The sequence below is a fragment of the Podarcis tiliguerta genome (assembly GCF_965153285.1).
Source record: "Podarcis tiliguerta genome assembly, chromosome: 17".
NCBI classification, from domain to species: domain Eukaryota; kingdom Metazoa; phylum Chordata; class Lepidosauria; order Squamata; family Lacertidae; genus Podarcis; species Podarcis tiliguerta.
This window is the reverse complement of record NC_139550.1, coordinates 2,694,476-2,765,965: the sequence shown is the minus strand read 5'-3', so window position 1 is coordinate 2,765,965 and position 71,490 is coordinate 2,694,476. Positions and strand designations below refer to the sequence as shown.

The 71,490-nt window shown below is 43.2% G+C and overlaps 4 protein-coding genes across 7 annotated transcripts in view; 2 read left to right on the top strand and 2 right to left on the bottom strand.

The window, feature by feature from the left end:
- The window catches only part of CASR (calcium sensing receptor), a 53,196-nt gene extending 47,655 nt beyond the window's left edge, over positions 1-5,541 (bottom strand). Inside the window, exon 1 of one of the 2 annotated variants that reach the window (XM_083419580.1) lies at positions 4,989-5,541. The gene's annotated coding sequence lies outside the window, so the exon portion shown is untranslated. Of the gene's footprint in view, positions 1-3,370; positions 3,452-4,988 lie in introns of those variants that run through there. The other variant, XM_083419581.1, reaches the window with a different exon arrangement.
- Positions 5,542-20,196: 14,655 nt separating this feature from the next.
- MAN1A2 (mannosidase alpha class 1A member 2) lies at positions 20,197-60,207 on the top strand. The gene is made up of 13 exons (XM_083419974.1): positions 20,197-21,035; positions 28,989-29,244; positions 31,120-31,216; positions 41,493-41,611; positions 45,371-45,451; positions 46,450-46,544; positions 46,931-47,054; positions 47,807-47,900; positions 50,734-50,849; positions 52,895-53,114; positions 55,006-55,178; positions 56,696-56,811; positions 59,439-60,207. Exons 1-13 carry the CDS (start codon positions 20,716-20,718, stop codon positions 59,569-59,571), a joined length of 1,944 nt encoding a protein of 647 aa, XP_083276100.1. The 5' UTR covers positions 20,197-20,715; the 3' UTR covers positions 59,572-60,207.
- LOC310667517 (signal peptide peptidase-like 2B) lies at positions 31,404-35,853 on the bottom strand. Of its 3 annotated transcripts, XR_014506303.1 has the most exons (3): positions 33,964-34,764; positions 32,521-33,375; positions 31,404-31,879 (listed from the first exon to the last, which is right to left on the bottom strand). XR_014506303.1 is itself a non-coding variant. In XM_083420106.1 (2 exons), exons 1-2 carry the CDS (start codon positions 35,718-35,720, stop codon positions 32,858-32,860), a joined length of 1,626 nt encoding a protein of 541 aa, XP_083276232.1. In that variant the 5' UTR covers positions 35,721-35,853; the 3' UTR covers positions 32,706-32,857. The 3 variants fall into 3 exon arrangements, 2 of the variants coding, with proteins under 2 accessions (XP_083276232.1, XP_083276233.1); XM_083420106.1 differs by lacking the exon at positions 31,404-31,879 and adding an exon at positions 35,706-35,853 and having other exon boundaries at positions 32,706-34,468; XM_083420107.1 differs by lacking the exon at positions 31,404-31,879 and having other exon boundaries at positions 32,706-33,375; positions 33,964-34,761.
- Positions 60,208-69,282: 9,075 nt separating the features above from the next.
- The window catches only part of ZNF697 (zinc finger protein 697), a 13,633-nt gene continuing 11,425 nt past the window's right edge, over positions 69,283-71,490 (top strand). The window contains exon 1 of the mRNA XM_083420597.1: positions 69,283-69,394. The gene's annotated coding sequence lies outside the window, so the exon portion shown is untranslated. The remainder of the gene's footprint in view (positions 69,395-71,490) is intronic.

The window sequence follows — 71,490 nt, the reverse complement described above, 5'->3', positions numbered from 1 at the left end:
TTAGAGGAAATGAAGCATTATTTGGATCTGGAAAGTACCAAAACCAGATTGCTCTAAACCAGATTGCCTTTAATACAGATTAATTTAATACAGCAGTGCACACAGTATTCTGGAATCTCTTCCCACATCAAGCACACTGTGTTATCACAGTCCAAAATGGCTTTTGTCAGGATGTAGCAGGTGGTAATCTCTTGTACGTATAAGCTTTTGGCCATCCTCATGTGATGCTTAAACTATTGTAAGGGCTGCTGAAGATCTCTTGTCCATATGGCAGAAATCCTTTGAATGATTAGTAGTCACACTTGCCTAGCCCATTTGGAGAAAAACATATATTGACACAAATAGTTGGCTTATTTCTACTTATCTACTTATCCATTCATTCTTCCCATGAAATTATTTCTTTAACTGCTTTAGCAGACCTACACATATTCATCCATCAACTAAACTGGAATAAGTACCTCTGGGCTTTTGACAAAGCAGGGCACCAGGCAGCATACAGATTCTGTCTATGAATTGCAGTTCATAGCCCAGATCCCAGTTCACTAAGGATTACTCATCAGCTCCACTTAAAGGAATGTCATGTTCTTAAACAGATCCCCTTTATTCAATGCAGCTCATGCACAATAATTTCCAGGTGGATTGTGCTCACTAAATCCTCTCATTGTTTTTAAAATGGCCAAAATCATATTTTGCATATGTGAAGTTAAAATTTCAGTGCTAGAACGCCTGATTTCACCAATTGTGCCATTATAACCTTTGTTCCAAATTTAATTTCCCTGTTAAATACAATGTTTAAATCATTCTGATCTCAACACTAATAATAATAATAATAATAATATACCACCCTTCAAAGATCGCAAGGCGGTTTACAGTATAAAAACACAACACTTCACATGACAACAACAAGTAATAACCCCAAATGATCTGCAATATAGATAAAGAAGAACAAGTCTTGTTGAAGAACCAGCAGCATGGCTTCCTCAACAGTAAGTCTTGTCTAGCAAATATTTTAGAGGTGGGTGGGGCTTTTTTAGAGTGTCAGTGAACATATGAACGGGATGATCCAGAAGACACTTTATCCTTTGGCTTTCATAAAGCTTTTGACCAAGTCCCTCCCCAAAGGCTCCTGTGTAAGCTTAGTTATCATGAGAAGAGACCCCCTTATGGATTAGTAACTGGTAAAAGAACAGGAAGCAACAAATAGGAATAGATGGTAAGTTCTCTCAGTGGATGAATGTAAGAAGTGGGTTCACCCAAGGATGGGTTTTGGGACCTGTGCTTTTTAATTTCTTTGTAACTGATCTAGAATTAACGATGAGCCGCAAGGTGGCCGGGTATGCTGGTGACTTCTCTTGCCCTCTTCCTGGCTCTGACTCTGCACCGGATTCTGACCCCTCTGACGCTTATTTGATGTTCTGGATGGAATGTGACCTCTACGTATCTTGGATTACATATTCATTTCTGACCTGCTTGAATGGACAGCCCACTTCCTAACACGTAGAACCTGACATCACAGAGTCTATCCCTACTGTGGCCCAACAATGACTTCCGCTGGCCATGGGCCAAGCTAGTCAGGGGTGAGATCTCAAAGGAAGAATCCTTTTTAAATAAAAAATCCTGCAGACGGTGAAACCACTTGTTCCCCAAAACTGCTTTGCAAAGCAGGTGTGGATGGTGAAGAGGGGCACATATGTTTGTGTGTACTTGAGAAAAAACCAATAATGTGGATGCCTCTATGCAGGGCAGGAAGGGGAGAGAAGGACACGTGGACAGTAAGAGCACCTTCCATAAAATGAGAGGGGGAAAGAATCTGATTTGCGAGGAAATATTTTGTTTAAGGAGAGATTTATGCCTCTGTTGGGTGCACTTCTTGAGGCAATTTAGAAGGAACATTGTCTCACTACATACTTTGGGGGGCTGGATACCTATGATATTATCTCCCATTTAGTTATTTAAACATATTTATAAGCTAGCTAAGGGACGTGGGTTAAACCACAGAGCCTAGGACTTGCCGATCAGAAGGTCGGCGGTTCGAATCCCCACGACAGGGTGAGCTCCCGTTGCTCGGTCCCTGCTCCTGCCAACCTAGCAGTTCGAAAGCACGTCAAAGTGCAAGTAGATAAATAGGTCCCGCCCCGGCGGGAAGGTAAACGGCGTTTCCGTGCGCTGCTCTGGTTCGCCAGAAGTCATGCTGGCCACATGACCCGGAAGCTGTACGCTGGCTCCCTCGGCCTATAGAGTGAGATGAGCGCGCAACCCCAGAGTCATCCACAACTGGACCTAATGGTCAGGGGTTCCCTTTACCTTTACCTTACAAGCTAGCTAAATCAACAACCCTATAAAAATCACTAGCCCCAAATAATATTTACTGGCTTACCTCAGCCACACAGGCTTAATTGTGACTTAAGAGCAACTGTTGAAAAATTGACACACGTCATTTGCTCAGCCAAGGGGAGTTGTGGTGGGTAGTTTAGATTGCTACACTATGTAGCATCACTTCATAGTCCTGCTTTTCCTTTATGTAGGGCCGGTGTTTCTCAAACTTGGGTTCCCAGCTGTTGTTGGACTACATCTCCCATCATCCTTGACCACTGGTCCTGCTAGCTAAGGATGATGGGAGCTGTAGTTCAACAGCAGCTGGGGGCCCAAGTTTCTTCAATTGTGTGTGTGGGGGGGGGTGTCTCTAAATTATTGACAATCTTGGCCGTCAGACTGAAAAAGGTAACTGCCCATCTGGGCTCGGTAGGCATGAATTATGTAGAAGTGAAGCTGGGCAAATATCAATGCAAAAGTTAAGACTGTTGCTAGGCATTACTATGTAAGCCTCTGCTTAGTGACTTAGAATCATAGAATCCTAGAGTTGGAAGAGACCACCAGGGCCATCGAGTCCAACCCCCTGCCAAGCAGGAAACACCATCAGAGCACTCCTGACATATGGTTGTCAAGCCTCTGCTTAAAGACCTCCAAAGAAGGAGACTCCACCACACTCCTTGGCAGCAAATTCCACTGTCGAACAGCTCTTACTGTCAGGAAGTTCTTCCTAATGTTTAGGTGGAATCTTCTTTCTTGTAGTTTGGATCCATTGCTCTGTGTCCGCTTCTCTGGAGCAGCAGAAAACAACCTTTCTCCCTCCTCTATGTGACATCCTTTTATATATTCGAACATGGCTATCATATCACCCCTTAACCTCCTCTTCTCCAGGCTAAACATGCCCAGCTCCCTTAGCCGTTCCTCATAAGGCATCGTTTCCAGGCCTTTGACCACTTGCACCTCTCGGTTTTCCTTTTTTAATGTTATGTTCATTATACAACAAAAAACCCCAAAGAACCCACTTCGCTGCCTGAGTGTCTGAAAAACAATTCTTGCTCACTACAGGAAACCAAGTTCAATGGTACTTTCCCCCACATGTGTACGTGATTGTAGCTGCGGAGCCCAATTCACAAAGAATTGCTCCCAAGCATGCTCCCTTGAAACGAACTCTGTCCTAAGCAAAACCTTTTTATTTCAATGCAACTCCTGCAAGAGACCTTCCCACTGCATTGTGCCCACCAAACCCTCTAATTTGGTTTAAAATCAAAAAACGGCAGCAACCCGAAGCCTGAGATGTATTTCACATGCTCTCATTTACAGGTCCCTTGCCAGAACACTTGATTTCACAAGTTGTGCCAATCTCATCCTTGCTGCAACCTGGCTGGAAACTGGCCCTGAGTTAATCATTCTAATCCACAGTTACCTTTTCTCACTTTGATCCACACGTGATTTACAGGACACAAAACGCAACCAGGGAGGACTGCAAGGACCCACGTCACAGCTGTTAGGTCGGCAGCCCAATCCGCAACACGCTTGCAGTAAGAGCTGCTCAACAGTGGAACGGACTTCCTAGGAAGGTGATGGGCTCTCCTTCCCTGCAGGTTTTGTAAGCAGAGGCTGAATCATAGAATTGGAAGGGACCACGAGGGTCATCTAGTCCAACCCCCTGCAATGCAGGAATCGTTTGCCCAACATGGGACTCGAACCCGAGTCTCATGCTTTACCAACTGAGTTGGGTGGCCATTTGTCATGTACAGTGATACCTCGGGTTACATCCGCTTCAGGTTACAGACTCAGCTAACCCAGAAATAGTACCCCGGGTTAAGAACTTTGCTTCAGGATGAGAACAGAAATCATGCTCCAGCGACACGGCAGCAGGAGGAGGCCTCATTAGCTAAAGTGGTGCTTCAGGTTAAGAACAGTTTCAGGTTAAGAACAGACCTCCAGAACGAATTAAGTTCTTAACCCGAGGTACCACTGTATTACCGAGATTCCCGCATTGCAGCGGGTTGGACTAGATGACCCTCGCAGGTCCCTTTCCAACCCTACGATTCTATGATTCCATGACCCATCGATTTTTAGGGACCTGAGGTTGCCACTGCTGGACCCAGAGGGCCTTGCTTCCCAGGGTGGGGCTGTCCTATGAATATAAAGGGGCCATAGGAGCCAACTCCTAGACTCCCCCCAATAAAATATTTGAGGGGGGGCTGGGCCCATCTATTGCCACTCAAACAGTGTCATGTGATCAATTATGCGGGGCGGGGCTTACTTGCCCCCCCAATATTTTATTCAATTTGGCACCCCTGGAAGGGGCCGCGCAACGAAATCCTAAGCTTGTTAACTCGGCAGCGAGACCCGCTTCGCTTCGACGGGGTTTGCTCTGAAGGAAACGCGCTACAGGCTCGCAACCCAAGTTCACACTCTGGACCTTCACTTCTAAACTGAGACGTGTTCAGACAACGAGGTTTTCTGTTAAATAAATAATAAAAAAGCACACAAACCCGAAAGGCTCATGAGCCCAGCGCAAAGCTGCTTCAAAACCGGGCGCAAACTTGCCCGTCGGTCGGTGTGTGTGTGTGGTAAGAAGAAGCCCCCCAGATGCCCCCCTCCCAAGACATCCCCCAGGTAAAAGCAGAGACCCCCCCCCCAAAAAAAAAAAGAAAGCGACACACTCTCACCCTTGCTCCGTCCCTCGCGCGCCTGCCAGGACCAGAATTTCTCACGGAGAAGCAGAAGACGCAGCAGCCGCGCGCTCCGGAGTGCGCACCAGCGCCCGCAGGGGAACTTTTCCGCCGCTTCCCGAGCAGCAGCAGCAGCGACGACGCGCAACTCGGCGCAACTCGTCCGTCCGTCCGTCTACTCGCCCCGCGAAGACGCGCAGGTCCAGCCCACCGGCAGCGCCGCGCGCCGCGCGCCCAGGGCGAGCCCACCTGCCGGCCAGCCGCTTCCCCGCAGCCAAAGGCGCCCGGCCTCCTCCATGGCGAGCCCGCTATGACCTTGCCAGGTAGACGGGGCAGCCGCCGGGCTTCCCACAGCTGCCGTCCGTCCGTCCCGTCCGTCCGCCTCCGGAGAGAGAGAGAGAGGGCGTGAGGGGGAGACGGAGGGCTGCGCTGGAGAAACCCCGTCGGGGAAGCGCCAAGTCGGAGGAGTAAGGCGCGGAGGCGGCGGCGGCGGCGGTGCAGTGGCGTCCAGGGCGCGCCGAGGGCTCTGGCGCTCCACCCTCGAGGGGGCGGAAGGCGGCCCGGGGTCGGCGAGGGAAGAGCGGGCGGAGCGGGGTTGGTTGGCGGGGCCTCGTCTTGGTAGCAGAAGTCCTGCTCTCAATACCCCCAGGTATGCCTTGCCGTATAGTAGTGATGTACGGCAGGTATGCCTTGCCGTATAGTAGTGATGTACGGAAGTGAGAGCTGGACCATAAAGAAGGCTGATCGCCGAAGAATGGATGCTTGTGAATTATGGTGCTGGAGGAGACTCTTGAGAGTCCCATGGACTGCAAGAAGATCAAACGCATCCATTCTGAAGGAAATCAGCCCTGAGTGCTCACTGGAAGGACAGATCCTGAAGCTGAGGCTCCAATACTTTGGCCACCTCATGAGAAGAGAAGACTCCCTGGAAAAGACCCTGATGTTGGGAAAGATGGAGGGCACAAGGAGAAGGGGACGACAGAGGACGAGATGGTGGGACAGTGTTCTCAAAGCTACCAGCATGAGTTTGACCAAACTGCGGGAGGCAGTGGAAGACAGGAGGGCCTGGCCTGCTCTGGTCCAGGGGGTCACAAAGAGTCGGACACGACTAAACAACTAAACAACAACAACAAGAATGCCTTGCACGCGCCAGGTCATTCATGGATCTATTCGCAAGTGGTGAGCGCCATTTCTGAAACCAGAAAAAAAATAAGCCATGCTGCAAGGTAGCCAACGGGCTGGCCCAGGGGTCAGCAACCTTTTTCAGCCCTGGGCCAGTCCACTGTCCCTCAGACCATGTGGGGGCCCTGGACTATATTTTGAAAAATAATAATGAACGAATTCCTATGCCCCACAAATAACCCAGAGATGCATTTTAAGTAAAAGCACACATTCTACTCATGTAAAAAGACGCTGATTTCCGGACCGTCAGTGGGCCAGAATGAGAAGGCAATTGGGCCGCATCTGGCCCACGGGCCTTGGGTTGCCTACCCCTGGGCTGGCCTCTCCGTATTATTCCAAATTTGAGGAGCTTCTCTATGTTGAGAACTTTCCGAAATGTATCCCCTACTTTCATATGTCCTAGGTAATGGGAAGTAGGAGAGCCATTTCCTTAAAAGTAACTGGAGGCCCCTGTCAGCCTTTCTGGACCTTGGGTCTCAGGATAATTCGTAGGGTTGGGAGGGACCCCGAGGATCATCTAGTCCAACCCCCTGCAATGCAGGAATCTCAGGTAGATCATCTCAGACAAGTAGAATCATAGAATCATAACATCTTGGAGTTAGAAGGCACCACTAGGGTCATCTAGCCTAACCCAAGTCAGGAATCTTTTGCCCAATGTAGGGCTCGAACCGTTGGCGGACCTTGGGGTCTTAAATGCAGCACCTTTCGCCTTCCATTCAAAATCTACTTAAGGATTCAGGGCACAGGTCCACAGAACAAAAACTGCATATAAATTGCACATGCTAGTTTCTGTCTACAGATGCCTCTGGGGAAATAAGGTGGTGGCTGGTGCTCTCCCCTAAATCCACCTCTGCTCAAACCCATGACCCTGCGATTAAGAGCCTTGTGTTCTACCAACTGAGCTGTGGTCCCCCCCCATTTTTTTTATTGGTTTTCCCAATATTATAAACAAACAAACAAACAAACAAACACATAAGACAAACAAACATAAATCATAACCTTATTGAAAATTACACCTATTAACTTTGTTAAGTGACTTCCCCGCTTCCCCTTAGCTGAATTTCATTGTATGTCCTTTTAACGGTTTCCCAAGTCACAATTCTTATAAAATTTAACTTAAACATTAACATCCTTAAATCTTCACTTTATGAAATTAAACATATTAATTCATCACTTAACATAAATAAAATCCTAAGCCAATTAAGTATCTGCAAGCTGTTTTCAGTTAATTTAACTTAACATATTTAACTAAGTAATCATTAAATTTAATCCACTCTTCCTGATATTCCTCCTCCTTCTGGTTGCAGACTCTTCCGGTCAGGTCGGTTAGCTCAAAAAAATCCATCATCTTCATGAGGCCTGTGGCACTTTAAATGCTAACAGATTTATCATGGTATACAGTTCCGTGGGTGGCGCTGTGGGTAAAAGCCTCAGCGCCTAGGGCTTGCTGATTGAAAGGTCGGCGGTTCGAATCCCCGCGGCGGGGTGTGCTCCCGTTGCTCGGTCCCAGCGCCTGCCAACCTAGCAGTTCGAAAGCACTCTCGGGTGCAAGTAGATAAATAGGGACCGCTTACTAGCGGGAAGGTAAACGGCGTTTCCGTGTGCGGCTCTGGCTTGCCAGAGCAGCGATGTCACGCTGGCCACGTGACCCAGAAGTGTCTTCAGACGGCGCTGGCCCCCGGCCTCTTAAGTGAGATGGGCGCACAACCCTAGAGCCTGTCAAGACTGGCCCGTACGGGCAGGGGTACCTTTACCTTTACCTTACAGTTCCGCAGCATATTGGGGAGAGCCAACGTGGTGCCCTCCAGCTGCTGCTGGACTCGTTCAAGAGCCCCAGCCAGCATCACCAGTGGCCAGGGATGATGAGGATCCTATTCCAACATCATGTGAAGGGCACCACATGGGCTACCCCTCAGTTAGGTCCACTACTGCATGAACAAAGTATGTGCATACAGTCAATTAAAACTATATTTTATACATAACACAGTTACAGAGAAGTTGGTTGAGAGTTTAAGGTGCCGCAGCACCGTCATTTCTGCTGCAACAGATGGGCATGGATACTCCTCTGAAAATTCTTGCCGCTATCCCAGCTTTGCTATGTTAATCAGCACCCATTATGGGACAGGAAAGCACTGTCTCTGTCCAAGTCTTTATGTACAGAACACAACTTCTTGATGAATTCTAATTCAGCTGTTTCGCACCAAATTCACCCTTTGAAATCATTTTCCAATTTTCATATCAGCCGTGGAGTATCCTGGGAGACTGAAATCTTCCCCCACCGGTTTCTTGATCTTACCATTTCTGATGGCAGAGTTACTATGTCATACATTATTTTGCATACACCTAGATCAGTTTGTCCTATACAGAAAGCAGGAGTGCATTGCCAGGAGGTGAAAACATTTTGCCAAATTTGAAGGATAAGCAAGTGAGGGAGCCCGTGGGCCACATCTGGCTTGTGGAAGATTTTGACCCAGCCTTTGAGCTGTCCCCCTTTCCCCAGTCCATGACACTCCTAGACTGTTAGGATCACGATAACCATACTGTCATAAGGAAGGGGGTTCAAAAATCTACACCTAAGCCTTCATTGGAATAATGCAAGATTCAGCTCCCATGAGCAAACAATTTAGTGCAATCAGCTCTAAACTGACAGTTCATTTTGCCCTGCACAGCCTTGTGACCAAGACTGAGCTTGAGAACAGTCCCTTCTTTAAAGGCATCTGAGAAGAAACATCTTACAATTCAGGGGCAGTATTAAGGGGTGGCCCAGGGGGCCTGAGCCCATTGTTGTTTGTTGCAGACACTGGATCCCTTCCCACTTAAAGGTAAAGGACCCCTGACAGTTAAGTCCAGTCGCAGACAAGTCTGGGGTTGTGGTACTCATCTCACTTTAGTGGCCGAGGGAGCCGTCGTTTGTCCGCAGACAGTTTTTCCGGGTCATGTGGCCAGCATGACTAAGCCGCTTTTGGTGAAACCAGAGCAGCGCACAGAAACACTGTTTACCTTCCTGCCGAAGCGGTACCTATTTATCTACTTGCACTTTGACGTGCTTTCGAACTGCTAGGTTGGCAGGAGCACAGACCGAGCAACAGGAGCTCACCCTGTCGCGGGGATTTGAACCGCCGACCTTCTGATCAGCAAGCCCTAGGCTCTGTGGTTTAGACCACAGTGCCGCCCTTTAATTTTATAGGAGAAGGAAAGCTCTGATCCTAAACCTCCGCTGCCTTAACAGCTATACTAATCCGTTAGAAAAGCTTCGGGAGTAAACCCTGAGGAACAGTCCCTACCCGCTGCCTTGCGGGACACCTTCAAGAAAAGGCAAGGCTAAGGAGTAAACCTTGCACAAATCCAGAGAGCAGTTCCTCAGGCAGCTGGATGTTGCCTTGTACGCCTCCTTCCTGTAACTGCTGCAGCCAAGTTGGTGCCAAACGTATTGCTCTGATTTCCTTTAGACCACATCAGTGAGCCCAAGGTGGGGGTGGGGGAGTCTTGTTGTCTGGGCAGCTCAGGACCTCCATGCACACTGCCCAGGCTTGCACCCCTGAGAGAGCTGGGCACACTGCAAAGTGTAGCCACCCACATCTCATTTTCCCAGAGGCACCTATACATATAAATGAGTATATGCAAATTGCATGCAAATTTAGCTCTCTGCCCTGAATCCTTTATGTACTGTGCAACACTCCTGTCTTACATAAAATCTAGTAAGTTATCACAATGGGGGAAAACTAAACATAGGAATGAACAGAAACACTGAAATCATGGATATTAACTGTGCTCCTAGCCTGTAAGTCAACATCTCCCTCTGCTGACTTTTGGACGCCTTCAACTATTTTTTAAACATTCTTAACCCTAAGCCCACAATGCTTTTCTTTAATTCCGGACGACTTGAATTGCAAAGCCTCACAGTTACAATCCACCATAAGCAATAGAATCATAGAACTGTAGAATTGGAAGGGACCCCAAAGGCCATCTATTCCAACCCTCAGCCATGACAAGGAAACTAATCTCTTTGAACATAGCGGGTCTTAATTCCAAGTAAACAGGCGCTGGGTTGTACTGTAAACTTTCTAATTCTGCAGCAGCAGTTCCAATCATATTCCAGTGCTCACAAATGCATTCTTAATGTAGGAGAATTCTAATAGTGAAGCAGATACAAACTCGTTATTACAGTGAGTTTTTAATTAACTGTGTTTGTTGACCTGGAAACACCATTGTCTTATGATTTGAGCTTCAGGAGTGGGCAGATGCAAATTGTGAGGTTACAAATTTCCTGTTCCTAGACTATATGGAGAAGTTTCTCAGGAGAAGGGCATTCTTCCTTTCTACTCTCCAGAATGCCCAATCCCCTGGCTTCTGTATAGAAATAAAGTACTCTGATTTGTGGCTGAAGCTAGCCATCAACTTGAGCCCTAGCACTATATAGTTCGGTGGAGGAAATGTTTCGGACAGGAAGATATAGATGATATAGATATAGATATAGATATAGATGATATAGATATAGATACAGATATAGATATATAGATATAGATGATATAGATATAGATGATATAGATATAGATGATATAGATATAGATATAGATATATTCCTTCCTTGTTTCTGAAACATTCCCCTTGCCAACAAACAATGCTACTACATAGTTGGAGATCTGAACCGAAGTAATCTTTTTAGGAGTTTGGAATACACTGGACAACTTTATTGCAGGTCTGAAATCAAATTTGGATGGTCCAGTCATTACCGATTTCACAACAAAACTTGCCTACCCCAAAATGAGGGAGTTGTTTCTTGTGCCCCAGGGAGTATAAGTACATTAAGTTTGACATTAAAAGAAACTAACCAGGATTGAGCATTTTTGGCTTCCCAAAGCCATGAAATACTGAGGGTTGTGCTTGTGGGGAGGGCAAAAAGAGGAGGAGGTGACTAGCCAGCATGAAGCCTTAGTAGCATATAATAACCCAGAAGAGGGGGCCAGAGGCAGAGGGGGTTGTGGGTCATTATATTAAAAAGAATCAGGGGGAAGGGGGAAATACTTCCCTTTCCCAAATGTCAGAAACCTCCCTCATCCATCTGTTTCAAGAGACAATGGAGTGTGCCTCAGGGTTGAACTAAATTCACTGTGTTAGCAGCACCGAAGTGACTTCACTCGGGCACAAGCCTGGGCAGTGTGTATGGAGGTCCTGGGCTGCCCAGAGGACAAGACCCCCCACCAAGCCTTGTTGTTGTTGTTGTTTAGTCATTTAGTCGTGACCGACTCTTCGTGACCCCCTGGACCAGAGCATGCCAGGCCCTCCTGTCTTCCACTGCCTCCCACAGTTTGGTCAAACTCATGCTGGTAGCTTCGAGGACACTGTCCAACCATCTCGTCCTCTGTCGTCCTCTTTTCCTTGCGCCCTCCATCTTTCCCAACATCAGGGTCTTTTCCAGGGAGTCTTCTCTTCTCATGAGGTGGCCAAAGTCTTGGAGCCTCAGCTTCAGGATCTGTCCTTCCAGTGAGCACTCAGGGCTGATTTCCTTCAGAATGGAGAGGTTGGATCTTCTTGCAGTCCATGGGACTCTCAAGAGTCTCCTCCAGCACCAGAATTCAAAAGCATCAATTCTTCAACAATCAGCCTTCTTTATGGTCCAGCTCTCACTTCCACACATCACTACTGGGAAAACCATAGCTTTTACTATACGGACCTTTGTTGGCAAGGTGATGTCTCAGCCTTGCTGATGTCCAAAGGAAAGCAGAGCCATACATTTGGCAACCCCTTGGCTGCAGGAGTTGCTGGAAGGAGGCATACAAGGCACCATCCAGCCTTTTTAGGGACTCTGGATTTGTGTAGCGCTTACTGCTTAGCCTTGCCTTCTTCCTAAGATATCCCTCAAAGTATCAGAGGTTTAGGATCAGAGCTTTCCTTTTCCTAGATGGACTGCCTTCGCAGGTTGATGAGCCCTATCTGCCCCTCACTCCCCTCCAGAGCACGTCCAGAAATCTCCTTCTTGACCATTGGACCCACTATTGGTCTCATCCACTGAATCTGCCAGAGTCTGTCTTCTCATACAGGAGTAGTCTCTAACTCACTGAGGGTTTGAGACTCATCGGCTACCCTTACCTGGTTTAGCTGACCAGTCGAAGCTGTTCCAGCGGTGGGACCACTGTGACATGCTGACAGCTTCTAGGAGCCACAGGTGAGAGTTGAGTGCAGGGTCGGGACCAAAGGTGGACAAACTACCTCACGACGTGTCCCACACCAAAGTTACTACCCTCCCCTAACACCCCACTATACACCTCCCCCAATACATAGCAACAAAGTGCTACATTTGTGGCCACCTGCCCAGTGGCGTAGCGTGGGGGGTGCAGGGGGGCCGGCCGCACCGGGCACAACATCTGGGGGGGGGGGCGCACTCGCACTCGCAGCTCTCTGCCCCTACCTGGCTCACTCACTTTCTCTCACTGCAGTGCTGGCTGTGCGAATCCGATCTGAGCCGCCCACTGTGGAGGGGAGGGTGCCAGGCGTGCGGTGCGGTGTGGAGAGAGAGCGAGGGACTATCTGGGGGAGGGGCAATGCAGCGGGGGGGGGCACAAATTACTTGCCTTGCCCCGGGTTAGGGGGCGCAAATTACTCGCCTTGCCCCGGGTGCTGACAACCCACGCTATGCCACTGCAGCTGCCAGCAGGCAACCCCAAGGCCTTGTGTACTAAATAGCTAGGGTTGCCATGTGTCCTCTTTTTCCAGGATACGTCCTCTTTTCCAGGGGCTCTTTGTCCGGGTGGATTTTTTAAATTTGCTAAACTGCCTCTGGCTATACTTTCTGGATGAGACATAAACATACCTGGTGGTTGAATACTTGCTTTCTTCTGTTCTTCTCCTGCCTCCTCCCTTTCCCCCTTCCTGAAACCTCACTCCTGTTATCTGAATGTCCCAAACCGCTTTATAAAGGTGGGCTAGAGCCCTGAGCAGAACCACTAACATTTGGTGCCCCCTGGCTTCTGCCGCTCCATTCTGTGTCATTGTTGTGGCACCCCCTATGGCACTGGTGCCCAGTGCGGTTGAACCTGTCATGCTACCCTAAAACTGCCTCTGCTTAAATACAGGTTTGTTTGTTTTTTTAAAAAAATATTTATTAGAGGTTTAATAGTTACAGAAAAAAGAAAAAGTAAAAAATTTAACAGACAATACATCGAAAATAAAAAGAAAAACAAAAAACAATACAGCAAAACAACAAGAAAAACAAAAACATTTAAAAACACATCCAATATTTCCATATCTTTACCTTTCATTTACTTGTTTCATCGACCTCCTCACACCTCCCTTTTTTGTATTCTAGTTCAATTGGCTATTTCAGCAAATCCTTTCCATCTTTCTCAATTTTTTGTTCTATAATTTATCTTAACTCAATCTAACTTTTAATTTTCCACTTTAGCCCATTAACAATCAGTTTTTGCTTAATTCTTTATAACATTTCTGCTATGTTCTAAAACCATTAAAACTTCTAAAAATAGTGTGTTTTTTTAAAAAAATTAATATAAAAACAGTTGCAATTAAAAACATTGTTTCATTCGGTCCAGTATATTTGAAGGAGCGTCTCCACCCCCATCGTTCTGCCCGGACACTGAGGTCCAGCGCCCAGGGCCTTCTGGCAGTTCCCTCACTGCGAGAAGCCAAGTTACAGGGAACCAGGCAGCGGGCCTTCTCGGTAGTGGCACCCTCCCTGTGGAACGCCCTCCCACCAGATGTCAAAGAGAACAACAACTACCAGACTTTTAGAAGACATCTGAAGGCAGCCCTGTTTAGGGAAGCTTTTAATGTTTGAAGTATTACAGTATTTTAATATTTTTTGGAAGCTGCCCAGAGTGGCTGGGGAAGCCCAGCCAATGGGTGGGGTATAAATAATAAATTATTATTATTATTATTATTATTATTATTATTATTATTATTATTATTATTATTATTATTTTCAGTGATCTCAGGGTTGCCAGGAACAGTATTCTTCAGCCATCAGATGTTTGGGTAACTGGGAATGCTTCCAAATTCCTCCTGAAAGTTAATAATGATAGGGACAGACACACCTCACTAGGGTGGGCATTCCAAAAACAGGAAACCATCACTGAAAAGGCCTCGTCACAGGCCAATGCTAACCAGGCAGCCCCTGGGCAAACATAGTGTGGTGAGGAGAGGAAGTATGCTTTATGTGAAATGCTTCCGACCCATGGATCCAGCAAGTGTTAAAATATAAGGCAGCTAGCTTCCTGTGTTGAGGAGATAGCCTGGGTGATGGGTCATTAAAAGAAACAGAAGGAAAGGGGCTCTGGGTGAGAGGGGCTCAGTTTGAAGGACAAAGCCAGAGTTAAGAGGTGAGTTTGCAGTGATGTGACTTAGAAGTAAAGCAGCAAGCTGGAGAGTGAATCAGAGCAACGTTTTGAGAGCAAGGGTTGATTTCTGTTTGAATCCAAAGCTGTGGCTATGGTAGAAATAAGACCCCTTTGGAGCGTTAATTCTGTGAACACCTCCTTTGTAGGCTCAGGTAGTTTATACGTGTAAATAAACCATATAGCATAAAGACACCACAGTCTCTGTTGTGGCTCATTTCCAAAAGGAAACACAAACCCTGGGGGAGTGCGTGGAACCCCTGGAATCTCCCACCGTTTGGAGACTGGGGTGGTTTGCAACAGTACTGTATACAGCTTCTAACTAGGGCTGCTCATTCAGCTCTCTTTGAGTGGGAACAAGGAACTGGGACCTAGTAATCCACTTCAACTATGCAATTCCTAAGTTCTTTTTTTATACAGTGGATGCTCGGGTTTCTGTGCTTCTGTGCATGTGTGACCGCTGAAACCCATAAGTAACCCGTTCCGGTTCTTGGAAGGAAAAAAAAGTATTTGGAAACAGGAAGTTCATATAATGTATCATTCTGAACCTCTGGTTTTGAGTTACTTTGCAGAGCACAGAGATGGGGGGAGAAACCCCATTATCCACATAGGTAATTTATTGGTTTACACGCGAAAAGCCATTTTAAAATTCCCCCTGGTGTAGAAGTGAGAGCTCCGTGAATGGAGAAATGCTAGATTTTACTGTACCAGTACGTTCCTCCACATTGACTCCCCCACCTAACGAACAAGGAAAAAGGGGTATTCCTTACTTTTGTAGCTCAGGAAATGCGGAGGGGGTTGTTTTTCAAATATTTTGAAAAATAGACTGCAAATTGCAACGCCAATACAGTGGTGCCTCGCAAGACGAAAAGAATCCATTCCACGAGTCTCTTCGTCTTGCGGTTTTTTTCGTCTTGCGAAGCAAGCCCATTAGCGGATTAGCGCTATTAGTGGTTTAGCGGGCTTAGCGGATCAGCTGATAAGCGGCTTGGCGGATCAGCTGTTAAGCAGCTTAGCGGCTTGGGGAAAAGGGGGGGAAAGGAAAAAAACCCCGCAGGAACTCGCAAGACATTTTCATCTTGCGAAGCAAGCCCATAGCAAATTCGTTTTGCGAAGCACCTCCAAAACGCAAAACCCTTTTGTCTAGCGGGTTTTCTGTCTTGCGAGGCATTCGTCTTGCGGGGCACCACTGTACAGCTCATTACAACAGCCCACAATGTAGCCCAGAATGCATATTGCAGATGTGGGGCTAGGCTAAGGCTGGTATACAACAGTGCAGTGCAACCCTCATTGCAGACCCGAGGGTCAGGCTGAAGTTGATAGAAAGGAGTATACAACCATCCGTTCTATATAGTCCAGTGTTAGCATTGTCGATCAGAGTGGGGTCTGAATTGGCGTTTGCATTTATTACCCCAAACCCCTCAAACAAAACACTCCTAACACTCAATTGAATGGAGAAGCCTTGTGCTTCGTTGACTTGCATGCAACCATGTCACAGCACTGTAAAATGCAAAAACAAAAAACTCAGACAAAAGGGAAGGAACTTCTGTTTTTCCTGGTACAGTACACTGAATTGCTGGAAAGATAGGTTGCTATCAAGTCACACCTTCACTAAAATCCTGACTTTCTCCCTTGATTTCCATAGACGGCTTTCACTCCCCTGCAGTTGGGGGAAAAAAATTGTATTGAAACCGGAAATCATCCCTACTTCTCAGTCTGTAATGACAAATCTATGGTGTAGACAACAGGAAGTACAGGTGTCTGGAAACTATAGACTTGAGAATATGTTTAGAGGAAATCGCTAAAAATGCAGTTAAGAGTCAAAAGTCTGCTCTTTCAGGAATTTATCCCTCCCAGCCTGCACTATGGTGATATTATTTGTTAATGTAGTCACTGAAAAATCCTTTTAAAAGAAACTATCAATACCTGAATTATTTCCTGCACTGTTTATCTGTGCTGTTGTATATTTAATAACATGTAGCTTACAGTTCTAAACTGGCAATTAACTGGTTATCTATCAGTATCTACCTCACCAGATACTGTGGAGAAGATAATAGACGTCAGCTGTGATAACACACACAGAAAACCTATAGTGAAAGGGTAAAACACTGGAATACATAGCCATTATCTCAGCCACAGGAGCCTCTCCCCAATGCAATATGTGGACGGTGTGTGTGTGTGTTTGCTCGTTTGTTAAGCTGAAATCTAAAACACTAAAACAACACTCACAGAAAATAAGACCCGAGTAACAAATAAGCCAAGGAAGAAATTTCTTCTTTCTCCCCCAATTTTTTTTATTGGTTTTTGCAATATTATAAACAAACAAGCAAGCAAACAAACAAACACATAAGACAAACAAACATAAATCAGAGCCTTATTGAAAATTACACTTATTAACTTTGTTAAGTGACTTCCCCGCTTCCCCTTGGTTGAATTTCATTGCATATCCTTTTAACAGTTTCCCAAATCACAATTCTTATAAAATTTAACTTAGACATTAACCTCCTTAAATCTTCACTTTATGAAATTAAACATATTAATTCATCACTTAACATAAATAAAATCCTAAGCCAATTAAGTATCTGCAAGCTGTTTTCAGTTAATTTAACTTAACATATTTAACTAAATAATCATTAAATTTAATCCACACTTTCTGATACTCCTCCTCCTTCTGGTCGCGGACTCTTCCGGTTAGGTCGGCTAGCTCCAAAAAATCCACCATCTTCACCTGCCATTCTTCTATCCAAGGAAGCAATTTCTTTGCTGCTATGCTTTGTTTAGAGCTGGGCAGAATCACATACAGAATCACAGAACTGTAGAGTTGGAAGGGATCATGAGGGTCATTAGTCCAACTCCCTGCCACACATGAACCTCAGCCAGAGCATCCATGGCAGGTGGCCATCCAACCTCTGCTTAAAAACCTGCAAGGAAGGCCAGGGCACCACTTCCCATGGGAGCTCGTTTCACTGCTGAAAAGCTCTGTGAGAAAGTTCTTCCTGATGTTTAGTTGGCATCTCCTTTCTAGCAACTTAAATCTACTGTTTTGGGTCCTATCCTCCAGAGCAAGAGAAAACAAGCTTGTTTCATCTTCCATTTGACAACCCTTTAGATCAGGGGTAGGCAACCTAAGGCCCGGGGCCGGATGCGGCCCAATCGCCTTCTCAATCGGGTCCACAGACGGTCTGGGAATCAGCGTGTTTTTACATGAGTAGAATGTGCCCTTTTATTTAAAATGCATTTCTGGGTTATTTGTGGGGCATAGGAATTCAATCATTCCCCTCCTCCCCCCCCCCCGCCAAAATACCGTATTTTTTGCTCTATAAGACTCACTTTTTCCCTCCTAAAAAGTAAGGGGAAATGTGTGTGCGTCTTATGGAGCGAATGCAGGCTGCGCAGCTATCCCAGAAGCCAGAACAGCAAGAGGGATCTCTGCTTTCGCTGCACAGCGATCCCTCTTGTTGTTCTGGCTTCTGAGATTCAGAATATATTTTTTCTTGTTTTCCTCCTGCAAAAACTAGGTGCGTCTTATGCTCTGATGCATCTTATAGAGTGAAAAATACGGTAGTCTGGCCCACCACATGGTCTGAGGGACAGTAGACCGGCCCACGGCTGAAAAAGGTTGCTGACCCCTGGTTTAGATATTTGAAGATAGCTATCATATATCCTCTCAGCCTCCTCTTTTCCAGGTAAACATACCTGACTTGATTGTTCCTCATAAAGCTTGGCATCCAAACCCTTTATCATCTTGGTTGCCGTCCTCTGCCCACATTTCAGCTTGCCAATATCCATCTTAAAGTTTGGCGCCCAGAACTGGACACAGTATTCCAGGTGTAGTCTAAGGTTTTTACTTCCCTTGATCGTGACACTAAACTTCTGTCGATGCTGACTAGAATAACTTTAGCTTTTAAAATTAAATTGATATGCTGCCCTCCATTCAAAGATCCCAGGGCAGCCATGGGGCATATCTAGGAGTTGGCAAGGCTGGCCCTTGCCAAGGGCCCAGGGGGAGCAAAAATTACGCCTCTCCACTGGTTCGGAGTAGTTGGAAGCCTGCCCACCCACACAGCCATGTCTTCTCCTTGCACCTAAACAGCTTTTTGCCAAGGGTGCAAGGGAACCTAGGTACACCTTTGCTTGCAACATAAGGACACAAAACCCACAAAATATTTAAATATATAAAATCACATACACACAGAACCAACGAAGACAATAACCCACCCCAAAAAGTCCACAGACCGTGCAATTGTGTTAAATCCCAATCACTGATAGTTTAGTTGGCACAGCATGAGAGACTTAATCTCAGGATAGTGGGTTCAAGCCTCAGGTTGGGTGAAAGATTCCTGCATTTCAGGGGGTTGGACTAGATGACCCTCGTGGTCCCTTCCAACTCTTTGTTGTTGTTGTTTAGTCGTGTCTGACTCTTCGTGACCCCATGGACCAGAGCACGCCAGGCCCTCCTGTCTTCCACTGCCTCTCGCAGTTTGGTCAAACTCATGCTGGTCGCTTCAAGAACACTGTCCCACCATCTCGTCCTCTGTCGTCCCCTTCTCCTTGTGCCCTCCATCTTTCCCAACATCAGGGTCTTTTCCAGGGAGTCTTCTCTTCTCATGAGGTGGCCAAAGTCTTGGAGCCTCAGCTTCAGGATCTGTCCTTCCAGTGAGCACTCAGGGCTGATTTCCTTCAGAATGGATGTGTTTGATCTTCTTGCAGTCCATGGGACTCTCCAGAGTCTCCTCCAGCACCAGAATTCAAAAGCATCAATTATTTGGCGATCAGCCTTCTTTATGGTCCAGCTCTCACTTCCATACATCACGACTGGGAAAACCATGGCTTCAACCATACGGACCTTTGTTGGCAAGGTGATGTCTCTGGTTTTTAAGATGCTGTCTAGGTTTGTCATTGCTTTCCTCCCAAGGAGCAGGCGTCTTTTAATTTCGTGACTGCTGTCACCATCTGCAGAGATCATGGAGCCCAAGAAAATACAATCTCTCACTGCCTCCATTTCTTCCACTTCTATTTGCCAGGAGGTGATGGGCCCAGTGGCCATGATCTTCATTTTTTTGATGTTGAGCTTCACACCATACTTTGCGCTCTCCTCTTTCCCCCTCATTAAAAGGTTCTTTAATTTTCTAACTTCCAACTCTGCGAGTCTATAATTCTATTTGTTGTGGATGATCTAGTTCAGATTCCTGCATTGCAGGGGGTTGGCCTAGATGACCCAGCTCGGATGGTCCCTTCCAATTCTATGGGCAGCGGCCGTTTCTTTGAGAGCGCTTTGAAAAAAATATAAAAGATAAGTGATGGTCAAATAACGCTAGAGGGATTTAAAAAAGCACTGTGAAACGCGAGAAGTATTGTTAAAAGGGAATAGAAAAAGAAAGGTTCAAATAATGACAATACACACCTAAGAAATGCGTAAACTAATAATGACTACGAAAGATTAACGGAAAAGCTGAAGGAAGTCCAAAAAAGAAAGATTTTGTGAAAAATTGGATGTGAAATTATTGTATGATTTGTTTTTGTTGTAAATTAATAATTTTTTTATAAAAAAGAAAAATATATAAAAGAAACCCGGAATAATTTCCGTTGCCGCTGGCAAGCCCTTCTCTACACTTAACCAGCTCTATGAAACAGAAAACGAGAGGGAAGCGGAGGGCGGCCTCTTCCGCTGAGGGAGAGCCACGCATGCGCGCGAGGGGGGCCTGCTTCTCTCTCGCTGCCTCAGGATTCCGGAGTCGGTTCCTGCCTTGAGAGACGTTTGTCGGGAGGAAGGCGAGAAGTAGAAGCGGAGGAGGCCGAGGAGCGAGTGGCGCCACACGGCGGGCGCGCGGGCCCGGCCCCTCCGAGGCTCCTGGGGCTCCGCCGAGCGGAGGCCGGTTCTGAGGGGAAGGCGGCGCTGAGGCGGCCCGGCATGTGGTGAATCCCCCTCAGGCTCCGCGCTCCGGGCCTCGACGCCGCCGCCTCGGGATGAGCGCGGCCGCTCCGCCTCAGGCCGCCGGGGCGCGGGGGCCTCCCTCCGGGGAGGGAGCCGCTGCCGGGACGGCTTCCCTGCGCGGAGCGGCGCGCCGGCCCTCCTGAGGGAGGAGGCGGAGGAGGAGGAGGAGGCCTGCTAGCTGCTCCGCCGACCGGAGATTTCACCGCCGTCACCCGCCGCCGCCTCGCCTAGCTTCGCCCTCGCCCTCGCCGCCTTCGCGATGACGACCCCGGCGCTGCTGCCGCTCTCGGGCCGCCGCATCCCGCCTCGCAACCTGGGCCCGTCGTCGTCGTCGTCGTTCCCGCACCACAGGGCCACCTTGAGGCTCTCGGAGAAGTTCATCCTCCTGCTGATCCTCAGTGCCTTCATCACGCTCTGCTTCGGGGCCTTCTTCTTCCTGCCGGACTCGTCCAAGCACAAGCGCTTCGACCTGGGCCTGGAGGACGTGCTCATCCCCCACGTGGACGCCGGGGAGGGCGGCAAGAACGCCGGAGGGGGGTACCTGGTCCACGGGCAGGGCCGCGACCAGCACAGGCACAGGTAGGCCCTCGTGCCAATGCCAGTGCTGCTGCTGCTATTATTATTATTATTATTATTATTATTGGTGGGATGGGGTTGGGTAGTCCACGGGTCTCAAACTCAGTGATTTAGGGGCTTCCCCTGCATGCATGTGGATTGCACAGACAATACCAATACAGTGGTACCTCAGGTTACATCTTCTTCAGGTTACAGACTCCGCTAACCCAGAAATATTACCTCGGGTTAAGGACTTTGCTTCAAGATGAGAACAGAAATCGTGTTGTGGCAGCGGGAAGCCCCATTAGCTAAAGTGGTGCTTCAGGTTAAGAACAGTTTCAGGTTAAGAACGGACCTCCGGAACGAATTAAGTACTTAACCCGAGGTACCACTGTATTATTATTGGTGGGATGGGGTTGGGTAGCCCACGGGTTTCAAACTCCGTGATTTAGGGGCTTCCCTTGCATGCAAAGCCAAGCTCTGGTGGATTGTGCAGACAATACCAATAGCGGGTCCAGTGGTCAAGGTGGTTTCTTCATGGTGGGCTATATAGAGAGGAATGAGGGAAGATGGGGCTTGTCAACCTGGGAAGGTATCCCATCAAGGAGAAGGAAAACGCTGATCCTAAACGTCTGTTGCCTTGTGGGATACTTCTTGGGAGAAGAAAAGGCTATGGAGTAAGCCCTTCACAAATCCGGAGTGGCAACCCTAAGACTGTTGGGTGGCACTTTGTATGCCTTCTTCCAGCAACTCCTGCAGCCAAGCTGGTGCCAAATGTATTGCTCTGCTTTCCTTTGGACCACATCAGGGAGGCTGAGAGGGAGGCCTTGTCCTCTGGGCAGCCCAGGACCTCCAGACACACTTCCTAGGCTTGCAGCCTGGGGAGGACATGTCAGTGCTAATGCAGCGATTTGACTTCAGCCTTGGAGGTGCACTCCATTGTGTCTCTAAAACAGACAGATGCTGACAAGAAGAGGTAGAGTGTCGTATACAGGAATAGGTTTCAGCCCTGGCTTAATGTGGTGTGTGGCTTTGGTGAAGAATCACAGTGTGCTGTCAGGTTACGTTCACATCACAGGTGTCCAGAAAGAGGAGTTGTCAAGACCTGATTCGCCAGTGCACCTTACTTACTGTATTTAAACCCTGCCTTTCCTTCAAGGAGCTCAAGGTGGTATGCATATTTCTCTTCCCACTACCCATTTAATCCCCGCAACAACCCTGTGAGGAGTGTTAGGCTGAGAGGCAGTGACTGGCCCAGGGTCACCCAGTGAGAGCTTCATGACCAAGCTGGGGATTTGAACCCTGGTCTGTCAGTACTCTTAACTGCTGCTTCACACAGGCTCTTGTTTACTTTTCCCCTCCCCGTCCCTGCTAGCAGTGGCTGTCCCCATGGAAAGCATCCCTAGATTTTAGACTAATGAAAGCCAGTTGTGTATCTGTCTCCTGCCATTTTGAGGTGGGGCAGTAGGAAGTTAAATGGTCTTTCCTTTGGGGGCAAGTCTTTGGAGCTGTTAGGAGTGGAATGAGTGAATACTTTAGATCAGAGGCTGGGAACCTATTTCAGCTGCATTCACTTCTTGGCAACCTGCAGGGGACCACATGCCAGTGGTAGGTAAGACCAGAGGCAAAAGTGGGCTATTTCCTGCATGCACTTGTATACCCTTCTCTGTCCTCCACTAGGGAACCAAAAGGCATTATCAGAATACAAGGACACATTCCAGCTAGGCAAAAACACTCAAAGAGGGTACAAAGACAGGTCAGTGAGGGGTGTGGCCTAGGGAATGCTCTGGGGGGCCAGATAGAGGGTCTGGAGGGCCTTCTATGGACCCTGGGTTCCTCACCCTTGTTTTAGGTGGGGCTGGTGACTGATCTACCCTTATTAGATGTAGGCACAGCAGGAACTTCCACAGACTGAAAAACACAAGTTACATCTATATTGTGTCTGATAACCTGAAGAGCTATGTAACAACTTGGGAGAAAAGAGTATATATAAAGTCCTCACAGCAGGAACCTGTGCCACAAACCCTGGCATTATATAAACCTTTAAAATATCCTCCATATGCACTCATACCCAGCTGTGAGTAGAGTTGGTGTGTCATTTTATACAATGCTCTTAGCAAATGGAACAGAAAAGATTAGTTAAAGGGGTGCCTTTTCAGTACCCATTTTGTATGGAACAGGATAAAAGAGGGGCAGCACCAAAAGAGCAAAGTACAGTACAAAGAGTCTGCACTGGGAGAAAAAAAATGAATTACACTGGGAGTTCAGTAATAAAATTACTATTTTTGAACCTTATTTTATGGCTTTATGGGGCAAACCTAATGATGTCTATTCAGAAGTAAGTCTAGGTGAATTCAGTATGGAATACAAGAAGCAAAGGTATATAATGAAATCATTTTACTACTGAAGAATAACATTAAGGTAGTAGCAAACATAATTAGAAAAACTACTGGCAGGATCTTCAGTTATTTTAAATAATTTTACCCCACTTTTACTTTGCTGCAGCTTACAGCAAAAAATAAAAACCAAATTCATCAACATTATAACTTAACACGATGAACCTAACCCCCCCCCCCCAAATCAGCTGAACTCAGTCAATTCCTAGTCTCCAAAGGCCAGAACAGGCAGATGGAGCCTGTTATGTGGTACAGTTTTCTGTGTAGAATAAAATGTTGGGAAATGATATTTGCTCTTTTCAGAAAACCATTGAGGTTATAGCCATAGAATTTTGTATGTTGTGTTTTTACACTTTGCTCTTTCCTTGGTTGCATTTTTTAAAGAAAACACACTGGATTGATTTGAACTTGACACATATTGACTTGTGTCTCATGCTGTTCTTTCATTCTTCCCTTCTTCATGCACCACAACTGAATAATTCCTGGGTTCATTCCTGCTCCTGAACTTGGAAATTGGGGTTATCAAACAGGGCTTGGTAGCCAAGTTTTTGTTTTCATTAGCCAGCTATGAAGCATATACTACTGTCAACAAATATACTAACTGATGAAATTACATAACACTCTATGTAGGTTGAAAACTTATTTTTTGTTTGAACCTATTGACAGGTTTTTCTCTCCCTTTCAAAAATTTAAGACTTATCTCCTCCATCACAAATATATATACACTATTTGAACTTGTACAAAACAATATTTATATAACTAGTTCTGATAGGACTATAAAATGTAGAGGCAACATGGCATTTTGCCAATAAGATGCTTATTTTGATTTTCTAAGAAATTTTATAACAAAAATGAAGGAAGAATTATCAGAGAGTTGGGGCATCTTAAAGATTAAGATTGTTTGCGGCATGAGTTTTCATAGGCTAACACCTGCTTCTCAGTTTTTCCAAGCTGGATCACTCACATTCTCTGCCCATAGGATATTGAAAAGCTACAGTGGGCTTGGTTAGTTTTAAATCAGAATTAAATAAGCTTTAGGCTCCCAAGTCCCATCAGTCCCAGACAACATGGCCAGCGGTGAGGAATGATGGGAGTTGTAGTCGATAACAGCATCTGGAGAGCCATAGGTTAGCCAACCCTGATTTAGGGTCAATTTCTTTCCTCTTTCAACTGCATAAAAAATAGATAATAATGCTATCACAAGAAGATACCACTTTTCTCTTAATGCCAGGTGAGAAAATCCAAAGTTTGATAAACTCTGTACTCTCAGAGTTTGTTAATATAATTTATTTGTACTATTTTTACCCCACTCTAATACTCTGGTAAATTATGTATAATTGTAGTCTATGTCCCACTGAACTCCATGGTGCTTGATTCTGAACCTATGCTTTTGCATAGGTTCAATCTGTAAAAAAAAGGTAAATATTTTTTTAAACCAAGGCTTATCTTCAGCCAGTTCAAATGCAATCTTTAGTTTTGAGCAAGAAAAATAATTTTACAAAGAAGTATCTAAATGGCGAGTCTGAAGTAGCAACCCTATCCAAGAAGAAAAGAGTAGTATCCCGTTTCTGCTTGCTTCTTTTCCTTACTCTTACTCTTTTTTATTTTTAGTATTTATCCCCTTGCAGTTTATTCAAGTAAAAACTCTGACTGCAAAAATGTTACCGTCTGAAAGAAAAAATCAAGCTCCATCTTCCAGCCCCCCAGCATTGTTTTTAAAATGGAATCCCTACTTGCTCCAATTAATTAACATAGGTAAAATGCACAATAGTAAAACCAAAATGCTTTCCTGAACCTAGTTACAGGCAGCAATCATTTTGCACATGTCTGATTGACACACAACCACTGACACGTACGCTGCTTTCGGCCCCGGAAGGGGGCGGGGGCAGAATGGGCTTATGCACGACTGCTGACACCCACAATGAGTTGCCTGCATTATCTTGCAACTACCTCATACACTCACCAAAACAGGAAGCATTTAGCTATAACTACCCTGGTGAGTGGATTTGTCAAAGCCTTTTATCACCTTTGGAACAAACCAGGAACTGAAATAATTGGAAGTTGGTGTTTCCCAGTTTCAGGCATGTTGGGAAACTGGTTAATTGATTTACTTAGGCAGTCTTTGGTTGTGCATGGAGAAGGAGCGGGAAAAGGTTCAGCAAGGGCAGGGTGTCTGGGTGCAAGGTTTGCGTTTATTTTAGCTTAATAAATGTGAGATACTATATTGTGGCTGAACTGGGGTGTTCACAACTTCTGCAATTTATTGTGGAGTAAGTACCCCACTACTAGACTCTTCTCATGAGCTAGCATTCATAAATGGACAAGGAAGAGTATTGACCTTCACTCTTATTTAAAGAGGAGTGCATATTTCCACCTGGGATTGTTTTTGTGGTTGTTGTTTTTTGTTGTTGTTTTTTTTGCTTTACCCTCTGAATGAAAGCTGGATTAAAGTATTCAACATTCAGAACTTCTAAAGTTCCTCTTTATTAATGTCCTATAGTAATGCTTCAGATCAGTCTAGCAGAAAATTCCATGACACAGTTGAAACAATAGAATATTGTATGTTAATATGAATTAAAGTGGTACCGCTGGAAGTTTATAAAAATATAGTTGTCAAGGATTGGAGTTGTAGCATGACTTGAAACCAGTCAATGGACAGAGGCAAACCAGTTCAGAATTCTTCCCTCAACTCCTTTTCTAGCTACTGTCTTTCCAGGTTCTGCACAGACATTCGGGTTGAACAACCAGGGATCTCTTTTGCTCTAGGAATGCAGACTTAACCTTGTCACATTAAAAATGGGAGTAGTTTGGCAGTAACAATAGTTTGAACCAATTACCCCTTCAGTGCCATTGTTGGAATGTCTTAGACCAGGGATGTCCAACTCCCAATAGACAGTGATCTACTCACAGTGTAAAAAAACTGGCAGTGATCTACCCATTGTCATTGGATGGATCAAAGTTGTTTTTTTAGGGAGCAAATGAATGAATGGAACTGATCAGCTTTTCTCAACCTGTGGGTCCCCAGATGTTGTTGAACTACAACTCCCATCACCCCTAGCCAGCAAGACCAGAGCTCAGAGATGATGGGAGTTGTAGTCCAACAACATCTGGGGACCCACAGGTTGAGAACCGCTGAATGGAACTGAATGAGCATTGCAATATACACAGAGCATAATTAAAAGTTGATTATATAAAACACAATTGAGAGTCCTGAATCCCTAGTCCGGTAGTGGAACTTAATATGATGGCCCACTATTTTGCTAGGAAGCAAAAGTTGCTGAGCTTTTTTAGGAAAGGCAAAGTTATTGAGCTTTCTTGGGGAAGCCAAAGTTCTTGAGCTTTTTTTCGGGGGGAGGAGATCACTGAGGGGCCAGAGATCTACCAGGAACACCCCACAATCTACCAGTAGATCATGATCTACCTGTTGGATGTGCCTGCCTTAGACTTAGGAAGTGGGAAGAAACTATTTCCCACCCCCTTTCTTAGACCTTCTAACAATGGTGCTGCACTAGGAGGAAAAATGACCCTTTCCCAAAAAGAGGCTTTGTTTCTCCTTTCCTGGAACTGGAGGAGACCCTCCTACACTCTTGCAACTGTAGACAGCAACACAGTTGTCCTCTCCCCCCCCCCCCCCAAGACATGCTGGGGTAGAGGGAGATTCTTCTACTGCAGTGCTGCCCTACAGAGTAAAAATGCGACTGACTGAGCATGTCTGTCTGCTCCTGAGCCTGCCCCTCTACTGTGTGCGCATGTGTATTTGTATGCATATACACATAAGTGCAGGTTCCTGTGTGCCTCCCCTCTGCTGTGCTGTGTGTATGTGCATGTGAATTGGACTCTGGCTAGCATGTGACGCCTGGAAGGCTTGTCAAATCCTAAATGCGGCCTTCAAGCCCCAAAGGATTACGCACACACCCTTTCAGCCTACTGTGTTGAATTATAGTATTGTTGTGATTCTCAAAAAGTGGGTTAAACTCACAGTAGGTTTCTGGTTTGCAGTGGGAGTTAGGCATGGTGTTATCCAAGTCTCAAGGGCATGGAGTTTAATGTCACAGGTGTTGCTATTCCTTCAAAGTTTAATGCCTATTGCTATTTGTTGCAAATGGGGTGTTAACTGCTAATCTACTGTTGAGAAGACTTATTTGTCATTGTTGAAATGAAGAGAAGTGACGGAATCTTAAATGATTTTGACTTTTTTCGCACTTAAAATAACTAGTAATATAATGTTAATATGTCAAGAGTGATATTTTCATTTTCACAGCACATGTTTTGTGACCTTTTCAATAGGATTGAGTAGTTCTAAAGCTTGTGGGATAAGCAGGAAGCAGAGATCCATCATGCCAAGCTTCTGATGAGTTTTAAATCCTTTTTAAATCAGGTTTATCAGGGGACTCTTGGGCTGCAATCCTAAGCATGGTTACTTAGCAGTAAGTCCCATTGAACATAGTGGGTTTTACGTCTGAATAGACGTACATAGAATTGTGCAGTTCTCTGAAATGCCTGTGCCAGTTTTCTGATCACAGATGTGGGTCTTCCTTATCTTGTGATTGCTGTTGCATTACCCTATTTGTGCCAAAAACTTGTTGTGTAACTACTTCCTGCAGTAATAAGGTGAAAACTGTAAATTGCTGGTGATATTTGTTCATTATTGCTGCAGCTTTCTAAATTAGATGCACATGGATTTCCTTCTTTGAATGTAGAGTTGAGGGCATGAAGTGGATTTGCATCCAGATGCAGATATGCCTACACACATTGTGTTTCTGTCAATGGTAGGCATATATATCTGGCCAAGTCTTAATTGGGGCCTGAGAGTTTTGCTGCAGAATCCTTTCAACAAGGTTGGAAACCTCTTTTCAAAAACCATATCTTTAATAATTTGGTTTGCAACAAAAGTTAATCGAAAGACTTCATACCCAGCGTTCTTGGGATAATGTTGATTGCTGCGCTAGTTGCCTTGCCATTTAGGGCCTCCTCATTTGCTCTATTCAAATTAGGGGTTGGCTGGGAGCACATTTGCAAACCAGAGAAACAGTTGTGGGCACAGCAACACACACAGCACACTCAAGCACACAATGCTACCTATTTTGTTGACAAAAATAGTATGCTTAACTTCAGTGGGGGAGAGGACCCTGTAGACTGCAAGCATGTGTGTGCCTACGGGAACCATCTAAACCTTATCAGAGCTTCAGTTTTCTTTGGGGCTGGTTGATACATGCATGGTGTGTGAATGCACTTTAACAGATAAAGCCTATAGATAGCACTTTCATGTAGCCTCACATCAGTAACAGTGTTTTTCAATGAAATCTGTTCATTCGGCTGCAAGTGACGGCAAATGAAATGAAATTCTTGCATACCTGAAAAGTCCCATTTAATCATTAGAATTTCTGAAATGCTCTAATGTCAACCATTTCTTACAACATATAGTGATCTTCTAATAGATGTATCATTTGTATATATTTGGCAGAACGTCTTCGGTTACAGTTGGAATAAGAAATAGATGATGGTAGTATAACAGATTGGCTCTAACGGTTGGCCCTAAGCTCTAAAAACAGACCTTTCTGACTATTATTTGTTTATTTAGAGAAGAAGAGGAACGCTTGAGAAATAAAATTCGTGCAGATCATGAAAAAGCTTTGGAGGAAGCAAAAGAGAAACTGCAGAAGTCACGGGATGAGATCCAGGCTGAAATTCAAACTGAGAAGAACAAAATAGCAAAGGGTTTGAAGAACAAAAGCAGCAAGCCCTTGCCACCGGTCCCGGTACCAAATCTTGTAGGGATAAGCAGTGGAGATCCAGTGGATCCAGACATCCGAGAAAAAAGGGACAAAATTAAAGAGGTAATGGCTTGCGTCATCTTATCATTACCTAGCTGTAGTTCATGATGCTAGTATTATTTCTGTGAATAGAAACCATACTGTTTGTGATAGTCATAGAAGTTAATTTCATGTGGGAATTGGCTTAATATATTCTGTTTCATAATCTGGGCTTATTTTCTGGGCTGCTTTGGGAGGAAGTTCATCACTCTGACCCCTATAGAACATTTTCTGCCTCTGGAGGAGGCTAACAAGAAACTCATGAGATAGAATCTGGAACAGGACCTCATGAGGAAATCTTAAGTGTCATGATGAGGTGGCGGTTGCTTTTTGGAGGCATAATAAGCACGTAAGACAATTATTATATGTAGATCTTTTGTGTCTTTTTCTTTTATTGTAATCTGACATTTTCCTCTAATCTATTGCCCTGGAGCTCCCTTTCTGGGGTAGAGTGAATATTACTGACAGTATTTTTTAAATGTTGCATTAAAGTGTGTTAAGCTATGCTAATGAAATTTCTACCATAATTTTCCTTTTTGACAGAGGAAGCATGTATTAATGCCCACAGTTCTTTCAACAGCTTGCTGTTTTTCCCCAGTCATACTTTTTCTTCTGTGCATTTGCTCCTATGCCACCGTAGTCATGAAAGGCAACAGAGGTCTCTAGGCTTTCTGGGCCTGTGAACCAATTTGGATGTTTTTAAAGTGTCGTGCATATGACCATAAAATGGCTGGGGTGGGTAGGGGATTGCTGCTGTGAGGGTATGGATAATCACAAAACATTGGGAGTGTCCCATGTGTGTCTGCCTATGTGAAAACACAGACTCAAGACACATACACACCACTCAACTGTTTCTCCCCATTTGAGTCAGTGGAGCAGTTCCTCCATTGACTTGCGAAAATGGCAGAGAGGGGAAGCCTTCAGGAATACAGTGTTCTGCCTTATGCAAATCAATGGAGACACTGCTGCTTTGACTCACAGAGGCAGCAGGAAGCATTGAGAGGCAGGTGGCTGGCTGGCTGGCTGGTGATTAGGGATACCAGGCATACAATTTCATTTTGTGAGTATGTTGCTTTGTTCAAATTTGAGTCAGAGTCAGAGAGAAAATGCTATGCTATTCTGAGAAATAATGAGAGGCAAATTAGGAATATGTGTTTTGAAAAAAGGTAATAAAAGAAAGATATTGGAACCATATTTAGAAATGCATTTCAACAGTGATTCTCATGAATGTGTTGGCCTTTGCAAGTTGATTAGCTTCTTCTACTTAACCTGTTTGATTTATTGGCAGGGGATACAGGGTTGCAGTAGATTGGCAGTTCAAATCTGCATGATGGGGTGAGCTCCCATTGCTTTGTCTCATCTCCTGCCAACCTAGCAGTTTGAAAGCATACCAGCACGAGTAGGTAAATAGGTTTCACTGCGGTGGGAAGGTAAACGGCGTTTCCGTGCACTCTGGCTTCTGTCAGTGTTCCATTGCGCCAAAAGTAGCTTAGTCATGTTGGTCACATGACCCGGAAAAGCTGTCTGCAGACAAACGCCAGCTCCCTCAGTCTGAAAGCGGAGATGAGCGCTATACCCCATAGTCAAATTTGTCTGGACTTAATTGTCCAGGGGTCCTTTACATTTTTAAACCTTTACCTTTTGATTTATTGGATTAGCTTCCTCTTACATTAATCACTGCTAGTCTTCCATCCCTTTACAGAAGCAGTTGCTTACTTTGCCTGCACAGAATATTTTGCAAGACTTGAATTTGAAACATTTTCAGATATATTTCAGTTGAAATTACAGTTGTACTCTGTTGCTTACTTTTGTTTATATATAGAGAGAATCTGTGTCTAAACAAATATTTTAGTTGAATGGTTAATTTGTGTTAATTTTTATTTGTTTTCCATTCCTTAGATGATGAAGCATGCCTGGGATAATTACCGGCAATATGGATGGGGACATAATGAACTGAAACCCATTGCTAGGAAAGGACATTCCACCAATATATTTGGTAAGTTGTCGTTCTAAAAAACTCATTTTGAAAATTCCACATAAAATACCTTGCTTATCCTGTTGTGTCTTTGGAACATTTTTCAAAAGTTAACGAAAGAGAACTGTTAACCCACTTAAGAGATTGCATGTGTAATCCTGTAGATAACCACTCAAGAATAGCAATTAGAATTAAATGCAATCCTGTTTTATTGAATTTTATTGTGCAAATGCATCAGTGCATGTCTGACTTCTTATGATAATGAATGTTCTAAATTTTCTGCTAGTCATTGCAAAGACAAAATTTGTACAACAGGTTTTTTTTGTATAACACAGACTTTTGTCGTTCTGATAGTTGGCTCTTTGAATTAACATTCTGCAAACAAATCTGTTTCATGGTTACATTTGATGAAATGCACTCAGATTTTTGTGTGGCAAGCTGCTGTGTGTGCATGTGCTATGCCACCATATATATTTATGTATGAAGTCCTGCTGGGGCATTTGTGTGTATGAGAGAGAGGGAAGAGCTGGCATGATGACTTCACTTGATCTTCAGTCTTTGCCCTTGCTTACTTCATCTAGAGACGTGTTCTGCACAACTTTTGAGATCGCTTCCATGTTGCCTGGATTTGCAGCTTGATAGCAATGGTAGACTACATAGGCTTCTTAAACTATTGGACAAACTCTGAAGATAATAAAAACAGGGATACTATGGGGATGATAATAAAAAGCCTGTTGTACAGGGTTGACATGTAGAATATATATATAAAGCTCTTTAAATGCCTTAAGTTGCGGTGCATATGCTAAGATTTCTGCAGTCACAATGCAGTTAAAAATTGTACCTCTCTGTTCCCACTATGCCTGCAAGAGGAGAGGACTTAAGTCACTCAGTGAGGTTCTTTTTCAAAAACAGGGACATACTAGGACCAAAAATCCTTCAGTTTAGGAGAAAAGTTAAGATGTTTACTTACCTTATTCCTCAAAAAACCAGAAATAATAAATACCTCAAGCTCTGTCCCATATAAGCAGCAAGTACAGCCTACAGTTTGGCATTCTACAGTGGTACCTCGGGTTAAGAACTTAATTCGTTCTGGAGGTACGTTCTTAACCTGAAACTGTTCTTAACCTGAAGCACTACTTTAGCTAATGGGGCCTCCCGCTGCCGCTGCACTGCCACCACGCGATTTCTGTTCTCATCCTGAAGCAAAGTTCTTAACCCGGGCTACTATTTCTGGGTTAGCGGAGTCTGTAACCTGAAGCATCTGTAACCTGAAGCGTCTGTAACCCGAGGTACCACTGTACTCGCTTACAAAAGTCTCCATATACCTGTGTTTTTCCTTGAGCTTTCACCCTCGATCCTCTTCCTCTGTAAGTTGGGAGAATGCTATGGGGGCAATGACTAGATAGGTGCACATCCTGGGTTCTGTTTCTTGGTCACGTTAGGGCGTGACAGAGTTAAGAGGGATAGATGAGAACAGTGCATTTTAATTTATTGAATTTCACAGCAAGAGTGACAGAGTAGCTTTATTTCCAAATGTGGTTTAATGGGCCTGTATTTCTTCAACCTGAAGTGCCCTGTTTGTCTCACAAAATGTTCCAGTGGCATATATATGTGAGGTGTTTTCGCCTCCCTTTTCCTCACAGAATGTGGTCTCTGTGCTTCTCAAGCCTCTTTGTTTTCGTAGCCCTCATGTGGAGCATCTTCTCTCTGACTTAGAATGCAGTTAGTCATCTCATCTCTCAGTGTGTCCAGGTCAGATAACTCTTCTGTGGATATGCTGGAACTAGTCATATCTTCCTTGAGGAATGTGATGTTGGAGATTTGTTTTTCTTCTTGTTGATAGATTTGTCCCTCTAAATGTTTTAATGTATCTGGGTGCTTGATGTCTTTTTGTGAAGAAGGTTCAGACAGGTCTTCTGCAGAGACAACACCTGTCCAAAAAAGGATGAACTCTTTGCGAGAAGCAGCAACAGCCATAGTAGTAGTGAGTATACAGGGCACCAGGTATAGGAGAGTTGACTGACTTGTCTGTAAGAATGTTGCTACCACAAAGGTCACCATAAGACCATAGCTATAAGCTAGAGTAGAAGCTAGAAAATAGACCCCTGATGAGTTGACTTGAGCATCAAATCTGTGGCAGTAGGCTACCAGGAAACCAGGAAGTATAATATCTCCAAGGCCTATGGCAGTAAAAGAACTGTCATCAAAAATGGATGTTGAGGGTAATATTGGTACTTTCAACAGAAAGGGGATCTCTTCAGAGTCTGGTGTCCCATAAGCTGTCACATCCGTGATGCTTTTTCCAGCTTTGGTTAGGAAAGGAGTGACGAACAGACAGAGTACGTCATAAAACAAATGAGCGAACAGAAACAAGCTACAGTTCTTTAAGGTGGGCATGTGAACTGTTCTCAGAATGTAAATGCCAATAGAGATTCCTAGAACATCTTGCAAAACCCAGCCCCACTCATTCTCATTTCTGAAGATGACCCAAAGTGCACTGATGGCTATACACAGGACAGTTAGAAGCAATGTTCTGATCTCTAGACCTTTGTGAAAAAATGGGAGATGGATTACACGTTTTCCAAATGGAAGCTTGCTTACAAATGGAGCTAAGCAACCATGTAGACTGAAAGATGCGTATAGACAGAAAATGCCAATCATTGCATGTACCAGGTAATCATAGAAATAGTACAGAGCAAGTAGCATGAAGGTGGCCATTACTGTGCAAGTACATGTGAAGTAGGCATTGGTGTCAATTGTTATCTCACCAAAATCATCGTCTTCCGTTTGGAATCGGCTTTCAATATATTGTTGCTTTCTTCTCTCTGTTCTGCCTGCCCAGTAGCTTCCCATGGTGACTATGAACATTGACATCAGATAAATGACCCCAGTTTTGTGTAGCAAGTCCCTGATCAAGTTCTTAAACAATAAATAGAGAATGTCCACATCTTGGAGAAGAATTCCTGAGAGTGTGACCTCCTCACAGTGACCCCAGTTATATCTGGATCTCCGGTTTTTCACGAGATAGGGAGCATCTCCACCAAGAGTCAACAGCCCCTGGGTTTGGTTAATTTGATGGAGTCGGGCACTCTCAAAGAGATTGCAGTTGCCCTCCCTTACAGATGCAATTCTTGTGCTGAATCCACCACCATCATTGTCTTCCTCCCCAAAGAACGAAGGTGGGCAACACATGGCTGAGTAACTGATGTTCTGAGTTCCGAGCGCAGGGTGAAGCCAGCGATTTTTGTTACCCTCTTGACGTGACTTCATCCACTGTGAAGGGAAGAGGAAGCAGTAGTCTCCTCCTTTCTCTGGGCTGATACGGATGACCCCAGGGTTCTGAGCAAGCACAGGTGGAATAAGGAGCAGGAACAAGCTGGCTAGAAACAGAAACATCCTTCTTGGCAGTTTCCCTTAATCTTTACTAGGAACTGTAACCACAGGCTGCTTCTTTCTCTTCTTGTAAAAGAAATTTTGTCCCTTTCCCCCCTTTAATTCAAAGCTTAGGCCCCTGGGACCCAAGCTCTGCTTGCTACATGGTAAGCTGTTCCTGACAGCCTTACCCCCACATCATGGATATAACCCCAACCTTGTTTGTTACATAATAAGCCCAGCTTCCTATCCATGGAGACAAACCCCACCCCTGTCTGCTGCATTGCATCTTCTCTAATAAGTATTTGTTTCTTGCTTTTGCACAAGTTTATCAGTCACAAATTGAGCCTAATTTTCTCTTCAACCATAGATACGGATCCAGAATTACAAACTGGAAATCAAATTTTATTACTGCCTTTATGATTTAATAGCTGAAACTGGTGACTGTCAGAAGAAGGTGTGATGTGAACATTTTAGTTCATAAAGATGACTGTCCTCTAAAAATTTGAAGTATAGGAGATAGTCATTACAGGCTGCATAGCTACACAATAGGAATCAAGAGAAACTAGGGACTCTTTATGTTAGCAAAGGTGGACATTAATTTTAGGTTGTGTGCTAGGTAAAAAGTCAATGCTGTAGAAGCCCAATTGGGTAGAATTGTAGAGTTGGAAGGGATCCCAAGGGTCATCTAGTCCAACTCCCTGCAATGTGGGAATCTTTTGCCCAAGGTGAGGCTCAAACTCACAAACATGAGATTAAGAGTCCCATGCTCTACTGGTGGAAAGAATCTTCCCACTTCAAGGATCCTCTAGCTCTAATTTAGGATCTCACAGCTGAATGGCTATATTTTCTAATTCAGACAAAAAGTAGAGGTAGCCATGTTGGCCCATAATAAAAATTCCTAAATCTGTACTAGGGCAGTAGTTTTATTAGGCTAAATAGAATAACATAAAATAGTGTGCAAGCTTTTGGGTTCACCAGAACTCTTTATCAGACTAGATGGTAAACGGAATATCTGGTCACAATCTTCTACCTAGTACACCATCTAAAATTAAATTTAGTCTTCTAATATAAACACTGCTTAGTTTTACTGTTTTCTGCCTACCAAGGTGCCTGTATATTCACTTAAGGAACAGACCTGGTTAACGAGCATCTTTTGAGGTTCTAGAGATGGGGGTCAGCCATTGTTTTTCTTCCTGTTAACAGTACGCCTTGGTGCTACCTGCATAGCACCTAAAGAGCCTCCTTTGATTGTATACTGCCTCCCTAGCATTGCCCCCCCCCCCCCCCGTCAACAATTCACTACTCAGTTGCCTGTGGTGATTAAGAATTGTCCCCTGGCAACCACTCAAGACTCCATTCTCCTATGAAGCCTACCCCTCTAAGATTAGATTGGAAATAGGCAGTCCCACATGCCATGCAGTCTCCAGAATTTTAACTCAAGAGTCTCTCACTTCTGAAATGGGAAAAGGAATGGACCAGAATACTGCCCGTGAAATAATACATAGCCTTCCTCTAAGGAGGGCTGCAATTCTGTAATCTGTACATTAGCCTTTCATTGCCTGCCTTCGTATTTTGTTAAATATTTTTTTCCTCTTTGTCCTCTTTCTACTGGTTTTTGTCAGTCAGTTTTTTCTACCTGGAATGGCCCCACCACACCCCAGTAACCTAAGGGGGGCAGGCTGTTAAATTACATTTGTATCCATGTTGTAATGACAAAGTTAAATCACCAAGCTGTAATCACTACATCAGCAGGGGCTATACATTATGGCTGGGGAAGGCAGCTAAGCATTAATTTTGACTACACAGCTGTGTAGTCCTACCATGCTATTGAAACAGTATTATATGCATTGAAACAGTATTATATGCATTTGTCAACACAATTACTGTTAAGTTACCGTTAAGTTCACTTAGCTCAGTGGTGCTTACTTCTGAATAGAGATGTGCAGCACTGCACTTTCACTCTATATGCAGGTTGATGAAAACCTGGAAGCTATTGTTTACTTTTAACTTGTGATTCCCACCCCCAGCTTTTTACATTTTCTCCCTTCTTCCAGTTTTTTGGAACACCTACCACCCTTATGTACATGGTAAATAAGCTCAAACAACATTTATGTTGCTTTTTTTTTTTTTTTTACTACAAACATTTAAATGAAGGAAAATCTGGGTTTGTCCAGTAAGATGCCCATTTTAATTTTCTGCCTTAAGAAATTTTACTAACAGTTGAATGAAGAATGACCAGTTTTTGTTTGTTCGTTTTTTGTCTGCGGCACCTTGAAAGCTAAACCTTTTGGTAGCGTGATCACAACTTATTTGACTTGGAGCAGTAGCCATGGAGTGCAAAGGGAAGGGCTGAATTTTGGCACTGAATTTAGGAGGCTGCTGCTGCTAAGGCAAGGTTATGAGTGAACTTTAGCACTGGAACTTTTTAGTGCTGGCTGGCTCAGTGATAAGACTGGATATTGTATACTGCTAGGGTTACCATGAAGTTTTGGCTTGGGGTTGTAGAAGGGATTGTCACTTTCTACTCATCTGCCACTTGCTGAATTTCCCCTTGCAGATTTGCTTAGTATCAGGTGGCACTTCAGTCAGTCAGAAAAATAGAACCAGCTCTGCTTGACCAATCAGAAAAAGCTAAATATTCCTACCGACTTCAAGAGAAACAGATGCATCCATGAAGAAGACTTGCTATGCAATGACGGTTGCCAGAAGGAGCAGAAAGTGGGGATAGAGAGGTTTCTGGGAGGTGGGGCAAGGGAATGAGAGAGAAAGTGTGGGTGCCTTGGTTCTGTGAGCTTGCTGTTACCCATGAATAGCTGCCTGTCCTTACAGGCAGGAGAACTTTCCCAGGGAATTTCCCCTTCTACCTGCCAAGTGATTCTTCTGGTATCAGCCTGAGCACAGGAATTTCTTTGGCGACTCAAAGGAACAGAGATTCAAGTTCAAAGTTTTACTTACACAACAGAACACTCTAAAATACACCATGCACGAGGAATAATTCCTATAAAACCTTTATATAGCAATAAACAAATGAACACAGCAGATTAACATTTTTTTTAAGAAAAAAAGCACTGAGTATATCATTCAGTCTAGTTTGTTGACATACAGTTACATTGGGTGGTTTTGTTGACACTGATGCTTCTGCAGGTCCAAGCGAACATTCCCATGGGCCCAAACAGTGTCTCTGGTGGTTCCTCTCCCTTTGGGGAGGGCATTAAGTTCAGCCCTAGTCATGCCATATTTGTTTCAAACTGGTTCTACTACAGTGGCCTAAAATAGCTTTTCATTCAACTTTACTTTTGTTTACGCTCGACCATACTCCATATATATATATTGCCATGAACAGGTCGTCTTGTAGTTTATTGTGAGTTAACATCCTTTAATTCCCATTTAACTTCCCTTGTTTTTGTAATGTCAGATGAACAGGCTATTCAGTAGGGCATAGTATACACAGCAAACAATGCCAAACATCTGAAGGAGAAGCTCCTTTCACGTTGATCTGCCTAGCTCTTAAAATCAGCACAAAAGGGGACCCAGCCTAGGGCCATTCAGCGAAAGATAGACTATTAGCACAAATAATCAATAAATAAAAGCATGAAATTAAAATAATAGACCTCTGAAATGTTACTCCTGGGGGGGAATGTGTCTCTTTGTTGGGGAGGGGGAGGCTCCCCACCCTAGATAGATTGGCTTAGCTTCCTTTCTCTTGAATTTGAGATAATAGTAAAATTTAAAAGCTGCTGATATTTTTAGATTTATTTTATTTATTAAGGGCGACTATCACATTCACTTAGCAGATTAGAGGGCGTCTAGTTGTCCAGAGTGCCAAATCTCCATAAGGTTCCCCCATCCTACCCTGTGTGTGAGAGTGAGATAGAAATCTTATACAGTCTGGTACATATTTTCTGTACCTGTTTGTTCCCTAATTCCAGTAAGAAGTGGAGAATTCATTGGCAGGCAGGCACCTGATTCTGTTGTTTTAGTTTTTATATATATATATATATATATGCTTTCGTAGATTTTCACGGGTACAGGAATGCAGGTTTTGGTGTCCTCGGGTGTCTTCCCGTGTAAAAGTTGGGGTGTCTAGGCGACGTTTCGACGAGGTCTCACTCGTCATCTTCAGGCTGGTGCTTTCGGCTTCTTGTTACTGGAACAGAGCAGGATCTCAGTGTTTGAGTTCCTATAAATACTGTTGAGGAGGTGTGGTGTATAGCCTCCAATGTTTTGGGCAGAGAGGAGGTTCCCAGGTTCCCACAATGGACAAAGATACAAACAGATAGAAGGAGCACCTATGGGATCACCCCTCTCACCGGTCATCGCTAACCTGTACATGGAACACTTTGAAACCAATGCTTTAGACAAGTCAGAACACAAACCCAAACTTTGGCTCAGATATGTTGACGACACCTTTGTAATTTGGCCACACGGGAAGGAAAAACTGGATAGCTTCCTCACACATCTCAACAGCCTACACCCCAAAATACAATTCACTATGGAAATAGAAGCCAACAACCAACTTCCCTTCCTTGACGTCCTAATCTACAAAAAACCTGATGGCTCCCTAGGACACACTATCTACCGGAAAAAAACACACACCAACCGCTACTTACATGCACAATCACACCACCACCCTGCACAAATAAACTCCGTAACCAAGACTCTCATCTCCAGAACCAAACGCCTGGCTGACGAAGACCACTTGACAACTGAGTTACAGAATCTCTCAAATGTGTTATTTGCCAATGGATACCAGCAAAACAGGGTTACGAAGCTAATCCAAAAAGAAACACCCCCCAAAAACCAAGACACAGAAGAAAACAATGGCATAGCCCTCCTTCCTTATATCAAGGGCACTACAGATAAAATTAGCAAAATCCTCCATAAACACAATATCAAAACAGCCTTTTGCACCAACCAAAAAATAGCCAATATCCTCAGAAACCCCAAGGATAAAATTCAGTTGGAAAACCAAGGGGTCTATGAAATACCCTGCAAAGTCTGCCCAGCCACGTACATTGGACAAACAAACAGACGAATAAATGCACGTATCGCAGAACACAAGAATGCCGTCAAAAAAGAAGAAAAAACTTCCTCTCTTTTCCAACACATGAAAGAAACAGGACACGAAATTAATTTTGCAGATTCCAAATTGCTCTTTAATATGGAACATCACCACAAGAGAATAATCATGGAAGCCATCGAGATAGAGAAACACCCTCACAACATGAACAAGCGTGACGACACATCCCGCTTGCCAGACATCTGGAAATTAGCCCTCCCCACAAAATCTGACACCAGATCCAGAGGCACACAGAACGCCATCACCAATCAACCACACCAGACCCAAACCCAGACCCTCTCCACAGATAAATTACAGACACCATCCAGTAGCCAAACCAGGGTGGCACCTCCGGATGCTGCACCCCCCTGCAATCCCTACACAGATTTGGCTGGCACAGGCCACAAAACCACAGCTCGCCCCTATACACGAAGCCAAGCCAGAGCACAACCAAGTGCAGTACAGCCATCTTCTCAGAAAAACTCTTCACAAAGTTCAAGAGTTCAAGACACGAAGGCTTTAGCAACTAATCCACACCTAATGACCCACCTAAGTGGGATTCAGGAAATCACTCAAGAAATCACTCAAGATATCCCTCAAGTAATTAAGGAACAAAAGAAGAAAAGGCACACTAGCCTGGGAACCTCCTCTCTGCCCAAAACATTGGAGGCTATACACCACACCTCCTCAACAGTATTTATAGGAACTCAAACACTGAGATCCTGCTCTGTTCCAGTAACAAGAAGCCGAAAGCACCAGCCTGAAGATGACGAGTGAGACCTCGTCGAAACGTCGCCTAGACACCCCAACTTTTACACGGGAAGACACCCGAGGACACCAAAACCTGCATATATATATATATATATATATATATATATATATATATTTGCTTATATATATATATCTGTGTGTGTGTGTGCGCGCGCGCACGCGCTGTTATTTCATTAAAAAATATCAAGGTGGTTTACAACAAAAAATACATAAAAAACCAGTTTGGAAATGAAACAAAGCCACCTAAAAATAACGTAGCGGTTTCAACATGTATACTACGCAGAAGTATATCTGTTTGCAAATTTAAAAGCCAAAAGTATTGCAACAAGGATCTGTGAGTTTTCGGAGGAAATCTGTCAGCGAAGTCTATGGTTGAGAACAGTTGTTACATGGAACGTTAGGGTGTTATTTTTTATAAGGAAAAAAGAAAGGAAAGTGGGTGGATGGATGGAGAGGGAATTGACCTTCTCAGGCCCCTAACAGCAGCTCATAGTGCCTTCAGCAGCGTTCTCTAACCCAGTGCTCTCCAAATGCTATGCAGTACAACTCCCATAATCTCTGACCATTGTCCATACCAACTGGGACTGACGTGAGTGGTGGTCCAATAAAATCTGGAGTGCACCAGTTTGGGGAAGGCTGACCTAGAGGTAGGACTAGACTGGGGTAACACATTTGTTCAAGGATGTTTCAAGAAAATGGAAATTGAAAGAGGTACTCTTCCATTCTTCAGCCTGCTCCTTGACACATTTCCCACCTTTTAGCAAAGGAGAGGCAGATGCAAATGTGATACAGAAATAACATTGAAGGAATAATGTTCTTAAAGGCGTGACAATTCACTCTTCTTTTTGTTGAAGTTGTTGTTTTTCCCACATGTCCCACATGTTTTTTTAAATCTTTATTCATGCATTCAACAAATATTTATATACTGCTTGGTTGTAACTAGAACCTCTAACAATTTGTTTGATTCATACTTGGAGAAATTGATTTATTTATAAAGGATAGTTCCAGCTTACAGATAAATAATGGCTACACTGAAGGGGAAGATCATAAGTAAAACATTTAGTTATAATGGAAATTCTGGGTTTTCTGTAGGAAATTCACAGCTGGGTGCCACTATAGTAGATGCATTGGATACCCTCTACATTATGGGCCTTCACGATGAATTCAAAGAAGGGCAGGAATGGATTGACAATCACCTTGATTTCAGTGTGGTAAGTTGAACTTTGTGTATGTTGTCCGATTTCTTCCTATCTGGAGAAACATAGAATCATATAACTGTAGAGTTGGAAGGGCAGGAAACTTCTTAGCTTGATCAAACTTCAAATACTATTCTTCTTTCTAAAATGAAGCCTGAAAAAGAGCTGATTAGTGTCTTTTGATGACTCACAAACACTGTGTGTAAATTTAAAAACAAAAAGGAAGGACCTTTCAACCTTTCCTCACAGGACTTTGTCTCCAGGCTTATCTAAGACATGTTGCTTTAATTAGCTGTCCCCCTTCCCTCAAGGGGGAAAAGGAAATTCTGGATGTAATGGTGGATTTCTGTTCTTCACATGGTAGAAGCCCACCTCATGCTTTTCTTGTCTTTCTACATCCTTGGTGCCATACTTTCTTCACTGCAGCCTGTGGGAGACAGAGAAGTTTTTCTTCTTCCAAGTTAGGTTTCTTGGTCCCAAGCTTTTCCTAACAAAACAAAACTGAATTCTCTTGCTTTGTTGCTTCTAGTTCTTTTGACTAATAGCAGAATAGCTTTTTCAGTTCCACACGGTGTCAGGAGCATGAGGGGGAAAGGCCATTCTTCCTCTCTTTTAATAACAGAGAATGTGTTTTCCTGGTCCCAGAGGAGGGGCTTTCTCCCAGCCTAGCTGCCCTCCTTTCTTTTAGGAAGAGAAATCCAGTGTCTTCAAAGGAAATTTGGGACCTCTACAACACTGGCAATCACATTTCTATGAAAGGGAGAACACAGCAGGATGCTGGTTTGATGTTCAGCCCCCAAAAGAGACATGAGTAGCTTTTGTGTATGTAACCTCAGAGCCTCTCAAAAATTATAGAGAATTATTGGAGAACAGATGAGGTGCCTGTGGACTGGAGGTGGGCAAATTTTGTCCCTATCTTCTAAAAGAGGGGAAAGAGAAGATCTGGGTAACTACTGATGAGCTTGACATCAATACCAGTAAAGGTCCTGGAACAGATAATTAAACAGTCGTTTTGTGAGCACCTAGAAAAGGATGCCGTGATGACTAAGATGCAGCATGGGTTTCTCAGAAACAAGTCATGCCAGATGAATCACCTATTGTTTTTTGATGCAGGTACAAGCTATGTAGATCAGGGGAATTATGGAAAGGTAGTGTATCTTGATTTCAGTAAGACTTTTGACAAAGTCCCCCATAACATTCTGGTAAAATGTGGACTGGACAAGGTGACTGTTAGGTGAATTTGTAGCTGGTTGACTGACCAAACCCATAGAGCACTCACTAACAATTCCTCACTATCATAGAAAAAGGTGACAGAGATCTGTCCTGTGTCCAATGTTATTCAACACCTTTATGGATCAAGGGAATTTTCATCATATTTTCAGATGACACCAAAATGAGAGGGAATAGTCAATGCTGGTCAAGACTGAGTTGGGATTCAAGATGACCTTAACAGATTGGGAAACATTGCCCACACTAACAAAACGAATTTCAGCAGGACAAAGGTGTAGCTGTAGACTTAGGCAGGAAGAACCAGCTGCACAAATATAAGACTGGAGTACAGTGTCCAGTTCTGGGCACCACAATTTAAGAAGGATATTGACAAGCTGGAATGTGTTCAGAGGGAAGGTGACCAATGTGATAAAAAGACTGAAAACCAAGCCTTATAAGGAACGGTTGAGGAATATGGGTATGTTTGGCCTAGTAAAGAGCGTTGTCAACATGGAAGATGGAGCAAGCTTGTTTTCTCCTGCTCCAGAGACTAGGGCCCGAAATAATGGATTCAAGTTACAAGAAAGGAGATTCTGACTGAACATCAGAAATAACTTTCTGACAGTAAAAGCTGTTCAATAGTGCAACAGATTTCCATGAGAGGTGGTGGATTCTCTTTAGTTGGAGGCTTTTAAGCAAATGTTGGGTGGCCATCTGTCATGTATAGATTCCTGCATGGCAACAGGTTGGACTAGAATGATGACCCTCAGGGTCCTTTCCAACTCTGCAGTTCTGTGTTTCTATGAAAACTCATCAATCAGAAAGTGAATGACCAACTAGTTAGTTCCTTTATTTTTTTGATCTCTTGATTAAGAGACTGTGATTTTGAATACTTGGGGCATGGAAAACAAAGTGAGAAAGGATTTTGCTCACATCAGCTCTCTTGCATCTTGGCGGTTAAACTTTCCACAGAAAGTCAGATTTTATATCTTATGAAGAAGATTATATCCCTTGTATGCTAATGGAAGATTTCAGTTAGCCATTGCTTTCAGGTTGTGAAATATTTCTAAAATGCAATTTGTTGTCTCTCCCTATAATAGATAGTTGGAGCTCTTGAAAGTTTTCCTGAATGGAGCTTTATGTACCACAGTTATGAATCCAACAAATTGTACAGATATGACTATAAGAGTTTTATCTCTTATGTGAGAAGGTCATTTTTCACCAAAATAAAAAAACACAATGGCACAGTTCATTACTCCTGTTCGCTTCCTCTTAACAGTACACCACTGTTGCCTGCAACTTGCACACATTTCTTTTGCCACCTTGCTATTCTTACAAGAGGGTGTGGGAGCCGATTTGTACAGAAAGTTAAAATCAATTCATAATAAAGTATGGACGTTTAATGTATATGTGAAACAACACATTTGCACACATTCTTGATGTGAAAGGGCTCCTTAGCCAGAGAAGTATACTGTTAATTCGCATAGGAGGTAACACTAACTCCAAAACTAACTTCTGTTAAATGGGTTTATATCTCCAAAGAAACATTTACAGGAATTCTTTCTTTCTTTCTTTCTTTCTTTCTTTCTTTCTTTCTTTCTTTCTTTCTTTCTTTCAAAATTATTGATTTTCCAAATTTATAACAAACGTAACAAACAAGAAAAACATTACAATATAGAGAAAACAAACAAACAAATATCTTAACTGTTATAATCCCACTTTTGTTACCATTGTTGGGTGACTGCCTCAAATCCCCCTAGCTGAGTTTCCATGTAACTCATTGTAGCAGTTTTCAAATACTATTTTCATATAAAATTTACTTGTTCAATTAACATCTTTCTTTTTTTTCATATTGACTTCTAACCATAATGTTATACAACTTCACATATTTAAATCCTAGGCCAATCTGTTACTCACAAGTAGTTCTATTTAAGTTATCTTAACATATTTAACTAAATAATTCTTAAATTTCTTCCATTCCTCTTGGTACTCCTCCTCCTTCTGGTCATGGACTTCTGGTCAGGTCAGCTAACTCCAAAAAGTCCATCATCTTCATCTGCCATTCCTCCACTGTTGGTACTTCATGTAATTTCCAATTTTTGGCTAGCAAAATTCTAGCTGCAGTTGTGGCATACAAAAACAATCTGACATCTTTTTGGGCAGTTCCAAACCTATTATTCCAAGTAGAAAGGCTTCTGGTTTCTTAATAAATGTATATTTCAACATTTTTTTCCAATTCATTATAAACCTTTTCCCAGAAGTCTTTCACCTTGAGACACATACACCACATATGGTAAAAGGCACCTTATTTTTCTTTACATTTCCAACATAAATTATCACTCTTTGCTAGTTTTACAGGGGTTAAGTACCATCTATACATCATTTTCATAACGTTTTCCTTTAACAGGAATTCATTATTTAAAGCAAGAGGTGCCACCCTAGGAACCTTCAGAAAGAAGGATAGGATACATAGTTAATTAAAAAATAAATTCACTGTAATAATTTGTGACAAATCTACATATTCTATACTAATATCTAGCTTATATCCCTTTTTTCTGTCTCAAGAATTCAGAGGTATCTGTCTTTGAAGTCAACATCCGCTTCATTGGTGGCTTGCTTGCGGCCTATTACCTTTCAGGTCAGGAGGTAAGTGAATTATACTATAATCATGGAAATATGTGCAACTTTTACATAGTTTTCTTAAAAGGGAACAAAGGCTTGTTTTCTTGCTGCTTCAAAGGCCTCACTAATAGGTAAGTAACCACAAACTCATAGTTGTAATCAGGAGTGATATGAATTTCAAAATTCAGTACAAATGCAGAAAATTCACAGAATCTGTTTTCATTTTGTTAAAAAGAAGCATTAAAATGAAATATCTGGAGCCAAAAGAGATTGGGGGGGTTGCTTTAGTACTGTGGAAACTAATTTCTCCCCAGCAAACTAATAAAATATGTGTGAGGTAGTTTAAGTTGTATATTCAGTTTGCAGAATTTGGCACAAAATTTGCCAATAATTATACAGGAACGAGCATTTGTCACCCTGTCTGAAATCAGTTGTCAAAATTTGAGGTCTTAGTTTATGGTTTGCAGCAAGGTTTTAACTGCAGCCTGTGAAACAGATCATGAAAGATCTGTATTGGGTACCATTCTGTATCTGGAGGATCACTTGCTGCCATATGAACTTGCCCATATCTCATTAAGATCTGATCTTGAGAGGTGCTCTGGATGCTCCCAACCTCAGAGATCCCAGATGTGTTACATGGAGCAGGGCCTTTTCTGTGGTGGCACCCAGATTATGGAGAACTTGTTAGGGAACCTGCAATGCTGTCTTTTAGGTGTCAGCTAAAACTTATTTTAAAAAATTGCCCTAGCCTTTCCCAATATTTAATTTTTGTATATAATTTGTTATCATTTGTATTCATGTTTTTACTAACTATTGAATATGTTTTGTTGTGGTGGTTTTAATTGTTTGTTATGAGCCATTTGGAGCCAATATCAGAATTAGAATGGGATAGAAAAGAGTTAAAATAACCCAACCTGCACTTTTCTATTCTTACTTGCATAAGGACTTACTTCTAAGATGATATATATAAGATTACACAGAAAAAAATGGAGAAGTGCTCAACTTTCTTTCTTGTGTTACAGGTTTTTAAGTTAAAAGCGGTCCAACTTGCAGGAAAACTTATTCCTGCCTTCAATACACCCACAGGGATTCCTTGGGCAATGGTGAATTTGAAAAGGTACGAGATTTGAGGCAAGAGGAAGACTGGCAATCAGGAATAGCAAAAACCTATGTTTGGCCACTGATAGTAGGATGTCTCAATGCCTGCTAAGGGATTTTTCTGCACAATTAAATGCCTATATGTGGTGTCTTTGGAGTCTGATGTTAACTGTGGTCTCATGTTGAGTAGTAGTCAAGTTTGGGGGTGATCCTTTCACTGTTGTTTCTTGAATTATTTCAAGGACACTTTTTTCCTTTGGCTTGTGCTTATCTTCCCCAGTACTCTGTTGCTGATTGGTCTTTGCCGTTAACAGAAATAGATAAATTGCTAAACCTCTTCCTATATAGAACAATACCAGTACCAAATATTTGTGTGCATTTACCCTTTAATCTTTCTCTTGCCAGTGGTGTAGGTCGCAACTGGGGCTGGGCGTCTGCTGGCAGCAGCATCCTATCTGAGTTTGGCACCCTTCACATGGAATTTGTACACCTGAGCTACTTGACTGGCAACCCTGTCTACTATGATAAGGTTAGTTTTGTGCTCTTTCTGGTGTAATAAGAAGTTTGTAGATATTTGAATTCTGGTGCTGGAGGAGACTCTTGAGAGTCCCATGGACTGCCAGAAGATCAAACCTCTCCATTCTGAAGGAAATCAGCCCTGAGTGCTCACTGGAAGGACAGATCCTGGAGCTGAGGCTCCAGTACTTTGGCCACCTCATGAGAAGAGAAGACTCCCTGGAAAAGACCCTGATGCTGGGAAAGATGGAGGGCACAAGGAGAAGGGGACAGCAGAGGACGAGATGGTTGGACAGTGTCCTCGAAGCTACCAGCCTGAGTTTGACCAAACTGCAGGAGGCAGTGGAAGACAGGAGGGCCTGGCGTGCTCTGGTCCAGGGGGTCACGAAGAGTACGACACGACTAAACGACTAAACAACAACATATATTTATTGACAGTGGCTATATATAATGTCTTTATTTTTATTATGCATTCTGTGTTTTTATATTGTGATTTTATGTTGTGAACTGCCCTGAGACCTGCAGGTACAAGTTTTAATAATAATCATCATAATAAATAATGGAAATAATGCATATATTAAAATGCATAAACCATCAAGGACCATTAATTGATTGACAGTTTATAATGAAATGGTATTTAAAAGTCTGCCTAGTTCTTTAGAATTTGTTAAGGCACTAATTTAAACTTGTTTAATTGATGGAATAGGATTTGATTATATTCTGTATTGAGACTAAGCTGTGGTTATGATTTTTTTCCCCATTTAGGTCATGCATATTCGTAAGCTACTTCAAAAAATGGACCGCCCTAATGGGCTTTATCCAAACTACTTGAATCCAAGGACTGGGCGCTGGGGGCAGCGTGAGTACTTCCTCCACATTTATGTCAAATTCGATTATATCTGTCTATCCACGCACACATATAAGCGCACATTCACATATAGGCACATTCTGAGACCCATTTCAGACATCACAGCCCAGACCATGGTTTAGCCTTTGGGAACAAGCTTCATACTCGCATCCTCCATCCTCCTCTTTCATGTTCTGGTTTCTTGTATCATGTCCTGGCTAATAGTAATAATAGTTCTGCCTCCTTCATTGCACAATTGCATCAAGCTTTGATTTGGGGAGTTTGGCTTCAGTAACTTCCAGGATTATTTATCTATGCTGCACAATGCAAGCTTCATTTATTAGTTTATGTAGATAGTTTCACAATCAGAATCAGCTGCTTCGAAGTATCGGATCCCAGCAGCAAGTCCATTAACTAAATTTTAGTAGTTCTTAGTTTCCCAAAGGAATTTCTAAAACACCCATGGAAGTAGAAGGCAAGGAGTCTACAGCCTTGCTGCATCCTCTGAAAATTTATTTAACTTTGGCTTGATACCATACAGTGGCTTGAACATCTGATGTGGTACTGGAAACAATGTCCTTACAAGTGAGTCTAAAGAAGGGGTCAGCAAACTTTTTCAGCAAGGAGCTGGTCCACTGTCCCTCAGACCATGTGGTGGGCCAGACTATATTTCTTTTTTTTTTGGGGGGGGGGGAGGAGGAATGAATTCCTATGCCCCACAAATAACCCAGAGATGCATTTTAAATAAAAGCACACATTCTACTCATGTAAAAACACCAGGCAGGCCCCACAAATAACCCAGAGGTGCATTTTAAATAAAAGCACACATTCTACTCATGTAAAAACACGCTGAATCCCGGACTGTCCGTGGGCCAGATTTAGAAGGCGATTGGGCCGGATCTGGCCCCTGGGCCTTAGTTTGCCTACCTATGGTCTAAACAATTGACAAGATGGGAGACGCCCCCCCCCCCCAATAACCTCATCCTTTCCTGTCAGTGTTGTGGAATGAGCTGTGCTGAGCACTGTGATATTTTATGCACCTGCCATGCCTCTGGGTAAGTCAGGCTGCAGTTTAACCACTTGTGAGACTGCATAGAAATCACAAAGAGGAAAAACTGGTTTACTTACTTTTTTCCAGAGGGGCGGCTGGATTACAACAAAGGGTCTTGTGACGCCTTTAACGTATGGTATCATGGCATATGCTTTTGTGGGCTTGAGTTCATTTGTTTATACATGTGAAGTGTTTTTCTCGATTTCATACCTGCAGCTGAAGATTGCAGGTTGCTTACCTGTGACTACAGTTCTTTGGTCATCTGTGCAGTCACATAGCCTACCTCCACCTGCACTCCGGATGCTGCTGTTCTCCTGCTCTTGTTCTGCACTTCCTTATATAGATGCTGCAGTGGTCCGAAAGTAACTGAGCAGGAAAGTGCAAGCCAGGCTCCTAGAGCATGTGCTCTGAGAATGGGAGTGGGTTTCCTGCCAGAATGTCTGTTGAACTCTAGAAAATTCTGAACGTAGGTCAGTGCAAGGACAGAACCCATATGTGTGGCTGCACAGATAACCACCTGGAAAAACCAGTCACTGGTAAGCAACTTTTCTTTTGCTATGAGGTACATGCAGGGTTGTGGGTTTTTTGGAGCAGAAACTCAGGGTAACTGAGTTCCTTTACTCTTTTTAAATTAAATACTTTATTTTTTTGTCTGGGGGAGCTGGAACAGTTAAGCACCCAATGCCTGAGCCAAAAATCCACCTATATTTGTAATCAATAAAGTTGTGGCCATTTCTAACACAGATCATTGTCGGCTTGAGTTTATTAATCACATATTACATTTAGCCACTGCCCCAGGGGCCACGGTGGCACTGTGACTGGGTCCGCAATAAATTAACTAACTAACTTTGTGGTGAGTTCTCTCACCGTTTCCCCCCCAGAAAAAAAGCACTGGGTACATGTTCTGCATGTGGGGGTAGTTACTTTCTTCAAATCTGTCAGTCTGATGGCTTAGTTCACAAGTCTTAAGGTTTTAAAAGATTTCCTTGATGGCAAAAGTTGGCTTGAAAAGAGACCAGCTTTATGCTGCTGTCCCCAGCACACAAACCTCTGAAGAGATCAGAAAAGATTAGTTATCTTAACTTACTCAAGAGAGAACATTAAGCAGTAACATGATCACAGTCCTGGAGAGCTTTCAGTGCAGATATTGTGGCCAAGTAGATAAGCTAAGAGCCAGTTTGCATATACACTGAGTCAGATTATTGATCCACTTGTCCAATACTGTGTTTTCTGACTAGAATCCAAGGTCTACGGCAGCTTCCCTGCCTGCCCCACTCAACCTTACTGCGTAAATTGAATGGGAACAGTCAACTAATATAATTTTAATATGGAATGAAATGAAAAGTCCACTTTGCTGTTCCGTGATTGGCACGTTATGTGAAATGCTTCTCAGGTTTCCCAATATGTAATCGTGTGTTCGATCATGGGTCTGGGATTAGGCATTTAAGTTCTTGTGTCAAAAATTCAAAACGTTGCAAAGCTAATCAGTGATGGAAAAAGGAATTCATTTCCCATGTCAGTGGTGTAAGATGAATTGTGATGCAAAATAAGTTATTTTTAGTATATCAAATTCTTAAACCCCAGATTGATGGAGACAATTTTTAAAACAGTTGCTTTTCCAGACTTAAGGGTTATTTCCAGCTAGGTTTTACAAAATCAGTCATGTGCATTCATTTCACTGACTCTACTTTGCGTATGAGTAATATTGGATATAACTCTATGGAGTTTGCCCTGGCAAATCTAGGTAGTACTGCGCACACCAAATTTTACCCTCTTCCTCCTCCTTTGTTGCAGATCACACTTCCATGGGTGGATTGGGAGACAGTTTCTACGAGTACTTGCTGAAAGCATGGTTGATGTCAGATAAGATGGACATGGAGGCAAGGAAAATGTATGATGATGCTATTGAGGTGATTATAGTGCATTGATTTCCCCCACTTCCCCACATACACAATGAGAATGTCAATTTAAAAAATGTTTCTCCCCTTAAAATGTAAAGGATTATTTTATTTCTAACTCTTTTTTAGGGTAGCAAGATATACAATATGTACAGATACACCATCTTGATTCAGTTTTGAAGCTGGTGTTATAAAACTGTGGCGCTCCCCATTTTGACAGTTTGCTAGCTGCATATTGTGGACTAACAGGCGTTTGATAACCCTAACCCACCGCACCACTCGAACCTGTTTTTGCAGGCTCAGGCAGGCAACAAAAGCAGGTTTATTAATCTCTTGCAGGCTGCACTTGTCTGTAGCCAGAATTCTGCATTTGGTAGACCAGAAGTTGTACAGACCTGCAGTAAGCACTATATTTACACAACTGTGTAAATGCTGTGAAAACTCAAGAACTGGATTGTGATTCCTAACCCTGAATTGTTTCAGCAGTGTTGTAACTGAACAAATACTGGCTGACGTTCTGGATCAGACTTCCGGACTTGTCCTCCACATGCTGCATGCGAGCAAAATATTGCAGTTCTTTAGATTCCTACCATCACTGCAGTGTCAGAGTAGCTATTGAACTGGAAACCTCTGAAAAGTGTCATTTGCAAATATTAGCATTAAAAGTTGACAGAAGGAAACGCGAGCCTTTACTGAGCACTGCTTCCTTCTACTAATTAAAAACAACAACCCCACTACTGGCAGAATCTGCCCCCACCTTTACATTGTAAGTAAAACACAGACCTGCTTCCAGAACTTCAACATCCACATGGAAATGCCCTCCCAGCTTAAGAGTTTTATAAATTTTGTGAGCAGGGAACTGTTCTTGAGCCAAGATTTTCAACCAACCACTTGCTCAAATAGGTTACCTTTTCTTAGTGAAGTTCCTGATTCTGGTACCCTACCTTTAATTCTAAGTAGGTTTCATGAATATGCTTGCTTTTAAAAGAGAGAATACCACCCACTGGTCTATGTTGCTTTTTGTGTATGTAAAAATCAGTGGTCTTGTAAATAGCAATGGAAAGTTATCTCTCTCTCTCTCTCTCTCCCTCCCTCCCTCCGTCTCTGCGTATGGATTTGCACTCTTCCAGTAAATGTCCAATAATCCCGATTTGTTGAATTTCCCTTGAAGTAAGAAGCCAGGAAAGTTTTTAAGCACAGGTTGAACCGTCATCTGTCATGTATGATCTAGTTGAGATTCCCCTTTAACTCTACAGTTCTGTGATTCTATTATTCTAAGCTGGAGGTTGTCTTACAGCAGCTTGTACGCTACTCCAAATCCCATGTAATGTGCAAGGGACTCATGTCAGTATTTGTGATGGTGTTTCCGTGTGCTGCTCTGGTTTCGCCAGAAGTGGCTTAGTCATGCTGGCCACACGACCCAGAAAAACTGTCTGCGAACAAATGTCGGCTCCATCAGCCAGTAAAGCGAGATGAGTGCTGCAACCCCAGAGTCGTTCGCAACTGGACTTAACTGTCAGGGGTCCTTTACCTTTACCTTTTATTTACACGCACCCCTCCGAAAAACAAACCCAAACCCCCAGTGTAATAGCACTGTCTCTGGAGAAGAGGGGAGGAGAATGAAAGTGTGACTCGCTAAGCTATACCTCTGCTCTTCTCCTCACCCCCACCTCTAGTTTTGTGGGAAATGATTATGCAGGATAAATGCTTAACTCCCATCATGCACGACAGAGCAGGAACTAGGTAACTTCTTTCCTCTCTCTCTCTCTCTCTCTCTCTCTCTCTCCCCTCTCCCCCCCTCCCCCTTAACAAAGAGGTAAGTAGCTACTTAACTCCTGTCCTGTTGAGGATTCCCATCCTGTAAGTTTATCATTGTTATTCATTGGTACCCAACTATATGGTTCTTTGGGTGTTTTGCAGGAGAGAAAAGACTTGCTTGGATACACACGTGTGTGTGTGTGTGTGTGAAAATTAATGCAAAGCATAAAGGATGCCCTTGAGATAGTGAATATTTTGAATATTTGAAATAACTAAAGCTTTTCTGTTTCTTCTTATAGGCCATCGAGAAGCATCTTATCAGAAAGTCCAATGGAGGCCTAACTTTTATTGGAGAGTGGAAAAATGGGCACCTTGAGAGAAAAATGGGCCATCTCACATGTTTTGCTGGAGGACTGTTTGCTCTTGGAGCAGATGGTTCCCGAGATGATAAGGCTGGACACTACCTGCAGCTTGGAGCAGAAATTGCACATACGTGTCATGAATCATATGACAGGACAAGTAGGTATCCTTTCCTGTCTTAAGTTCTGGGTGGCTTTTTTCCTTAATACTTGCTAATGGTAATGTGGCTGAATTTGGAGCAATTTTGAAAGTAAAAAGGTAAAGGTACCCCTGCCCGTTCGGGCCAGTCTTGACAGACTCTAGGGTTGTGCGCCCATCTCACTTAAGAGGCCGAGGGCCAGCGCTGTCCGGAGACACTTCCGGGTCATGTGGCCAGCGTGACATCGCTGCTCTGGCGAGCCAGAGCCGCACACGGAAACGCCGTTTACCTTCCCGCTAGTAAGCGGTCCCTATTTATCTACTTGCACCCGAGAGTGCTTTCGAACTGCTAGGTTGGCAGGCGCTGGGACCGAACAGCGGGAGCGCACCCCGCCACAGGGATTCGAACCGCCGACCTTACGATCGGCAAGCCCTAGGCGCTGAGGCTTTAACCCACAGCGCCACCCGCGTCCCATAATTTTGAAAGTACTGCACATGAGAATGAGGAGAAAATATACTGTGTAAGAGATTATTTTTTTTAGCTCATGCTCCTTGAGTTTGAATGGTGAATGTTCATTTAATGACGTGTGCATTTAAACTTTGTTTTGCCAAGAGAGAAAGCTGCATAAAAGCACCATCCGTTCTTAGTAGTCATGAATTGTGTGAAAAGCTAGAAAAGGAAGTTATTAAATTGCACAATAAAATCTGCTAACATTGCAAACCAGTAGGAGTATTCTTACTGTTAGTTTCAAACAATTTAACTGGATGAGGAACATAAAACCATATGCCACGCATCTTTGTAAGTTGAGAAATTATCTATATTTGAGTTCATTTTAACTGTATTTTTTATTGAAGCTAGTAGCAAAACCTAGATTATCCAAAATTGTGTTTTGCATTTACCATGCCTAGGAAAAAATGAAGCCTGCATCTCCTGGAGTCCAGCACTTGTTATGACTTGCTCATAATTACAGTACATAACACTCTGCCATTTATCCTCAGAAATAAAATATCTTTTTGCCATAGTTATCTCTATGAACAGCCTTTAATAACTTGATCTACTTAGTAGATTTCATGATTCAGTTTAAGAGCTATAAATGTCAGATTCATAATTTTGCAGTAACCTCAAATTTCCTTTTTACACCAGGTTTAAAACAAGCTTCTTGAGTAGTGAATTCTGTATTCTTAGTAAAGGAATCATATAGTTGTTCAATGTATTCAGTATTAATTCTACAACTGTGTGCACATTCATTATTCTTTCAGTAGGTTTTAGAGTGTTCTCACACTACAAAAGGCCTGGACAAATTTCTAAGAACTGTTCCAAGTGCTAATAAGCAAAGTACCTGTGAGCATTAAAAACAAACATAATGTATGTTATTAGCATATTTGATATAGAATTTCCATAAAAAGTTATTATTTTTCATTCTTTTTGTTAAGTTTTCTTACTTGCTAAACACATACAATAAAGTAATCAAAATAATAAAATGACAACAACAACAAACACCAAAAAAACCCCAGGAAACATGCATACAACCATAAATCCATAAGTTCTTACACATGGACTTATGTCACCATATTCTTTATTCCCAATTCATTTTCTTCTCTGGCAGACTTCCATCTTCCTCAAAGCGGGTCTGTTTTATCTATTTGTTAAACTGTTTCTTTTATCATTTCATCATTTCTGCTGTTTTCCACATACTATACTTATAATCCATATTATGGCTGGTAAAAATAAACCAAAGCAAATCCAGGTTTTGACTTGGGGGCACTTTTTTTAAAGTAATCTCTACAAATTCCCCATTCCTTTTGGAACTTTTGGTTGGGCTGTCTCCTAATTTTCTCTGTCATTTTTGCCAATTTCCATAAATAATCAAACCATTAAATGTTTCTCCCCCTCCGCCTCTTTCCTCTGCAGCATTAAAACTGGGTCCTGAAGCTTTCAAATTTGATGGTGGCGTGGAGGCAGTCGCAGTACGGCAAAATGAAAAATACTACATTTTACGACCAGAGGTGATAGAGACGTATTGGTATATGTGGCGATTCACACATGATCCGAAATACAGGCAGTGGGGCTGGGAAGCAGCACAGGTAACAACAGAAAGCTTTTCCGTGTGGAAGTCAAAATGTTTACTGGCAACCTCTCACTGATGAAGTGTGATGAATACAGTGGTGCCTCGCAAGACAAAATTAATTCGTTCCGCGAGTTTTTTCATTGTGCGAGTTTTTTCGTCTTGTGAAACACCACTGCATTTAAACACTGACAACGGTGGGGAGGGGCGGGGAGAAGCAGGACAGCTGCTGCAGCCGGTACCTCAGACTCACCCGTGCCTTGTGGCTACCGTGCGACGCGGCTGCTGGAGGGCGGCGGGGCTCAGGAGCGCGACTCTGGCTGCAACGCTGGCTGCTGGCGGCAACGGCTCTCTGAGGGGAGCGCGCGAGGGAGGTGGGCAGCGGCGCGAGGCACTAACCGTCAGCCGGAAGGTGGGAGGGAGCCGGAGGAGCCGGGAAGCGAGCGAGCGAGCGAGCGTGCGTGCAGTGACCGTCACCATGACACGAGAGGCAGGGTCGTTTCGTCTAGCGAAGCAAGCCCTTAGGAAAATCCGTCTTGCGAAGCACCTCAGAAAACGAAAAACCCTTTCTTCTAGCGAGTTTCTCGTCTTCCGAGGCATTCGTCTTGCAGGGTACCACTGTATTGTGTTGCCCCCTAGTTGTCTGTTTCACAAGCGGCGACATAAATGCACATATAGGAGAAATGACAAATAGCAGTAAATAGAAACATATATCCAAGCATATAGAAGAACAACCTTTGTTGAAGCAGAACCAGCGTGGCTTCCGTAAGGGCAAGTCCTGTCTCATGAACCCGTTGGAGTTCTTTGAGAGTGTCAGCAACCATATGGCTGTTTTATTGGCTGGTTTTTTTGTAAAGGCTAAACAATGAAGACAGAAGGCAGCACATGAGACCAGTATTTGTTTCTCTTTTGTCTCCCTCTGTACCCGCCCCCACCAAAGCCCCTAGAAAATTGGGGTGGGCTCTCCTGAACAGTGTGGGTTGCAGTGGGAAGAGACAATCATATGAACAGAAGCACCTTGCATGAGCCATCTTCACGTTGCATGCTTTATGCAACAAAGCTTTGAGTAGTATTCTGGGGCAATCAAATGTAATAGCATAAATGAAGTACTAGTGAAATAATTAAGAGGAGCAAGAGTCGTCTCATAACTTGCAGTGAATATTTCTGCTTACCTTATTATGTTGTTGCTGATTTTAAAAACAGTGCTCTACAAAAAAAATTAACAGGAGCTTGGGAATTCCATATTTTTAATGTCCTGCAAGAACAGATTAAATGCAAGAACAGATTAACGGACATTTTGACTATAATATTTCACATATTGTTTTCCCGCATACAACTCCCTCAGCTACCAAATTGTTCTCTTTTTTTGTCTTAACTGTGAATACCCAGTGTTCGGTCTTGTTTGTCCCTTGCTGTCTTCATCACTATATGGTTAGGTAGGATTCCACTGTTTCGCAACGGAATGTGTTAACTAGATTCAGCAGTGAAAAAGTGTCTAGTAGAACACTCATTCTGTTTCCCCCACGCCCCATATAGGCCATTGACAAGTACTGCCGAGTGAGTGGTGGATTTTCTGGGGTTAAGGATGTCTACTCTTCAGCTCCTACATATGATGATGTGCAGCAAAGCTTCTTCCTTGCTGAAACACTAAAGTAAGCAGATTTTTCTTCTTGATAATTTTCTTGGAATTGTGGTGGTCCTAAGAGGCTACTCAGCGCTTATAGAATTGTTGCCTATTTCATTATTGTTTTCTTAGGTAAATTGCATTTTTTTTTGTAAACCACACTGGAATCTATTTTGATGAATGGCAATATAAATGTTTTAAATCAATGTAACAAATTGGTGTCAACAAATGAGCTGTTGTGGGGATGAATGGCAGAGGTACACCTACCAGAATGTAAGATGTAAGCACAAAGACCACCACAGTGTACCTAACATGTAATAGAAAGGGTATCAAAATGCATAATAAGTATTAGTGACAAGACAAATGTGGTGTTTCTGTGATCCTGAAGGTTTGCAATATTGACCTTGTTACTAATTATCGTTTACACTATTATATAATGCATATTATATAGTTTCCGAGTCCCTATTTTAAGAGGTTGTCTTCTGTAGCACACGTTTACATCCTGTTTACTGGTGGATATTTTAGTGTCAGGCTATAGGTGTGTTTTACCAGGAATTTGTTTTTGTTTTCTACTGACTGGATTTAAACATCACACTAAAGGTTGGCTTGGCTCAGACAAACCATAATTAACGTCAACCACAGCTGATTAATGCTTGGTTGGGTCAGAATAACAAACCATGGTAAATCAAGCACGGACGTAAAAGCTTCCAAACTTTGTATTCGCATCATGTTGCTACATCATGATTTAGCATGGCATTTGTTTTCTTTTCTACTACAATGCAAAAATAAATTACAAATGCTATTTACCCTGCCAATGGTTACCCAAGGGGAAATGGTGTTTAGTCAAGGCAGTATTTTTGAGATTGTTATGCATTTTACATAAATGTCAAGGCCTTATGGATTTTTTCGCATATGCAGAGAGGGAGTAGTTATGAAATATAGTGGTAGACTTTTTTTAAAAAAAAAGGTTGTGGGGACGATTCCCATTGGCAATAAATGAGGCTCTTGTGTTCTGTACTGCACTTAATTACTCACCAATACACCTTATGTTTTTCCATATTCTGGAAGGCTGAATGAAAGCCAGAAACACACAGTGTCAGTTTTACTATTTGGAGAGACTATCTCTTCTCCAGCCTGTTTCAAACTACTTTTTCTGCCTTTTATGAACAAATGTGTTGAGGGGGGTGTGTGTGTGACAAAATGGGTCTTTGTCCGCCTAGTTTCAGCCCTTCCCTGCCCACTTACCCTGGAGAAAGCCCCATTGATTTCACAGCAATGTACTTCTGAGTAGACATGGTTAGGATTGCACTGTAAATTTAAAGATTACAGAGTTCCTTGGCACATTAATTGGATTATAAACAAACAAACCTGCAGAACTACATTATTGAATAACGTGTTTACCCCAGTGTTGTTGACTTCAGAGATTAGGAAATAATCATGACTTGAAAGCCATTATTCTGAGTGAAGAGTTCTGAGAAATATTTTAGTCTACAGCTAATGTGTCCCTGGCTTGAATACTCAGATCATTTTGGCTTTCTGAGCTGGGTCTTAACGATTTGTTCTTTGAGTCTTCTAAATAAATACTTTCTGGGTGGAAGCATATATTATCAGATAACGTCTCTTAGAGGTCTGAAAATAAAAGGACTCAGTTTATGGGTGTGCATTGGAGACTTACAGGCCAACATCACACTTTTCACTAAGGCTAATGAGCACCAGGCTGACATTTCACTACAGCCAAATGGAATTTTTTCATGTTATGTTCATAACACTTCAGTCTTGAAAATGCAGTGAAAATCCAGTTATTTCAAAGAGAACACTTCTGGCAATCATAGCAGTGTTATTAATTTTGGTGGATAAAATCTAAATCATAAGGTTGAGATTATTATTTTTAAAAGTATTTGAACAAGAACTAGATAATTAATCCATTAAAAACATTTTGATCCATTATAAAATGCACAGTTAATTGAGCAGAAGAGTTAAAATAACCATCATAATTTTTTTTAAAGCAAGTACCGTATTTTTCGCCCTATAGGACGCACTTTTCCCCCTCCAAAAACGAAGGGGAAATCTGTGTGAATCCTTTGGGGCGAATGCAGGCTTTCGCTCTCCAGGCTTCAGGAAGCTATCAGCAAGCCTGGGGAGCCCGTGGGAGTTCCCGCAGGGCTCCCTAGGCTGCGGATAGCAGCCTGCTGCCTGGAGCGCGGGGTGCGCTGAAGCCACGGCTGGGGGGGGGGGAATAATTTTTTTTTATTTACCCACCTCCCCCCAAAAAACTAGGTGGGTCCTATGGGCCGGTGCGTCCTATAGGGCGAAAAATACGGTACTTATTTTAAAAAAGGTGGTTGGTGAGAAGCATTCCGTCCTATATGAGATACGGGGGACTGTTTCTTTTATGATAGCACCCACTCTGATTACATTCCTGCTTCATTTAAAGCAATAATATTTTCTCTTTCAGAGCAGTTGTTGCAGATCGTATGCAAATTATAGAATTTATAGAATTTCAGTTGATTAAGTGATCTGCTACAACTTCTTTAATGGGTGATATTTTAACCGGAAAGTCCATAATTTTTCTGAGGTTATCTAGGTTAGACCAGACATATGGTGACAAACCTTCTGTTGCTCATTCCAACTTGTTTTCTCTCTCTACCTTGACAGGTATTTGTATCTGCTGTTCTCCAATGATGATCTCCTACCTTTGGATCACTGGGTTTTTAACACAGAAGCTCACCCCTTGCCTGTTTTACATCTAGCCAACACAACACTTTCAGGAAATCATGCATATCGATAGAAACTATTCCAGGACAAGGACAAAATACTTCGTTTTAGCTGTGTTTTGTTTACATGGACCACTTCAGACTTAAGGCTTGAGCGAAGACTGGCATTGTTTAATTAATGAATAACTTTGGATGAAGAGAGGATCAAAACTGCACTCTTAAGCATGTACATAAATTTAAAAATTCCATTTTATACATGACCAAAACTATCGAGTGCAGTGTGTGTCAGCGAAAGACCTTGTATATTTGCAACCGAGAAGGTGGAGCATGGTGTTTTTAACAATTCAGAGCCTATCGGAACATGTTTCCTGCCCTGTGACAGGAGTGAAGTGGAAGTGCTACGACTGACCTTCATAGTGAGCGATCTCCTGCCCAGATGATGTGGATTCCTGATATTATGTCATTTGGTTTTTCTTTCGATGATGGCATGACTGAAACAATGACAGGCAACAAAAGTGCACTAATAGCACCTAGAGTTGAAATTCCTCTACTCCTGTTTAGAATTTTCTACTTTTCATCAGTCTGTCCAGACTGGCAGCCATTCCCAGTGCCTCTCAGACCCTTGCCTATTTTTATTATTGTTATTAATAATATTGATCAACCATTTGTTCTTGTAGTATTGTTCATCAGTAAATGAGATATGAAAAGGATCAGCAACTTCTCTCGGTTTTCCTTTTAGGATTTGGAAAGCTTCATTCACGGCAGCGTTGCTTCTTACACTATGACAAAACTGCCCCATGCATCTACCACTTGGTCAAGATTCCCTTCAATTAAGTTGCAATAACTCAGCATTTGTCTATGAAGCCTGGAGTTTCATTAAACACTCACTTTTTTATTTGTATATTATTCAGAAATGGAAGAACTGTTCTGTAAGAGATGTTTTTACACGTCCTCTGAGTAAGACTGTTACCTGGGTATAATGGTGCTTGGTTTTTGGATCTTTTGGTACAACGGAAGTATGAGGATGAGTTTGTCAGCCTTCACTTACATAATAGAAATCCTACCACTTGATTTCTAAGTAACTGGAAACATAACACTTACTGGTGGGTACATGATAGTGGACAGCAGATCAACAGAAACGTTTGTGTGAATTTTACTTTGCAATGCTTCCTTGTCATTACTAAATGCAATTGGTAACAATTTGGGTTAGAAATGGCTCCTTTCCTGTCAGGTCCCCTACCCTAGTTCAGTTAAAAGAGAATCATTAAGTATTTGGGGGGCGGGTGTTAGTTGGATATTTAAATATTTTGTATGAATATTTTTCATGTACATTGGAATCTGATTTCCTGGTGAATGCAGATTGCAAGCATTTATTTTTGTTGGTATGCATCCCCTTTAAAGAGTGCTGAATTCCAAAAATGTTGACCAAGTTATCCCACTGGGACCTTACTGTGCCTCAAGGACAGCCGATCTGTAACTCAGCACACCATTTTAACTAGGTAACTGGTAACAAACCTAAGATCCACTTGTGGTGGAAGATAAGTTAAATATTTAACATATTGCAGTCCCTAGGATGGAGATCATTCTACCCACTTTGCACTGGTACAGTACAGCTGGGCCTCTGGCCAGGATCATGCTGCATTCTAATGTGAAACCCAATATATGTGCATGTCTCTAGCCCACATAATCGCAGAGATAAATCTAAAGCTTCACGGTATATTTACAGTAGAGAAAGGTGGAATTCTAGACCTTAGGAGGTTGAGTTATTCCTTGCTTAGCACAACTACTGGACAGCCCCATGGTCTCCACTCCCATGTTGCGACCCCCACAAATCTGTTTTTTACATTTCTGCATCCTAATGTTTACTTTATGCTCACTTTTTCTTTCCCAGGCCCCCAATAAACTCAAAATTCTAAATTCTGCATGAAAAAGACAACATATGCAAATCAAAATCATGTGCTGTTTTTGAACTGTAGCCTGGCAATAGAATTTGGAATATTTTGATGCAAAGCTCTGTAGAAGTTGTGTCTAGCATAACGTTGGAAATTGCTCTCCATATGCTGCTTATACTGTTTTTATTGAGCCTAAGTCTTGGAACATTGACAATGTTCTCATCGAAATCAGTGGCAAAACTCTGATGCATGGATATCCAAAGTGATTGTTTTGTTGAAAAGTAAAAATTGAGGGGGCTAGAATGGTTTTCAGCCTAAGTAGAGTGGAGTTGGGCTTTGTATTAGGCTGAATAGTTTTCATCCACTTTCTGTACATGGAAACAGTGCATACTCATGCTGGTACTACATTACTGCTACATTTGTCTTCCCTAAAACATTGATGTGCAGCAGATAGTAATCTTCATTTTAGAGCAGAACTGCATAAACAATACAGTGTCATTGTTGGGAATACTTGGGTGGATTAGCTGATTTTGTTTGTTGAATAGCACCAGTGTACTGGCAGTCTTATCATCCCTCCATGCTTCTTTTAAAAGTTTTTCAGACCACTCTGCATGCAGATTCTTCCAGTTTTGAGTTTGCTTCTCTACCCCACCCCCTTACTGGTTTCCAGTGTGCATGAGTATATCGATTAAAATGGGCCTGAGCATCTGGATCTACTGGATAGATCTCTGAGATATTTGTAATAGATCTGCAACAGTTTCTGCCCTCTGTTTTTTTAAAAAAAACCAAAAACAAAAGCAGCAACAAGTAGATTTCTCATTTCACTTTTCTAAATTAGGCTGTTGAAGCTAGGAAAGCTTGGGGGAAATTAAGAGTAGATTTTTTTTATGTGAAAGGCCTGTGGGCTCTGTTCTACTGCTGCAAACAAATTCCTGACCCATGCATGTACTCAGAGGCTTCCTGTTTTAAGTGTATATATCCCCCCCCCCCCAAGCACACACACATTTTGCATGGGACTTCAGAGAAGACGACACAAACTGAACATTGTGACAAGTTAAACCAGCTGACATGGAATATAGGGCAGAGCCAACCTGTTAAACAGTGGACATTAGCAACCCACAGAGCCCCCTAGATCTGCTGCCCCTCCTGTCCACTTGCTGTCTCCAAGCAAGTGAGCAGTGGCAGAAAAAAGGAGCAGGCCAGCAGCCTCAACCTCCCCCCCCCCGGGCAAGTGCTGTAGCATGGGCCTAGAGCAGTCATCGCCAACCTGCGGCCCTCCAGATGTTTTGGCCTACAACTCCCATGATCCCTGGCTAACAGGACCAGTGATCAGGGATGGTGGGGATTGTAGTCCAAAACATCTGGAGGGCCGAAGGTTGGGGATGCCTGGCCTAGAGGGACAGGTCAAGCTAGTCACCAGTAGTGGTAAGGAAGAGAGTAGGCTACTCAGAGTGGTGGGAGGACCTATTACAGGCCTCTTACCCAAACCCAGCCCCTAAGCATCAAGCTCTATCCGCTGAGCCCTAATAATGTGGGTTATGTTCTAACTACATATTGGGGGGACAGGAAGAGGAAAAATACTTGTCCTCTGAAAAAAATGGAAATATTTCCCCCCCAAGATAGAGGGTTGCATCTGAGGATCACCCATGGAGAGCTCTTTTCATGACACAGGTTAATCCAATGCTACAATACACGCAATCACCAAAAATAGAAATTGGAAGTTCAGCATAAATAAGTACTCCCATAATTCATAGTCACTCAAGTTAATTGTGACTTGTGCGGCTATTCGCTGAAAACCAAAAGCTGAATGAAATTACTATAATTGCTTCCCAAGCATCATTGAAACTAATTACCTAATTAGTCTTTAATGACTTAAGGCAAGTACTTCTGTTCCATTTTAAAAGAGTGGTTTAAAATTAGATTTTCCACTTGTTATAATCGCTAGTAATTTGAGCTTTACTTCTGCACACTGCTGTTGCATCAGGAGGACTAAAGGGGGGGGAAGCATTGTGTGTCTACAAGTTCTTTTATATTCTTCAGAACATACAGCACCCTACCCTAAAAATAAAATACTTCTCCCAATTCTAGAGGGGGAGAGGTCAGGGACAGAATTATATAGAGCCAGAAATAGAAAGTCTGAATTCATGCCTGCTGATTTGCTTTCCTATCTATCACTGTGCCTTGAGTTATAAAAGTGATGCTTGCATTTCTTGCTTTGGTAAGTCTGCTACATGGGGTGAACTCACTGCCATGAAATATGTCAAATTTTAAATCCTAAACCACTTCAGAAAATTTCGCTAATCAGATGCAATGCCATTTTCCACTTGTTTGGCCATGCAACAAATTGAATATATTTGCTTCATTATTGAGCTCATCACAGTATTTGATTTGGGGAGTTCTAATGCCATCCCTGCTCTCCCTTCTCAAGCTTTATGCAGTACAGAGACAACAACTCTATTATAGTTTGTGTACCTTCTTGACAGCCATGAAATGTGGCTCCTCAAGTCTGGCTTCAGTGGACTCTAGATTTTCTTTTTCAGGAATTAAGATAATCCGAGGAATGAATTCATACGCTGCTACATGTGAAGTGTCACTTGTTAATGTTAAAAATGTGAAAGACATCACAGATTGACAGGCCATAATGAAAGGCTCATAATCACAGCAATTGTTTAAACTATGTGTTGAACCCATTAAAATCTAGCTGCAACAATGGTACATGAATGCACTGAGTTCTTGTTTTAAAGAAGAAAAAGGATGAAAGTAACAACGAAAAACAAATACATTAGAATTAGTAGGTTTTTAAAAACATTTTGTTGCTCCTGTTCTACTTTGCTTCAGACATGTTAGATTAAGTTATTTACAAGTCTTACATTCTAACAACAACACAATTCTGGTTTATCCAGTATTTTTAGAACATGCTCACTTCTCTGCTCCAAACAAAATTTTAATAATGGACAACACCCATTTTCTCTGTACTAGGTTATTTATGTACATGCCTGGCAACTGATGTGTGACCTCCATAATTTTGATGTGGAATGCAAAAGCGCTCTGTGGTCACATGTACAAGTCATCACTTGCTGTTGTAGACATAGAAATGCTGAACATGCAAATATTCAATTCTTTACATGTTTACTCATGAGTAAGTCTCACTCCAATTGCAGTGAGGACTCTATTCCATTGAACTCAAAGGGGCTTACTTCTGAGTAGACATGCCTATGATTCTGCCTGTGCCTATGAGTAGACATACCTATGTCTGCTGTATAGTATTTTCCCCCGCTAGACCAAGAACATGCGTGATTTAGACTCAAATATTTTAAATTATGTATTTTAACATGGAGTACTAAAGCTCCATTTTCTGAATGAATAGGAACAGTACTCTCCATCAAGGAAAAATCCTCTAATTGACTTCAGCTGTTTCCCCCCCTAAAATGAATATATTCTCTTAAAGATCCTGAGTTCTTTTAAACAACAACAAAAATCTCTCTTTGATTGTCCACTCTAGATGTTTATACATTTACATATACACTTATTATATTTTTCTTCCTTGAAAATATTTGGCTGGTTGAAATAATTCATCCCCCCACCCCCACAGGCAACTTTCCTATATGTTTAAAAGCCATAAATATCTAGGGCAGAATCCTTCTAAGAGAACCAGAGCCAATCAACAGGGATTTTTTTTTTAAAGCACTGCATTTGAGCTATTTATATAATCTATATGCATACACTTTTGGTTTGCTTGTATAGTTCAGTTACTTTTTACCCCGTTAAAACGAGGAGATAACAAAGAACAATTCCGTTAGTGTAGGAATTGGGGACCTGTAACCTGCCAGATGTTAAGACTGCAACATCCATCTTCCCTGCCCCTTAACTATGCTGGCTCAGCGTGAGAGTTTAGTCAGACAACATCAGGAGAGCTCCTAGTTCCTTATCTCTGGGCTTCATGTATCAGGTTGGTGACCATTTTTGGCTTTTGGACTGCCATTAATACACACGGAGGGGGCTTGGCTCATTCATTATTGTGATGTCAATCTGTAGTGGTGCAATTGTTGATAACCACAGGCCTAGGGGCACCTCTGCTTGATTTAGTCCATCTACCATGAAACACTTATTCATAGTGGATGTTGGCTGTCATCCTGCCTCTTATTTCACTTTCCTAAAGTTTATATTTTTCTTCTGAAATATTAAAAAGGGCAAGAGTCAGCCTTGTGAACTGGGGAGCTTCTGGCTGTCTCTGAGCTGGCATCCTGCATATGTAATTTTTAAAAGTTTAAAAAGAATATTGTATATAAAAAATAAAGAATGTCTTTAAAAGAAAGGGTTTGCTGTGAGCGTATCTTTGTTTGTTTGGGAGTAAAAGGACTGTAGACAGCAGGTGGGACTGGCTTTGTTCACCTAATGAAGTTACTGTTATTTTGCATTGTGTTATAAGCTTCTCAAGATGTGTGAAACTCATGTGGGTGTTATCTATAGGGTGCTTTCTTAGTAAAAAAAAAATCCCTTGAATCAGTTGTATCCGCCTGGATTGCCTTTCATTGTTGCAGAGGACGGAGAGCTGCATGGCACTAATGAGACTTGGTTCCTGCTAAGGAGGTATTAGGCGGAAGATGAGATTGCAAAGAAGCTGAATGAATTATTTGCATCTGTTTTCACTGTGGGGAAATGAGCAGATCCCTGTGCCTGAACTAACTTTCTCAGGAAGGGAATCTGGAAATTAAAAATTAACAAATTAACCAGGTCCAAATGACACCCACCCAAGAATTTTTACCTTGAATGTGAAACCGCTGATCTTCTAACAAATAAATGTGAAATATATATAAACTTATCGTGTTGCAGGACTGGAAACTGGCCAATGTAACACCAATTTTTAAAAGGGGTCCAGGGAGTATCAAGGAACTTACAGATCAATTAGCCTAATGTCTGTTTCAGGAAAACTGGTGGAAAGGCATTATTAAGATAGAATTACCATAGCTAGAATAACAATGCTTGCTGAAGCATAAGCAGCCTTTGGAGACAGAGCGTGCCTTTTGGAAAGCATCCATTAAAAATAATGATAACATGGATTTGTAAAATCCTTGATTTCCCCATCGGGTAACACCTTAGACACAGCCAGTTAATAGATTTTTAATCATCATCATGACGCCTACATGGGTCACCCAGTAACACGGCTCACTAGTTGGCTCTGAAGCACAACATAGTAAAATACAGTATTAAAACTCCATAAACATGGCAAAACCTACGCACTTATAAAAATGCACTAACTCTTTATGGTTGGCACAAAAAAAAGAGATGGTGGCAAGGCCTCAAGCAGTGCTGAAGAAATTATGTATGGAGGAAAAAAGGGAGTAAAAAATAATAATCTTTTTTTAAAAAGATACATTTCAAAGGAAGCTACAAACAAGCAACAGCCCAAATTAGCCAGTTCAAGACAAGCTTTCATTACCAGCAAGAGATTGCTTTGGGAGGGAAACTACTATGGTCGCTCACAGTGCAGTACCACTTCCCTCCTTTCAACAAGTTTTTAGTGTTTTGCCATCTTTTCTGGTCCTTGGACAGAAAAGATGTAGAGATAAATAAATATAGATTCTCCTGTCAAATAAACTGCATCTCACTCTGGGATATAAATTGCACTATAACCAGACTAGCAGCACTGGCACCACAACAGGTGCCATATAAATAACACCCACATTTGCAAGAACCTGATCATTTTAGTGTGGCAGCGCTTCCACTTTGCCTATTGTGATCAAGCAGGCGCCTACACCTTTTTGGCACCTGCTAAAAGCTATCCCTGTTTTGGACAAGTCTACCCAGATGCTTAGAAAGCTGAGGCAATTCTAATCTGCTCTAGTATTTTCAACTTTCGTTAATAGGATCATAGATTTGTAGAGTTGGGAGGGACCACAAGGGATATCTAATACAATCCCCCTGCAATGCAAGAATCTTTTAATCAACACGGGGCTCGAACCCACAACTCTTATGCTTTACTGACTGAGTAAAGGTGTGGGTTAAACCACAGAGCCTAGGACTTGCTGATCAGAAGGTCGGTGGTTTGAATCTCCGTGATAGGGTGAGCTCCCGTTGCTCGGTTCCTGCTCCTGCCCACCTAACAGTTCGAAAGCAAGTCAACGTGCAAGTAGATAAATAGGTACCATTCCAGCGGGAAGGTAAACGGAGTTTCCGTGTGCTGCTCTGGTTCGCCAGAAGCGGCTTAGTCATGCTGGCCACATGACCCGGAAGCTGTACGCCGGCTCCCTCGGTCAATAAAGCGAGATGAGCGCCACAACCCCAGAGTCGGTCATGACTGGACCTAACCGTCAGGGGTCCCATTACCTTTTTACCCCTGACTGTTAGGTCCAGTAGACTGTTAGGTCATCTTGCTCTATAGGCTGAGGGAGCCGGTGTTTGTCTGCAGACAGCTTCTGGATCATGTGGCCAGCATGACTAAGCCGCTTCTGGTGAACCAGAGCAGTGGATGGAAACGCCGTTTACCTTCCCGCTGGAGTGGTACCTATTTATCTACTTGCACTTTGACGTGCTTTCAAACTGCTAGGTTGGCAGGAGCTGGGACCGAGCAACAGGAGCTCATCCCATTGCGGGGATTCGAACCACCGACCTTCTGATCGGCAGGTCCTAGGCTCTGTGCTTTAACCCACAGCGCCACCCTGAGTAGGGTTGTGGATTTTCCCTTGGTTTTACTGCTTTATCTTTTCATAAACCGCTTTTTATGTTTGCTTTTAAACTACCAAGCAGTGTATAAATTTCATAAAATAAAACAATATGAATATTTTGTGTGCTGTTGCCGCAAAGAGCAACTTTCGCTGCACTCTTTTCGGTGCCTGATGAAAACCATCCCTGTTTTAGACAAGCCTACCCAGATGCTTTTGAATTCTGGTGCTGGAGGAGACTCTTGAGAGTCCCATGGACTGCAAGAAGATCTAACCTCTCCTTTCTTAGGGAAATCAGCCCTGAGTGCTCACTGGAAGGACAGATCCTGAAGCTGAGGCTCCAAGACTTTGGCCACCTCATGAGAAGAGAAGACTCCCTGGAAAAGACCCTGATGTTGGGAAAGATGGAGGGCACAAGGAGAAGGGGATGACAGAGGATGAGATGGTTGGACAGTGTTCTCGAAGCTACCAGCATGAGTTTGACCAAACTGCGGGAGGCAGTGGAAGACAGGAGTGCCTGGCGTGCTCTGGTCCAGGGGGTCACGAAGAGTCGGACACGACTAAACAACAAAAAACCCAGATGCTTAGAAAGCTGAAGCAATTCCATTCCACTTTAGTATTTTCAACTTTCGTTATGCCTTAAAAGTTGGGTTGAGGATTTCCCCTCGGTTTTACTGCTTTACCTCTTCGCAAGCTGCTTTGGGGGGTGTTGTTGTTTTTAACTGCCTTGCGATGTATACCTTTTACGAAAGAAAAGCAGAATAAACCAGTGGTTCCTACAGGGCGTGGCAGGAGAGGATGCCAAACGTGGCGGGAAGAAGATTCAAGGGCAATCCCAGAAACTGTGCAGAGCCGCAGTGCCAGTTCACTTGCAGAATATTTTCAAAAAGAGCATCGGGTGATATTGATATCTTAAGTTAGCAATTAAAAACATCCGGTGCGGCGCGAAGAAATTTGCATTCTGCAATTGCGACCCAGAGTTGCGGGGTCGGGAGTTGGAGAAGCAGTGAAATAAAGTAGATAAATTCCGTGGCTTGCAAAGAGCAGCCGCCAGCCGCTTCTTCTTCTTCTTCTTCTTCTTCTTCCTGGGCGCCGCCTTCGCGCCAAAATTAATGAAATAAAGAAGCTGAGGAGGAGAAACGATGCGGCCGGGAGTCAGGGGCGGCTGAGGGGAGTCTCCTCGGGTTACCTCGGGCGGAGGCGGAGCGGGGGGCGACGAGGGAGCGCGGCAGGCCGGCCGGGCCGAGGAGGAGGAGGCGAGGAGCCCTGCGGGCCCGCCCGGCCTTTGTCTGGCGGCCTGGGAGCCTGCGGCGCCGGCGTCGGGGCGGAGCCGAGGAGGAGAGGTAGGGAGGCGCGGGCCAGGAGAAGGCGCCCGCCGTGCCCGGCTTTCCGCTCGAGGAGTCCGGCCGAGGGGGACGGGGCGCCCGGGGTGGGGCCGACGGAGAGAGGGTCGTTTCTCCGTCGCCCGGAGGAGGCCCTTCCAGCCCCGCCGAGCATTTCCAAGCAGGCGTCTTGTTCAGGGAAGCTTTTAATGTTTAATAGGTTATTGTATTTTAGTGTTTTAGCCGCCCAGAGTGGCTGGGGGACCCCCCCCCCCAGGTGGGCGGGGTAAAAATAATAAATAATAAATTATTATTATTATTAGATGGGCGGGGTATAAATAATAAATTATTATTATTATTATTATTATTATCTCTGCACAAGGGGGCTTCTTCCCCTGCCCGCAAAACCCGGGGGGGGGGTTTAGCAGACTTTACCCCACCCCGGGGGGAGGGGTTCACTCCTCCTTTTAGCCCCCCGGGGTGCCCAGGGGAGGGGAAGGGGTGCTGGGGTGGCTCAGCTTTTGCTGCTCATTTACTCCCCTGCACCCATTTCCCACCAAGCTCCACCCTGCTTCCCTGTTGCAGACCCTCCAGCATTTCTCCAATGAAAATGTTGTCGTTTAGTCATTTGGTTGTGTCCGCCTCTTCGTGACCCGCTGGACCAGAGCAGGCCAGGCACTCCTGTGCTCACATCTCCCAAAGATGCCCCATTGACGTGGATGTGCACTGTGCAAGAACACAGTGATGCTCCCAAGGCGCATGGTTCATGCCAATGGGGCATGCGCAGAACGACTTCCTAGCACATAAGCTTTGTTAAGCTGCTCGCTTTAGCGTTTGGTAGAAGGGTTGTTGTTGTTTAGTTGTGTCCGACTCTTTGTGACCCCCTGGACCAGAGCACGCCAGGCACTCCTGTCACATAACTCCCTGTCATCCAACATTTCTCCAGTGAAAATAGGGACGTCCTAAGGAAAAGCGGTACATTCCGGGATCAGATCAGCCACTGGGACAGCGCTTGTAAATCCAGGACTGTCCCTGGAAAATAGAGATACTTGGATCATTTGCTGTTCTCTCAGCCTGATCCAAAAGGATAATGCACTACCACCACCAGCAGCCATTTAATAAAGTTTTAGGCTGCACTTCTGCGTCTCAAGACCAGGCCATTCAAACTTTATTCATTTATTGCATTTATGTCCCCATTTTTCTTCCAAAGGAGCTCAAGGTGGCATAACAATCAGGAGGAGGCCGATTAGGGGCTGGTGGTTTCTCCTCGAGTCATCACACACACACCATCTTCTGCTCAAGTTGGCACCTCTGCGCTGAACTGCCTATAATTATTCAATATTTGTCCCACAAGTAACTGGTCACTCCTGTTCTACACCACACTTGAGGCTATTGTGTTGTGGGCCCTTCCTCTACAGCAGAGCTTTCCAAACTGTGTTGCAACACATTAGTGTGTCGGCTGGAGTGTGTAGGTGTGTTGCATGAACGCTCCCCGGACTTCTCCCAGGTGTGTAAAGGGGCTAGTTTAACCTCCACTTTCCTAGTGAAACTGAATTACTGCGTCGCAAAATGATGCATGTCTAAAAAGTGTGTCACCAACATGAAAAGTGTGGAAAGCTCTGATCTACAAGGAAGAGGGATGATGACGATTTGCTTGATGCTGAAATTACACAGTTGTGGCAGTGGGTTTGTATATACAGCAAAGAGTTTCGTGGTACCTTTAATAATAACACATATATTTATTTATGCATTTATTTATTTCATAAGATTTATATACTGCTTATTGTGAAAACCAACCAACCAACTGCAAGGTGGTTTCCAAAGAGACTTTAAAACTTTACTTTCCGACCATTGGAAATGACCACTGGGGGGAGCACAAAGAGGAGAAACGAGTGAGGCATAGGCACCAGCGAAACCAGACACCTTCATCTGCCCCACCTGCAATAAAACATGTCTCTCCTGTATTGGTCTCTACAGCCACAGTAGGTGCTGTAACTCTCCAGCGGTTTGACTGAAACAGATTAAAATTACCTCAGTTTTCTAAGGATCTGGGTAGGCTGCTAAACAAGAACGTTCATCATGGCATAAGTACATGGACTAGTGTCCCTTTTATCAGA

Bases quoted from the DNA above. Each gene is read 5' to 3' on its own strand.
- MAN1A2 (XM_083419974.1), top strand. From the start codon at position 20,716: ATGACGACCCCGGCGCTGCTGCCGCTCTCGGGCCGCCGCATCCCGCCT. The intron at 41,612-45,370 runs GTAAGTTGAACT...TTCTGTCTCAAG, and splicing joins ATCACCTTGATTTCAGTGTG to AATTCAGAGGTATCTGTCTT. The intron at 45,452-46,449 runs GTAAGTGAATTA...CTTGTGTTACAG, and splicing joins ATTACCTTTCAGGTCAGGAG to GTTTTTAAGTTAAAAGCGGT.